Below are 61291 nucleotides of genomic sequence, written 5' to 3'. Positions count from 1 at the left end.
GCATTTATTTTTGAAACTCTTTTGTTATTAAGTGGTAGAATGTTTGATTTTACATAATAAAAAACACTTTTAAAGTTATCTTTGGTATGTTATACTATAGTAATGTATTGAATACTTATTTTTAAAAATCTTAAAGGGTTTATTTGAAGAAGCATAATCTTTTAGAAGCACATTTAATGCTTATTTTTTGTTTTTAAAAAAACCTTTTAATTGTTTGCCAAACATGGTCATAAGTTTTCTTTTTTCTTTTTTTCTTTTTTCTTTTTTACATTTATTGGAGTATTAAAAACACTTCAAAACATCTTATGTTAGAGCGTCTTTAATTATAAATATCATTTTACAATTGACGTTTTTAAAATTTGATATTGGTATAAGTTATTCAATAATAAATATTAATGCAAACGTTAAAATTGCGTTAACTCTCTAATAATATAAATTAAAAAATGATATATATTTTTTTAAAATTATTAAATGTGATAGGATCTACTTCTACGAGCTGAAAAACAAAATATAATAATTTAAATATTAAATTAGAGAAAGAGTATTAATGGCGGTGAGCCACACAAATTTGATTATTGTGGGCCATTACCAAAATTTGGTTACTTAACGTTAAAAATACAATTATCAAATTTTATACCAGAGTTTTGTTATACATTATTATTTTGTATGTTAAATTTTAATTAAAATATTTAATTTAATTTTTTATTTTAATATTTTAAAAATGAATTCCTTAATAATATGGAATTGAAAAGCTAAAAGCCTCTTTCTATATCAAAATTTTGGCATTTCCGTCAGACTCAGAGATGCTTCCGCTGTATAAATTATAGTAGTAAATAATAATAAAAAGGTTTGCATTATTTATCAGAGGAAACATCCAAATTCCAAACGTCAATACCCATTCTCCATTAAACTACTAAGATTTTCAAACCCAACAGCAAACAAAATCAGCAGAGAAGGAAAAGACAGAGGTGACTCAGATTTTCGTTGACAATACGATATTACCCACGTGGCTTACTTCCATGACGTAGAAATTTGGTGATGGTTAGGTAATTGGACAGCCAGGATTTAAGAAAATATTGAGCAGACCAGCCATTTTTCTTCTTCTTCTTGATCATCATCATTATTATAATAATAATAATAATAACTATTATTATTATTATTTATTGGGCATGAGATTTGCTACACATCTTTCAGACATTTTTCGTATACCCACACCACAAGTTAGTTCAAAGATACTTTTTTTATTTCAACCAAAAAAAAAAAAAATTGTTGAATAACACTTTTTACACATTTATTATAAAAATTTAACTCATTTTTTTTTCTCCAACTTACGTTCCATTGGGTTCCGTTAAAAAAATTAAAAAAAAAAAAGAAGAAGAAAAAAAAAAAAGTAAGGTTTCTTTGGGGTAACAACGCTTTTTTTTTTTTTTTTTGGGTGACAACAACCTTGATAATTCCTTGGTGCGACAAGTCATCGTCGAGTCTATTTTTCCAACAACTCAGCCTTTATTCGATTCCAATTTTCCTTTGTCTATTTACGCGGTTCAAACTGATTTCTCTTAAATTTCAAACCCATTTATGACCGACAAGTGCTTGACAGTCTGCAAGATATGTATAGTTTGAAAATAAAAATATCATTTTTATTTTGTTTATTTTTTTTTATATGGCAAGAAAGACGCAAGAATAGTATGTAAATATATATTTCCATCATTCATTGTCAAACTGAACGGCAAATTTGTATCCGGATTTTGGCTGATCATTATTTGCAATAGTAGATTGGTGGAATATATATATATATATATATATATGTAAAAGAAATTATCCGGATAAAAACAATTAGATTTTGAAGATTTCCGGATTTGAAGTTTTAATTGTCTTAAGTTAAAAATTTGTTGTGTTTGGCTTGATATGGAGACGTATTATTAGTCAACTCTTTAATAGTCTAAGGTTTTGGGATAATTATTATTAAACAGAGGTGCATACGTATACAGCTAGTATTATTCTTTATTATATTTGACTTGCTATATCTCTATTTATACATATGGTATTGGATCTATTGCTTAATATTTTAATTTCTTAATGAGAATAATTACTTTAATTAACATATTGTCTGCATTTGATATAGATGAAGCAATTTATTGACACAATTTTCAACTAGGGAAAAGTTTTACAATAATTTATATTGAGAGGATGAATTATATTGAGGATGAATTCTTTTCCTTTCTTAGGGTTTCTTGTCAAGTAGGTCATACCTGAAAGAAAAAATAGACTTGGTTCAAATGGAAGAGCATTCTCCTGTCCCTGTTCAAAGTTTGAATTTTTTTCCCATTTATATATAAGATATATATTACTATATATTTATATACGTAACAACTATCTAACTTGTTAAATTAGTTCTTAAGTTTTTGAACCTTCTTGAGACCATATTATCACCATAATTAAACTGCATGTGCGAGGTTAGACTTCCATTGTCTTAGGTCAAGAATAATGTCCGATCCAACCAAATTTTGCAAAATTACTGCTTTTGCTTTGAAATTTCAATTTTCAAATATTAAATATATTAGAAAAATGTTCGGGTTAAGATGACCTGAATTTTTTAAAATTAAATCTTAAATCCTGATTTTTGATTTTTTATCCTTAGAGCTGGATTTTATCATTTTGCTATCCAAGTGATGGAACTAAAGGTCATGATTTAAAAAAAAAAAAAAGATTGTTTTTACTTGACTAACTAATATACAATTCACCAAGAGAATTTATTTAAAGTAATATTAATAGCTAATTAATTAATTACATGTCAAAGAATGATTCTCCAAGTCTTACATTTCAGTCGAAAAACACTGCATCTGTACATATCAAAACTGAATCAGAATATAGAATGGGGGTTTCTTTATTTTTCTAGGATGGATATTTCTATGTATTTTCTGGTCAGACTAAGACACGTTGAGAAACCAACAGGAAAATGGAATATAGTGTTTAAAAAATTCAATATAACTAGTTGGACGGTTCAAAAGACAAAATCAAAAAGGAAAAGCGCCAGAGACTGGGCAAAGACAATTAGCAAATGATAGTGGACTTAAAATTAGAATCCCTGATCGGCCTAAGAATAGTTTATAAATAATATAATTAATAAATATTATATAATAATAATAATAATAATAATAAATTTAAGTAATATATATTAACACATAGAGAGAGATGTTGGATAGGAAGGGGAACCAAAAAAGCGAATCGTTTCATACTATTTTCATGGGATTTGTCTGAAATTGAAGACCTGCTTTTGTCGACCAAGTCCATGATGGGGTGACAAATACTTTTGAGATACAAATGAAAAATTCGTGGTTAGGATTTGGTTGGGTTTCCATGCAAGTTGGCTTTTCACCAAAGTTTGCGCATGGAATTTTATAGGAGCAACTTATTTTTCGCAGACCAAGTAATCAACCGGAACTACACGGTAACACGCATATCATATTTTATGCCCAAAAAGAAGTACATAGAACTTTGTTTGGAACTTTTCAAGGCCCCTAACCGCGAACCCCATTCATTTCATCTATATATATATATATATTTCTCTTTGTATTCTAATTCTTTTATGTTCTTACTTTATGTAATATGGAGCACCGCTATAGACTTGAACTCTTTCACGGTCCAAACAAGATTACAGTTGTGCACAGCTAATTTTGTCTAAAAATTAACTATCTCACCATGTGATCAAAGTGATCTTCTATATTTTTTTTTGCCCCTTTTTCTGTTACATTATTTTATCTTTATCAAGCCTTTTTGTGCTTTTGTTGAATGGCACTGCAAATTTTATTGTATTTTTATTCGGAAATGAATATATATATATATATATATTATGCTTTTTATATCCATACTGTTAAGGCTGTGAGCGAAAATTGATTCCATATAACTTAATAATTCTGAGATTTAAGTAAACCAAATGTATTAAAATGTAATTGATCTTATTAAATAAGATCGAAAATTTTTTATTTTAAAAATGTGTTTGAAATTAAGAATGCTTTTAATAAGGGAAGGAAAAGTGAAAAGAAAAGAATTAATTCATTTTTGACCAGTAAAAAGTGTGGAAAAAAACTAAAAACATATACTAAGGATAAGGGTATAAAATATATTAGATCATCTAGAAACTTTGAATGTTACATGAAAATATATGAATGTTTCCTTTTTTTTCTTTTTTGTTTTTCCCTTCAATTTCATTTTACAACTCCAAACATATACAATAGATTGCAAGAAAATTGTTTTATAGGTTAGTGAGGATCCATCATTGTAAGGTTTCAAAAATTGAATAAGAAACTAAATACTTAAAAAAAGAAAAAGAAAAGAACTGTTTCTTATAAAATAAAATAAACTCTTTATTTCATTTTTTTATAATGAAATTTCCATTAACAAACCCTCCATCAACAATAAGGTTTAGTGTTTCCTACCAATTAAATCCTTAGCCATCATAGATTTCTGGTTAAAATTTAAAAACTAAATGCAAAATAATAAAATTAATTAAAATGATATAATCTCTCTCTCTCTCTCTCTCTCTCTCTCTCTATACATATATATATATATATATATATTCTCTTATCCAGGGTTTCCATTTTTTTTTTAATTTTTTTGTAGAAATTTCCCTATGGTTTGATTTTTTATTTCTACATACTTATCCTTCATTTTCACTTCTAGCTGAAACTTCCGTTTGAATGTTATATTATTTTAAATTCCCCCCGTTTCTTAGCATGAAATATAAAATTGGATAAAAATTGATGGGTGGATTGAGAAAAATAATTAAAGTACTATAGCATGTGTTTTCAATTCAATAAAAAGGTAGCAATTAGAGGCTCAAAAATTTAATTTTTAAAAATTTTATAATTTAAACGTTGTTGTTATAAAATCCAATTATTTTATTTTAGACATCAATGAGATGGTGAATTTTATTAGTGCGATTTCAGTTTATTATACTTTTCCACTTTAAATGTTTTTATTCAGTTTTCTATTTCGTTCTAAAAAATGAAGAAATTGTATATAAAATTAAATTTTAAATGGAATTTTCGCAAAAAAATAAAAATGAAAATGTAAATAAGCAAAACTTAAAAAAATCAATCTACGAAGGAAATCTGTGCAAAAAATGAAAATAGAATGCAAAAGTTTTAAACTACAAGAAAAGTTTTGAAACTATCCCATCATTATTTAATTGAATAGATTAAAGTAAAATACAATATGTGAAACTTTTTATGGAGTGCAAATTTCGTCTTGGCCAAACTTGGCCCATCGAGCAATACAAAAATAAACATTTAACTTGTTTATTATTCTTGTTTCAAAAAAAAAAAAAAATGATTTTTATCCTAAAAATTAATTTCTATTTAACTACATAGTCTTGACAGGCCGCTGTGAAGGATTTTAGTTTCTATTAGCCCTAATGCCATTCTAAACAATGGTTGCGGCGGGAAAATAGTGTATTTAATTATAAATAAATTTTATAAACAATTTGGTGCCTCTAGCAACCCCAAAAAATGTATATCTATCTTGACCTATTGGCAGAGAAATCTATCTTTTTGTAAGATTAATACCATGTACAATATTTTATATTTAAAATAAAAATAGCTTAATGATGTCATTTTTATTGAAAAAAAAATGATGTTATTCTGAAAAGAATATTTTGACCATTCAAAATAATTTCTTTAATCCATTAGAATGGGACCTTACTATAAAATACCTCAAGAATTAATAGTGATTTTTACTATTCTTTTTTGGTAGAATATCGGTTCATTGTTCTTTTAAAACCAAATCATTCCACATAATGATGCAAATTAAGTGGCATGTATCCAACACTTTCAAAAGTTTCTTATTCATCAAAAAAAAAAAAAAATATCGTTTTCAAAGTTTCTTCAAGTAAAAAGCTCTTCAATTAATAGGATAAAATTATCAAGACTCAAGAGGATCTTCCCCTTCATTACCCCCCCAAAAAAAAAAAAATAAAAAAATAAAAAAAAAAATTAGCTCCTTTACTATCTAACTGGATTAAAGCCTTTCTTTAGTGGGCTTGGGTCGTCTCCATCATTACCCAAAAAAATTATCTCCTTCGCTATCTAACTGGATTAAAGCCTTTCTTTAGTGGGCTTGGGTATTCTCCATCATTACCCAAAAAAATTATCTCCTTCACTGTCTAACTGGATTAGAGCCTTTCTTTAGTGGGCTTAGGTTTTCCTTAGCCTTTCTGTATGAAGCATAGGCAGCCTTTACTTGAGGCTTTCAAGGCCAGCCTGCTCGGCCCTTTTGAGTTGTAACCCAAATCCTAAGCGTTTAGGTTTTCAGGGCCCAGTTGTTAATATTTCAGTGTTAAAATCACCAAATTTATTCAATAAACTTTGTTTACGAAATTAAAATGTTATTGAATTCACTTTTCATGAATTTATATTATAATTTTTTTGTCCATCACTAATATATTACCACATCATTTGGTAAATAAAATTAGCATTACTTATAATATTTTTAAAGTACAAATTTCTATCTTCATTTTCTTAATCTCTATCATTTTCTTAATCTCTATTCTTGTACACTAGTAATATGATGTCCTCTAATTTAAAAATTATTAAAAGGATTATGTACACTTAAGATCCCCATCCATGTTTTAGGCATGTTGTCTTTTTTTTTTTTTTTTGGGTAGTTCTTGTGTTCTGTTTCCTTCTTGTATTTTTGCTTCACACTCAATAACACAGTCTAGCCCTCATTTTTGTTTTAATGGCCCAGCTCGTCATTCTGGTACATGCTTAGAAGTCTGTTTGGAGTTTTGGACATTACCAAAAGCCCAAATTCATTATAAGAAAAAGAGATGGGAAATGGGGATCCTAAGGTGGGGGGACTGAAATTCTAGCTTTTCATGGGGACAAAACCAAACACACATGCTCAAACATCATTGCTTTGATTTCATATTATTCTCTTCTCCTTCCCTCAATCTTCTATACCAAATAAATCCAAAACCAAGTGGCAAAACATAAAGTGCAAGTAACAGAGGAAACAAAAGAAAAAGTGAAAAAAAAAAAAAAAAAAGCAGCAAGAAACAACTCCTAAAGTAAACACCAAGAGATTCTTCTCCCTCCTAATTAACACAACATCGCTTTACTCATCTCACAGCTCTGCTTAAACTGCCAAAAGCATACTTCACAAACCGTCTAAAGCCCTTCAAACCTCTATCCCTAATGGATTTTCTCTTCACCTACAGTCCCACATCAAAAAACCATCAATCTCAATGCTCTTCCTTTCTTCTAACCATTATTCCATTCCTTCTCCCATTACTAAATTACCAGCTTATACCTGCTCAAGCGAGCATCTGCCGAACCTCTTGTGGCAATATCCCGATCACGTATCCTTTCGGCATCGATGACGGCTGCGGCAGCCCTTACTACCGACATATTCTGGATTGCTCCGAGTTGGGAAAACTCGAGCTCCGAACACCTTCGGGAAGATATCCAGTTCACAGCATAAGCTACACAGATCCTCACATCCTTGTCATCGATCCTTTCATGTGGAACTGTCAGGACGGCGACAATTTTCGTCCAACGAAGCCTTTCAGCCTCGATACGAGCACTCATCTATCGCTGTCCCCGCAAAATGACTATCTTTTCTTCAACTGTAGCGAAGACAACGTGATCGTTGAGCCGAAGCCCATGTTCTGCGAGCGGTTCCCGGAGCGGTGCGACTCGTCATGTGACAGTTCCAGCTATCTTTGCAGGCACTTGCCCAATTGCGGCTCGGCGTTGCGTGGCGGTTCCAGTTCTTGCTGTTCATACTATCCGAAAGCCACTGAGTCACTTAGACTCATGCTCAAGTTCTGCGCTAGCTATACTAGCGTGTACTGGAGAAACAACGGAGCGGCTCAGATGCCTTATGAAGCTCAGGTGCCTGAGTATGGAGTTAGGATTGATTTCGATATCCCGGTGACGACTCGTTGCCTTCAGTGTCAGGATATGAAGAAAGGAGGTGGGACATGTGGATTTGATACTCAAACACAGAATTTCCTGTGCCTTTGTGGTCAAGGAAATAATATTACTACTTTTTGTAAAGGTAATCAATTAAATTAATTTGATTCCTTCGTTCCTAGTCTCTTTTACCTATACAATAGATATCTGATTCAGTAACTGCGTGCAGATCACAGTGCTTCTCAGCATAAAAGTGTTGGAGTGATTGCAGGTAATGATCTTTCAAGAGTTGAAGAAGCTTAATTATTTTTTTTTTTTAATTAGGAATTTAATTATGTGGTTTTGTATTATTATTATTATTATTGTTGTTGTTGTTGTTGGTGGCAGGGACGGTTTCTGCAGTGTCAGCAGCGGGAGTGTTAGGAATTGGAGCTGGTATTTGGTATTTGATGAAAGTGAGAGCTAAAGCACCCGTAACATGTGGGGTTCAGAGCAATGAGAATAGGCTTTTTTAAAAGGCATTAACAGACACTATTAATTAGTGAAGCATACACTTGCCCCATTGTTTTTCATCTTTTTCTAAATTTTGATTTCTTTTTTGCTCCTTTTTTTGTTTTGATTTCTTTTTTGCTCCTTTTTTTGTTTGTTTTACTTTTGTATACGCTTCTGTAAGACCATGTTATTACTTTTATAGTGAAGTTGGCACTATTTTTTTTTGATTATTTCAATAAATAAATATGAGTTAAATAATATAAATAAAATCGTAAATGAATAATTTAGTTTAGATGACCTTTTGTTTTACTTAAACAAACCAAAAAGACATTATAGTTGAAAAAAATGTAAAATAGAAAAGAAAAGAAAAATTGTATATTAGAGTACATAAACCACAGCTAACTAATGGATGTGGATTTATAGAGGGTGTGTAGTAATGCATGTATAGGATGGGGATCTTCAATTTTTCTCTTTATCCTATTCCTGTTTAATCAGGGATACAATCCTATTTTGTTTTAAAAAAATAGTTATATTTTTTTACTTGTTTATTTTTATTTTTATTAATATTTTAAATGAGATGATATCATATCAATGATGGATAGAAATGGAAACAAAAGATCTGAATCATATATTAGTATGCCAAAATGATAATTAAGTTTATAAACCTCTCAAAGATTTTGATTAATACTATTTTGAAAGGAACATAAATCCAAAAATCTTAAACACATCTATATAACCTCTCCAGATTAATATCAATAACAGATCCTTAAATACAAGTTATATAATATGGTCTGCTTTACCAGGATCTGGTTACCACATATGTGTAAAGCATGGTCCAAATTTAAGAACCAGCATGCAGTAATATTATGCTCCTCATCTCAACAAAAAAGAGGTCCCCAAAAAAACACAAGAAAGAAGGTGCGAAATAACCAAGTGGAAATACAATTAATTACGCGGAAATTAACAAGCTTTACCTACCACACAAGGCAGAGGACCTGCAGTGGAAGTCAAAGCAGGAACCATGTCTCCTGGAGCAACCTTAAATGACTGAGTAGGAGTGTAGAGAGGATAACAACTTCCCCATCCAGATTGAACAAAATATGCTCCATTTTTAAATACATCATTCGAGGACCTCCATTTCCAATCCTTCCATCCTTTTTTCACCTCTCTTTTCGTAACCTGCACGGTAGCCCAAGTCACCAATAAATTAATAATTAATATCTCTCTCTCTCCCTATGTACCGTAAATATAGTTTAATTAAGGAACTTTTGAATTTTTTTTTTAATTTTTTGTATTAACCATTATATGGTGTAATAAACTATATAATTGGAGTATTCAACAATTATTTTATAGGGTTTATTGTTTTATTTTGATGTGATAAAAATAACTAATTATATATATTTTTTAATTTTTATGGGATAACCGTTACATTATAACACTTTAAAAAAAAAAAAAAAATTTAGGCATGTACTATCTAACTATAATATGTTAATCAATTACCTCTTTAGAATTAATATTGTTAGGAGCGACGAAGTAGTTTCCTTCGCTAAAGATGGTTGGATTAGCACTTCCACCCAGAGCATACATCTGCCACTCGTCGTATCTGTTATTGGCAACATGGGCATACCCAAATCTAACCCTGTTGTTTCAATGAACATAATATCAAAGCATATGATTTATATGTTTAATTAATGTGTTTAGCAATAATTAATTCATAATTCATATCAAATAATTAAATTCACAAATGAATTTGTACTTTTTCTTGCCTTGGCATACGTTCGATGAGGCCAGCTCCGAATCGGTTAAAAGCGATTGTGACTCTCATAATTTTGTCTGCTCTATATTTATCATTGTGTCCTAGCAGCATCACCTGTAAACGCAAGACTCGTTATAATTAAGCTCAAATTTTGCAATGCGTCATTTAAAACAGAAGTTAAACAGACACTTAACCGCACTACACATAACCCCCCTTCAGTTTCAAGTTTTTTTTTCACATAGGCCTCTCTTTTTTAAAAATTGCATATAATCCCTTTCTAAGTTCAATTTTCTTTCACATATTTCCTTTCCCTTGGTCAAACTTTAAAATTAGATGGTCAACAAGTTTTAATTTTTATAATAACAAAAATATCTTCAATAAATATTTAAATAAAAAATTCAATTGGATTTGTATAATTTTCTGTTAAATTAACATATCAGAATAAATAAATTTAAATCTTATTTGTAAAAGGTGGCAGTTTTTATCTATAGTTTATTTTACTTTTTGGACAAATAAGTATATTTATGATAGTATATGAGATAAACTCTTAGGAATATAATTAATTATAAAACACAATTATTTCCTAAGATTGATATATAATCAATCCTTTTGAGTACTATACAATTAATGCCATGATCGATAATCTGAAGAAAAATATATTGTTGTATTGTGTTCTTTGTAATATTTTATATATGTGAGACGTAACTCTATTAGGACTATAATCGATAGTACAACAACAATTATCTGTTAAGATTGACACACAATCAATCCCTACGATCTCTATATAATTAATACCATGATCACTGTACAATCAATCCCTAAAGTGATATATATATATATGTGTGTGTGTGTGTGTGTGTGTGTGGCAACCATCTACATATGTCTAACAGGGAATCTATGCAATTTTTAAAAAACAGAGGGTGTATATTTATAGAAATAACTTGGAACTAAAGGGGAGTTGTATATATAATTTATCCTAAAAATAAAAATGATGCAGATTTTTTTAATTAATTGTAATTATGTATATGATTTGCTATTTAAAATCAAGGTTAACATAAATGTATATAATTACTTACTTTGTCATGCTGAGAGAAGTAGTTGTTAGAGATGGTGATCGCAGTGGAAGCATGGATAACATCAACAAGACCGTCCGTGCAACGAGCCATGAAGCAATGATCCACCCAGACATGCGAAGAACCAAATATGCTAATGGCATCACCATCGGACCCTAGTCGTTGTCCAACGTGCGTCGGCGAGCTCCTAACGAGTCCAGCATATCCAGGTTTACAATCATGGATGCTAATCCCATGTATGATAACATGGCTTACTCCTTGCACCGTTATGCATGGTCCATTCGCAATCTCCACTTTAGCCCCTCTTCCATCTATGGTCTTGAAGCTATTCACGATAAGCTCGTTCTTCAGCGTGATAACCATGTCCTTGGCGAAGATTATCCACAATGGCTGTGTTTGGATCACACCGTATCGAAGTGTTCCCGGTTTAGGGTTCACGGGGTCATCAGCTGGGCTGGTCACTAAATAAATTTTCCCATATTTACCTCCCATTGCGTCTTTACCGAATCCTACAGCACAATCCGCCAAAGCTTGGCGGTTGTTCGCCCAATTTGGCTTGGATTGCCAGCACGAATCGATTACGTTCATGGTGTTCGTCTTAGATGTGATGCCGTAGATGTAGCTCGAGATGGGTTCGGGGGTGTCGTAGCCGGATGCGGTTGGCGAGGCTTGAAAGGTTGAAACAATGTGAGTTAGAAAACATGAAAGGAATAGGAAATGGGTTATGGAGGCCATGGCTAATTAGCTTGGTGAAGTGAAAACAATAAGAACAGGTATTTCAAGGAGGATATAAGAGTTAAATAGGTAATGAGAAGGTGGTGCACACGATTTAGGTGTCATTGTTTTTTAATTTTTTAATTTTTTATTTTTAATACAAAGTTGTTTGGTAAGATTTTTGGGGCTCCATATAACGTGGTTGCACGAGCGCATCAAGGGCTTGGTTGACTTTTGAAATCGTTTAATTGGTTTTTGTAGCTACCTTTCAACACATTACTTGCAGAACTTGCCAATACCCTGAATATTAAGCAGTTATAAGATTAATGGAATGTTTGTATTCAGTGGATACAGAGACTAGTCAGGGGGGGGGGGGGGGGGTAGAGAAGATTAATATGTTATCCGGGGAAATTCAAAGAAAGAAGCATTTCCTATATAAATATACGACACGTCTGAAGGACTTAAAAAAAAAAAAAAAAAATTCTTTATAATAGAGGGGGTTAAGTGTAGATAAGAATGCTCATCGGTTCAATTCATATTCTTCACAGTCTTTTGGGGAGAACTGAAATGCAAGAGTTATTGCCAAGTTAGGCAACCAAAATTTTTGGGCCTATTTTGATGGCGTTTTTGGTTTTTAGAAATAGTTATCAAAATGTAGAAAAGAAAAAAATGGTATAACTTTAAGCATTTGAAAAATTGTTTCACTTAAAAAAAAAAAAAAAAAAGGAAAAATTATCGTGAGTCTGGAACCTGATATTCAATACAGACAAGGCCACGAAACGGAGGCAAATAAAATAAAATAAAGAGAGAAAATAAACTTTTTATACCGATGTTATGAATGATTTTCTTTTTGATATTGAAGATGAAGAATTCAAACTCAAATCATTGCTCGAGAATTAATCTTATAACATTTTATGTCTTTCAAATAAAAGGATAATATAGGAATAAATAAACACATCTATTCACTTTCTTAGAATACCATATATTTTATGGGATTTAAATTTCCATTAATTTTTTCTCATATTAGGAATTACTTTCCATTTGGCTTATTAGGGAATCATCTTACATTTATATTCCCTTTCAGAATGATACAATCCAAACGGAGCATTAATTTAGAAACTGCCTTATTGACTCTAATTGACACTTACACTTAAACTTGAGAACCAAAAAAAAAAAAAAAAAAAAAATATATATATATATATACACTAAAATTAAAGAAAATTAAAACATGAAAAATAAAATCAACTACCGTCCTAAATCAAGAGGTCGGATTCATGGAAATAAGTGAAGCTTCCATGGTGACAAATTGTTCTTCTATGGTAGTGCTATATGTACCAAAAAGTTCATCAAATATTTTACCAAATGATATGACAAATATAATTTGTCATTATTTTATTGATTAACAATATATATAATTTAAGTATAGATAAGTGAACCCTTTAAATAGTAAGTGAAACTAAATAGCCAACCAATAAAATAATACTATAAGTGAAACTAAGTACCCAATCAATAAAATAATACTATATCATTTTTCTTTTTTGGTAAAGTTAACTGCATTGAGCACAAAAGGAGGGAGGGGAACTAGAACAAACAAAACTGGATTACCCCAAAATACATGTAGAGAGCTCCTCCAAGAGGATTTGGTCTACGATGATAGCTGGGCAGTTACAAAAATTAACACTAGAACAAAAAAGAGTTAAACCATTTTTCATAGCAAATTTGGCAGCTAAATCTGCACATTTGTTGGCTTGCCTTGGAGTCCAAGAAAAAGTCCAGTTGTTATCCTTCAGTTGAGCTTTAATAGTCTTCACTAAACTCTAAGATTCCCATTCGCAAGGCTTAGAAGAAACTTTCAGCTAGTTAACCACTAGCTGAGCATCACAAAGTCAATCCACATCCTTCCACATTGATACGAATTCTGCCTTTTTGGGCCCGGAGGGGGGGGGGGGGGGGGCGGGGGGGCGGGGGGGTGGTTGCCAAGAATCCTTTCTAGGAAAAAGGTCATCATTAATCCTTACCAACACCACTTGGTAAAACTCGTTAACTAAAAACTCCCATCTTTCTGAAGCCTTAGTTATGGATCTTATACTCTCGAATAGCTTGTCATTCCGCAATTCCTAAACGATGTAGAAGAAGGTGGCCAGAAGCAGGGTAGTGTAATCTTTTTCCTCCAAGAAACAAGTGGAGTTGTTGGGGTGGGTTCATGTACCACCTAACCAGGTCCTAGGAATTGTTGATAGCTAAAGAATCCAGTCTAAGTCCCCATTTGCTACTGAAAGCCGTTGCTCTAGCGTCTGGACACTTAATAAAGAGATGGGACAGAGTTTTCGAAAAGAAACCAAAGAGATGGCAGCTTGGGCCTCCCTTGCCAGTTCTTTCAAAAAGGGTGTCTTTCATAGGCAGAGGATCTGTAGCAAGCCGCCAAAGAAAAACTTTTAGTCTCTCGTGAATTTTAGCAGACCAGATTTCCTTCCAAAGCTTGTCACTGGGATCTTCATCACACGTGAGGGTGTTGTAGTAGCTTTTAATAGAAAAAAAACTCCATTGCTGGAACTTGTCCAGAATAATTTATCTTCGATGTGGGCTCCATAGAGCTTTACTCTGCTGATGGCTTCTAAGACTTCCTGATTGCAAAACGCATGTAACTTTGCTTCGTCCCAACTAAGAAAATTTGGATTTGGAAGATTAGCTATTCTCCTTGCTTAGGATTCGTCAACTACTCCCTTGATTTTAGGCATTTTTTTCTTTGATTTTTGAGATCCATGGGTCCTTCCAAGGGTTGATTGTCCATCCGTTACCAATTGCGTAGCAAGAGCCCTTTCTGATAATATCTTTCGAACTTAGAATACTTTTTCCAGATGTAGGAGTTCCCTGCTTTGAACTTACAACCAAAGAGGGATCGGTTGTTCAAATACTTAGCTTTTAAAAGATGGGTCCATAAGCTGTTGTCTCCTTTAGCAGGTTTCCACCTTAATTTCACTAAGAGAGCGGTGTTGAAATCTTTGAACTTCCTGAATCCTAGGCCTCCAAGGACTTTGGGCTTGCATAAGCTTCCCCAATTCTTTAAAGCTAGGTAGTGACTCCTACCTTCCTTTGCTCCCACCAGAATCTTCTAATCAAAGCATCCATATCATTACAAATCTTGCTAGGCACTTTGAAAGTTGCATAGTGTAAACGGAGGCAGCCTGTGCAATAGACTTAATCAAAGTCGCCTTGCTCCCTTTTGAGAGGATTTTTCTTTGCCAACCTTCAAGGAGGTTCTGCAACCTATCCTTGAGTTTAATGAACTCCTTACTTTTATTCCTTCCAAGAATCAATGAGTTTCCAAGGTGGAGGCCTCTAGATTTTAGTTCCTTAAAGCCAAGCCTCTCTTTTATCACCTTCTTAGTCTTTCTAGGAGGGTTCTTTGAGAAAAAAATTTGGGATTTGTCAGAGTTTGGAACTTTGCCCTACCAGTTGCTATTAGAATTTAGCACCTCTCAAATACCCTCTGCGTTTAGAGAGTTGGCTCTGCAAGTAATCAGGATGTCGTTCGCGTAGAGGAGATGAGAGATCGCCGGAGCTCCCCTACAAATCTTGACTCCTTGGACGTTGGCATTTCTTTCCACCAGTCTCGAGAAAATTTCAGAATAAAGGATGAAAAGAAAAAGGGAGAAGGGGGTCTCCTTATCGAATTCCTCTTTCCTAGCTTATCGAGTTCATTTTGCTAGCATTGATAAGTAGATGAATTCTACCGAGCTGATGCAACTAAAACTCAACCTCCTGAAATCCTCAAAGAACCCCCAGAACCTCAAAGCCTTAATAATGAACACCCATTCAAGCCTGTCATAGGCTTTTCTCATGCCAATCTTGATAAGCATCAATCCGTTTTTCCCTTTGTGATTTCGGATTTTATGAGCTACTTCTTAGGTGATTACCATATTTTCTGCAATCCATCGTCCTTCAATGAAGGCCCCCTGAGATGGAGAAATAATATTTGAAAGTAAGGGCCTTAATCTTGAAGCAATGATTTTGGCAACAATTTTGTAGCTGAAGCTACAGAGATTGATAGGACGAAAATGGTTGATATCTGTTGCATTTTTAGTCTCCGAGATAAGAATTAGCATGGTCTTGTTGATTCCTCTGGAGATAGTTTTGGTTTTGAAGCTCTCCTGAATCATTTTGATAACTTGGAATTTCACCATGTCCTAATATGCCTTGTAGATATCTCCTGGGAAACCGTCAGGCCTGGGAGCTTTTAAAGGATGGAGCTTTCACACTATTTTCCTTATCTCCTCATTTGAGGGAATTTTTGTGAGCTTGGCATTATTTTCATTTGTGATAAGTCTTTCTCCCAACTCCTCTAGCTCACTCATGAAAGTTGGGTTGGAAGAGGTATATAAGTCTGTGAATCCCTCCTTGAAATAATGACCTATTTGTTCCCTGTCTTGCAGCCAAATATCACCATTCTTAATGCAGTCAATTTTGTTTCTCCTTCTTTTGATAGTGGTGCTAGAGTGTAAGAGCTTGATGTTACGGTACCCTTCTAACAGCCAGGTTTCTCTAGATTTCTGCCTCCAGATGCTTTCTAACCTAGCTTTTTGTTCACTTAGTTCCTTTTCCACGCTATCCTGAATAGCTTTGAAAATCATCTTACCATCCTGAAATTCTTCCAGTTCTTTCTTAAAGGCCTTGATTTTCTCTTGAACGAAACCAAAGTGAGTTCAATTCTAGATTTTAGGGGATGAGGCAGTATTTTTCAACCTTTGCAGCAACTTGTGGGCTTCCATTGTGTTTCTTGGGACCTCTTCCCAAGCCTTCTTCACTGTTTCTCTACTAGTGATATCATTTGTCTAAGCTTTCAGAAACCTAAAAGGTCGACCTTTCTTAAACTCTTCCTCATAAGTGCTTAGGAGGATAGGGGAGTGATCCAACTGCTCCATGAGAAAGTGTTAGATTTTTGCTTAATTGAAAAGTGATATCCATTATTAACTAGCCAGGCCTCTATCTAACCTTTCCTTGATGTGAGCTCTTCCTCCTTGCTTATTTTCCCAGTAAAACTTTTCCCTGTAAAACCAAGATCAATAGCCCCACCATTCTGAACAAAAGAATTCAAGAAAGAATTCGATCTTTGCCATGTCTTGCCTCCAAACTTTTTTTAATCATCAAGAATTTCATTAAGATCCCCAATAAGCAACCAGGGTAGATTATAAGTTAGGACTGTTTCTTCCAAGTGATCCTATAACTTTGCTTTATCTTTTTGGTATGGGGTGCCGTGACATCCAAGAAAACACCAACTGTTTTCTCCATTCAAACTTTTGAAAACTCCATTTATCAAACGATTTGAGCTCCAGCTAACTTAGAAATCAACTTCTTTCTTCCATAGAAATTCCAAGCCTCCAGCCAGACCTTTAGCTTTCACAATTTTAGAATTACTGAAATCCAGGAGGTTACAAATTTTTGACATCTTAAACTTACTAGCTTTGGGTTCCATAAGAAAAAGGAAATGGGGGTTATCTTTTTTAACCAGGCTATGGAGAACTCTGAGTGTGTCTCTACCTCCTATTCCCCTGCAATTCCAAGAAATAATTTTCAGTGGCGAAAGAGGGGCATGGTTCAGCCTGCCTCCTCGGCCAACTAAAAAACCTGGTGTGAAAAGGATGGTTGTCCTCTCTTAAAGTGCCGAGAAGATCTTCCTTCATGGAAAGATTTCCTTCTAACTTCTTTCTTCTAGTTCCTTGATCCTCTTGAGCCTATTTCAAATGTCCTTTGATTGAAAGAGGCTTCTGCTTGGATGTCAAACCTGTTCGAAATACCTTGTGACCTCGGGGAATTTTCTGGTGGATTTTGAGCCCTGGTTTCAATTGTTCCTGCATGTTTTTTAGTGGCCCAAATGAGGATAGATCCAGAGAAGTTGGACTCTTCAATGAGTCTTGGGCTCTTCCTAAATTGATGGTCCAGCAAAGCTTGGGCCGTCCTTTTTAGCATAATTGGATGAAAATCCTTTCTTACAGCACTTGATCCACTAGGCCTAGAGACAAGTCTCGATTATGTTGTTGGCTCAATTGTCCCGATTCTTCCCTGACTATTAAAAATCAAAACATTGTTTATCATGTCAGAGGCCCACATACCAAGGATCTAAGGGTCAAAATTAGGGATTCTAGCTTGGTGAAGCATGGCTACATAAAGCTTGTTCAAATTTCCACCGCCATTTGAAGCCGCAATCTGGTTTAGGGAATTGAGTTCAGGGCATATTTCCAAGGCTGCGTGTGGGTCTTCCAGAGATTTACTCTTATTGCTTCCCTCGAGCACCATTACTTGTTTCCTCCTTTCAATACTCTGACAATTGATACGTTGCTGGACTGATAGGATATTAGATCCCTTTACCATTTCCCTATGCTGAGAATGAAGGGCTCCATCCTCCGACGCAGTAAAGAAGGGGAGGCTATCGCCGTGCTCTGCCCTAAGCCAGGGGCCGTACAGTTTGGCTGTGATACCATTAGCCAAGATGATAGTTGATGGGTTTTCAAGTTTACAGGCTCCGGTCACATGATCAATCTTCCCGCATTTGTATTAGTAGTCGAAGAGCTTCTCATACTTGAATTTGATCCACCTTTCCACTCTGTCCTCCCTATCCTAAAAGAATCCCGGTAGTAATGGGTTGAGGATGAGGAGATCAACCCTTAACTTTAGGAAACGATGGCCCACTACGCATTTAGGTGAGATTGAATCTTTGTGTAGCATACCCAGCATATTTCCTATTTGTTCTGTAGTCTCTTCATGAAGGTATTAAGGGGTAGCCCATGTACCTGAATCCTAAAAGAAGTACAGTAAAAGGATATCTCTTTTAGTGTTCTGTTAGGAGGCCATTCTTTTAGTGACAGATGCGCCCCATTGATGGACCAAGGCCTGTTCCTGAACATAGTTTCCTTTTCTTCCTTAGAGCTGAAGAGGAATGTGAATAAGTTTTCCTTAACTTTCTCCACTTTGACCTTAGTTTTCACTCTCCAAACTTTAGCTATAACTTCTGCAAGGTTAAATCTCCTGAATCTTCTCGTGGTGAATAGTTTCCCCATAAGAGTTCTCTCTGTTTTGGTGTCTTCATTGTCCGATTTAGGATTTAGGTTAAGGGCCTGAAGGGAATGTTGCAAAGCATACAGATTTCTCTGTTGTCCATACTTCCGTACACGGCGCCTATAGTGAACTGGACTGGGGAAAACTTGGGTGTTTTCGGATTACCTTTCTCAAATGATTCATATTGGATTTTCATACCTTTTTATCTCCCATATAAAATGTTTTTAATACTATATCATTTGGTAAATTATTTAGTGAACTTTTTGATGTCTTATTCAATATATATATATATATATATATAATAGGATCCGCTTCAAGAACCCCCTTAGGAATTCCTAGCTGGTTTTATCTAGGTAAGTCACATTGCACATCTTTTAGGGAGAGCTCAATAAAACCTCACCTAAATCGTGGACAACTTATACATGTAACATAAAAATAATATGTCAACATATATATATATATAGGAAAATTCTATGGTTCGGACGGTTCGCACCATAGACGAACTCTCTCTCTCTCTATATAAATAATAGAACACAAGTCTTAACTACAACCCATCATACAATAGATCATTATTAAACATATATATTGGGATCATTAATGTGTCTATATTTTATATCATAGCATTTTAAGAGTATTTGTATAATTAAATAATACAACTAATGCAATTAAGGTTAGAAACATAAAGATAAACAGGGAAAAATAAATACTGCTACTGTTGTGGAAATTACGTAAATGATATGTGATATGTTAGGACCATCCCAGAGTTATCTACTAGATCCTTAGGATAGCCTCGACTAGAGGAAATCCTATTAAAAATTCTATAAAAAATCCAACAGCATCTCTTTTGTAAATTGGACTTCTTTAAGTACTCCCTTCATAGAAAACTTACTCTAACAATATACATTCGCCTTAGTCCTCCCCCTTACCATGAATTTTCATAATTTTGCAAGATTTTGATAATAATAACATAAAAATATACATAATGAATTATAAATACCTTTTTATGGGTAAGGATCTCTCCTGGAGTTCCTACCAGAACCTTGGGATGACCTTGACACTTCCCCAAGTTTAACTCAGCACAGGAAATACACTCCTATAAATTCATAACTGACCACACCTTCCATTTATTTCAATTTTACAAATTTTACAGTACTCCATAAATATACAAGCATATAAATATAAATAAAAAGATAGTAATAGTACTACAGACCTTCCCAGATCCATAAAATATCTAGCAATAAGGAGTGCAACCATAACAATATAGGTAATAATAATAATAATAATAATAATGAGAATAAATGAAGACAATGTGGGTACTAGATCCTAAATTATACAACGCACATTTCAAAGTCTAAGAAATATAAAGACACGAGTTTATGCCTTTAAGAAATAATAAATTATAGGATATCCTTAAATAAAATAATTAAAATAAACATGTAGAAATAATACTTTAAATTGAATAATTAAGGTCACAACATTAATTCCAATAACATCACCACTATCTAGAACCAACATAAATACTAATTTTTTTTTTCTTATGTATACATAAATATGAATATGTATACGGTCTTTCTAAGGTTCTGAATAGTATGCCCATAGGCTAATACACTTATTCGAAGGCTGAAGTATCTACTCGATGGCTGAACTCGATTACTATTATCGTTATTGTATGAACTTCCTCACTACTCAACCAGGTTACACACGCACTGATGTACCATATCATGTAGCAGTGCACAGTCCTAGAATGTCAACCACCCGTAGATATACTACTACTATTAGTATGATCAAGGGTTGTTACCTTTGAAGGCCATCCAACCTACTGATCTCATAGGCAGTAGAAATATGGTAATAGACCACTTGTAGGCACAGTCCATATTCGATCGACTGTTGATATAACCGAGTCATTACCACAGTACTATATGGTACACCTAATCACAAAATATATCAAAAAGACACTTGATGCACCATATAATATACCAGTACTGTTAGTTGATACTTGACTTCCTAGACACCACTTGGTAGAAAGCAGAAGGAGAAAAGAAACTTGCATGTGGCTTCTTTAGCATCCTAAAGGTATTGGTGCTAAATAACCTACCATCTTACAGCTAAAGGGAGGGTGACCAATGTCGTCACTATAAAATACCTTCCTACCCTTGCTCACCTTGGCTCGCATAGGATGGCTAAATATAACCTATCATTCTTTGGCTACAGAGAGGGTGACTATTGCTACTACTGTAAAATACCAGCTTACTCTCATTTGCCACAATCCACAAAGGATAACTATACATGTGATATGTGCACTGAAATCGATTATATATATCAAGAACACTTGTACTATATGGTGCATCTATAAACTAACCAGTCACATATTTATAGCTACATATAAAATTTGGAACGCTCACTACTGTTATAAAATTTCGGCCACACACCCCCCCCCCCCCCCCGGCGAAGTTACCAAAATGTCTAGAAGCTTTTACTAAAATTCTGACTTGCTTTGTATATATATTTCCATTATTCACTGTTGTCTTTTTGTCTCTTTCTCTCTTTCTCTCTCTCTTTACTGCTTGAGATGTGTGCTATCTGTGAAGATGAAGAAAAAGCGTCGACTCTTCCTAAACAACACACACACACACACACACACAAACTCACACTCTTTTTCTCTCTACTTTCTATCTCTTATTTATTTTTAAACATATATACATAATAAATTATTTTTTAATAGCGATAAGTTCTACATTATCAAAGCCAGCCGGGGAGGACATGGAAATATCAAAGAGAGAAACGACCATGACAAAGCATGCTTTTTATTGAGAGGGACTGACAACACACCACCCCAACACTCATTTCCAAGTTAGTTACCACTTGTAGATTAGATTTTAATCATTTTTAACTAAAATCAATTTTTTTATGCATAATCTTTCTTTCTTTGTCTAATTTATTCATTTATTTATTTTTTTTGGTTCTCGACAAATCTTTTTTGAAATTGATAGTATAATTTTGTGGTACTTTGAATATATATTATAAGTTAACCAAGCAGATAAAATTTCATTCTAGTAACATATTAACAAATTTTTTATATAACAAAAAATTGATAAAATAATAGTTAACACTAGTGGTCCACATGCAGCGCACATTGCCCATTCCTAGTAATAATACAAATATGACAACATCAGTTTTTCACCGTTACATTCTAAAATCATAAATAAATCTTTTAAATAAATAAATAAATATATAAATAATAAACAAATAAAAATAATAAAAATTAAATATAACGAATAATTTTACATATTTCATAAGATAAAAAATAACTCTATCCATTTAAGTATAACCCCAAAATCAATAACCAATAACAAAAATATTGAAAATCCAAATATAATTTTTAAAAACTATACCATGTTAAAATCATGTTAAAATTAAATATTTTTATGACTCAATTTTTTTTAAATCAACATAAATAAATAAATGAATAAAAATAAACAAATAATAAACAAATAAAGTTACGAAATCATATACATGTATTTATTTATACACACACACACAAATATATATAAAAAGGAACATGTTCTAATAATATGATTACTTTACCAAATTTAAAGTTTATAGTTAACGTTTCTACAACTCAAATATAAATTAGAAAATGGCATACCATTCATATTTATATGACTTACACATATACACACATACACACATACACACATACACATATTTATAATCAAAATTAAGACACATATGTTATAATCAAAATTAAGGCACTAAAGCATTTAATAAGAAACCATATAAATAATACCTTTCTAGTTCTACAATCAATCCAAATAAATAATTTAGCATTTGATTATGCCCGATTTACTTTAAGAAGAAAACAAAACCAATTTCAATCGAATTTCAATAGAATCTCATAAAATAATCACTATTTTACATAATAAATATTCTTATAAGAATATATTAAAATATATTTACACATTCTATTAATATGACGATTAATTTCCATCATCGTACTTTAATATTGGACAGAGAAAACTAACATATTAAAATGCTGCATTGACAGTATAAATCCCTCAAGTCTATAAATATACATATAAGAAAATACTTGGATAAATTTAATTAAGCATAAACCAATAATTTAAATTTTATAAAACTATGGATTGGCATTAAAAAAATCTATCAATGAACAAAATTATTTTAATTAAATATAAGCATCTAAACTTTTTAGAAATTTATAAAATACCACTCATAGTACTGATATTTGCTCATCTTTGCTCTACTGTAGGATTAGCTGCAAATTCTGCTTGGATGCTTAACATACACCGTGAATATTATCTAGACATTAATAATGTTATCCCAAAATATTGGAAGGCCTTAAGTATTCGAAAATGACTTTTCCTACTTCATATTTTCAAAATTAAACTCCAGGAAGAGTCTAGTTGTATTGTGATCTTGAATGGTTTATTGCCCAAAATTGGGATTTTCTTATTGATACCTTATTTCATGAAATTAAATATTTCATTTACCTTTATTATTCATTAGGAACCTAAATGCAATAAGAATTCTTAGGAAAAACTTCCAACACAGACCATTTTTATAGTAGTTATAAAAATTAGCTCAAAATGGTAATATTTTAAATACTCATTCATAATTGGCAAACTATATACCAACTAAAAGCTTGTAAGACAAGGAATGAAAATACTTAGCTCAAATGAACCAAACTCACTGTCAGTGGTTGAAAAATGGCTGGAAAATTTTAGCCAAACTTTAAATTATCGAATCTCTCAAAGGGTTTGGAATTTGGAAGAATGGAGGCCATATTCGGAATTAGGAAATCCAAAATAGGGGGGATAAAGGTATGGTTTGGGTTGGATTGGCTGGTAAATGGCTGTTGTTGGATTTAGAAGCCCGATTTGGGCATGTCACCAGTTGGTAGGTTGTGAAATTTGTCACCAAGGTTGTCGGCACCTGGGCTTAGCCGCCAATGCATGTCGAATTTGGATGTCCAAAAACGATCAATTTCGATTGAACATGAGAAAGAAAGAGAGGGGGGGGGGGGGAGAAAGAGAGAGAGATCATCGTCTGTTGTGGGAGATGAGAAAGAAAGTGAAAAAGAAAAAGAAAAAGAAAAATAAAAATTGGTTGGCCAATTGTCACCTATAGATTGGTGACACATGGAACCCATAAAGGATATTTTCAAACATCCATTTACTTTCTTTTTAGGTAAAGGAATAATTACAATTTTATAGATCTATAATTTTTAAACCGTAAGTTCAAATTAAGCTTGCTGTTAGTCTACATACTTGTATCAGCAAGCACTATATGATAGTATAGAAGTCAAAGCCACAATTAACATAGATAAAAAATCAACCTTGGCCTTGCTCGATCAGTCTGGACTTCACCTTGATATGATTATAGCTTTTTGATCTCAACTCCAATTTTGACATAATACTATTCTTTGTAGACTATTCTCTTAAGACCTATTATTCTACTCTTTCGAAATGTTTTCTTTTTAAAATCAGTTTCATAAAATCCAACTTGTGTCTTAAATTAATATCATAAAATAGGTAAATTTAAGCTAACATATTGTAAATACTGGGCATAAAAATGATATAAATATAATTTCACCAAATAATTATGGAAAGTCAATAAAAATCCATAAAAATAACAAAAAACCTACGACATATTTAGAAAAATAAATAATGTACCATACAATATATCTAGTGATGCCAAATGGTTTAAGGCACTCTGAAACAGCACCGATATTAACGAGAGAGAAATAGAAATCATGGGGTGAACCTATTTAGTGACCCTTAACATTTCAAAGTCATTGTCGCAATAAATAAACCATAGAAAAAACCCATTTCATGATCTTTAATCTCCTAAGGCATCATGGCAATAGAAAAACCATAGGAAGAACTCATTTCATGACCCTTAATATCCTAAAGGTATTATGGCAATCCAATGCACTAATAACATAATAACATAACCAAGACATTATAACTATATGGCACACCAATTAAAAGCAATAATTATAGTATTTATAAATAATTTTTTCAACGTAACACTTTTCTATCTTTTCCAAACAAATAAAGTGCCATAAGCTAGAATTTAATATTCAATCAAATCATTTATTTAAATATTCTACAAATTTCAAATCACTATTTCATGTCAAAACATAAATACCAACAGCATAATATATATCACTATAAATCATTTTTAAATATTTTGTAATATTAAATGCTTAAAAGATGCTAAAAAATATACAATTTTCAATTCGCTTTATCAAAATAAATTATTTCCAAAGGTATTACAACGTCAATTAAATTACCAAGATATTTAAATATCAAGATTCATAAGTTCGATATGAACCTATTATAATTTAAAACCATGAAATCTTGTCAAAAATCACATTGAAAGATAACTCATATATGTGAAAGCCAATATTCATGTAAGCATAAAATAAGCATTGAAATCAAACTATATATAAAATATTCAAACCATATATACATTGTACTAACGTGCCTAAAATCATTTGAAAACATAAACCACTCATAGATACTATCGATGATCTCTTATGGTCTTTCACAAGGTTGCCTCCAAGTGCAGTGTTGGCGCTTATAATAGAACAAAATATTTCTTAGACTTCAAAAATCAAACCAAAGATATTGGTATGTACCAAATATTAAAATAATTTATATAACCATGAAATTACATAAATTAAACACCAAGTGATCCAATTATACCCTGAGCCTTTAAGATCCAATATTCAAAATTGGGGGTTTTCAACTAAAGGCTAATTTATGAAACTGAACCTTTCATTAGGTATTCTTAACATCTAATTACACAAAGTCAACTTCCATTTAATCATAAATTGTCCAAACACAGATTTTACCAGATATTTAACCGATTAACCCAAAAATGGAAATTTTATCAAACAATGTTCAAAAATCACAACTTACATGTCAATGGAAAACTTGTAAATTTGATAACAAGTTGATAATCTTGCCTTAGTCCAAAAACATCACCAATGGCCAGAAAACATGTTGAAAAGTTTGGTAAAACTTGATATTGATGGATCTTTCAAATCATTAAGAACTTTGACAAACAGAGGTCGGATTCAAGTTTAACAGGTTCAAATTAGGGGGGGAGAGAGGTATGAGTCGAGTTGATATGGCTGAAAAATGGTCAAATGCCTAGAAAATTTGTGGCTCACCTTTGATTGTGTCAGAGGCTAAATCTAGGTGCTTCCGGTGGAAGCTTGTCTTGAAATTTCACGGCCAATGTCACAGGAAGATAGGCTCTCACTATGGCCAGTGCGTGTAGCTTATTGTGGTCGGAAAAATTATCAAAACTAACTTAATATGATTGGTGCTCAAATGCGTTTGGATCAACTGGTTCAGATCTCTCTCGGGTCTACAAGGTTTTTTTAAACTTTTGGGATTTTTTAAAATATTTTTCAAATTGTTTGATGAAAAGCATGATTCTCCATGTATATATAAGGCCTTTGGTCATTAATAAATAAAATTCTAAGGCTAATACAATATGATGTTCAAACTTTCTTAGAACTATAACTTTTTAACTGTAACTTTATATCTAGTATGCCACCAGCTTATGAATTCATATTGATAAGCTCTATACAATGGAATATTGTTCAAATCAAAAACTTGATCATAAACAAAATAAACTTGGGGTCCAGAAATGTTCTGGTCGTTGAAACTAAGTCAAAATTTTAAATTTTTTAACCATTTATTGTGACGGGGTATTACATATATATATATATATTTTGGTTTTTGGATTTTAAATGACATAATTTAGTTAAGCCAAATTGAGATCCTTCATTTCTAGTGAAATGGAGAGGATTTTTGTTCATATATTTCTGCATATAATATTATTTTTCATCATAGGTGTTGGAAATAAAGAAATCATAAGAAGAAACATATATAGAATTTAATTATGCGCATATATACTAATGATGAGTACATGAAACTTGAATTCTTACAACCCGATGTTACATCATCACAAATCCCAATTTAATTAACATATTAATTGTAATTACACAAACCGACATAATGTGTGTGTATGCAGAGCCTATCAAAAACATCAATTGATGGCTCACCTTTTTGTTTTTCAAACTAACTACTGCTTAATAATTTATATATCCTATTATTCATTTCCTCTTAAATTTGGTGGTGGTTTTTGAATATCTATGCATAGTTGCACATCCCATACAAGCACTTGTTCCCTTTGCTGCACCTGTTATTGCAACTTCCACAGTGTTTCTCATCAGTCATTGGCTTCACGCACTTTCCTCTGCAGCATATCTCCGCGTACTTGCATTTCTTCCCACATTTGCCGCAGTTTACTCTATCACTCGATGTGTCCACACATTTCTTCTTGCAGCAATCTGGACCGGGGCTGTCCTTGGCGCGACACACCTTCGGGTATTTGTTGCATGTCATCTGATTTCGTGACGCAAGGAAGCGGCTAATCCCCCTAAGAGGAGTCAATGTTGTCTGTGGTTGGTCTTCGGTCTCCGAGAAATCCTCATCAGTTGTAGCATTATCATCCTTGTCGTTATTGAGAAATGTTTCATCAGCATTTGATGTTGCAGAGAGAGCGATGGTGCTCAAAGCCATAATGAGTATGGCTAGTAGAAGGAATAGCTTCTGGGATTTCATGTTTTAGTGGTGTAAAGGAAGGAAAGTTGCATATATTTTCAAAGAGACACTTGGAGGATATGAAGAAGGTGAAGATATGCTTAGGAAATGGTTTGTGTGGGAAAGAATGTTGGGTGGCAGTAATTATATATGGAGAAGAGTTATTAGGGGCTCATAGTTATCTTCAAAGAGTTGGACTCAAAGTTTGCATGTGTTTTAGTACATGGCATATTTGACATTTCTGTTAGTGGGATGGTCCAATTCAAAGGGCTTAAAGTTAGGCTTTGGAAGACATATTATACTAATAATTAGGTTGGGATGTAGAAAAACACAAATTCTAGACTCAAAAGGTAACAATATGAGGTAGGCAGGTTAGGCTTCTCTTAATAAAATATTAATTAGTTATTAATTCCTTCAATGTAATGGGGATTGGCTAGCTAGCATTAGAAAACGAAGGATAAAAAACCTTCTTTTCAACCTTTTTTTTCTAGTATTTATTAAAAAAATAAATTGAGGATTTTAAAAGCTAAAAGAACAGTACGTAGAAAGCAATTAATCATACATTATTCGAGTAAGTTTTGAATCCGTAAGGTAAACTATCAATTTATACCATGGCCCGCGAAAAGTCAACAACAAGTGCACCGGGGATAAACAATCCGTTATCTTTTATTTATTTATTTATTTATTTATTTTTTATAATTATTATTTTTTATAATATATTTTCCGAACCAAATTTACTCGGCCTCGTTGAATTTCGAAGCCCTTGTGCATCATATAGATGTTTTTGTGTGCATTCAAGCGAGAGCAGAAATTCCTTTTACGTACAAATTTAATTTTTTCTTATATGTCATTAATTAAACACACTGTCGAAATTGTACATTTAATGGGCTCATCCTCATGGGGGAAGAGTAAAATGAATTTTTAAAAGAAAAACAAAATGCAGGAGGTGTACAATGGGTCAGCAAGTAGCCCGCCTTTCTTGTCTCTGAAAAGTCCAATAAAACCAAAGCAAGGGAGCCCTTTCTCTGTCAAACCAAAAAACCGTTAGAGAAGCACTTGACTTTCGTATTTGAACATCATGAATTCATTGAAAAGCCAGGTTGACATTTGCTAGAATGTGAACAAAGTCCCATATTGTTTCAATTTAGTATTCTCTAATTAAATGTAACAGCAATTTAAATTTTCAAATTTACAATATTTCAATTTATACTTTTAAGTTTTTTTCTATTGTATTTTAGTCCAATCCAAATTTGTTTTAGAACATGGTGGTTAATATGCCGTGTAAATTAGATAATTAAAACACAAATATTTGATATTTGAAGAGGTTTTTCTTTTGTTTCTTGTTTTTTATTTTTTATTTTTATCTAGATTAAGGATTGAATATTGAATATCGGGAAGTTTATTTACAATGGTACAATCACTGGTCCAAACTTACGATTATATCAAATGGCATTTCAATATTGTGAAGTAAAAGAGAGGTATTGTCTGTAAAAAAAATATTAATAATTAGATCAAATATGCAACAAATTGAAACTAAAAAACCAAAATTGCAAGTTGAATACTTGAAGGCCAAAAATCTAATTCAAACTAAAATATGCTTAATATTGGATGAAAGGCTGCTCCACGTACTAATGGGTTTAACTTTTTGATCTTTAGCCAAATTAATTCTATAAATTTCTAGATAGAGTATATGTTATTTAAATTCCATAAAATTTTGAGACAGATATTATATATCTGATTTTTTATGGGCTAACATTGATACCACGCCAGTCTGTTATATCTGATTTTTTATGGGCTAACATTGATACCACGCCAGTCTGTTATTGATAATATTGCGCGACCGAAATTGCAGGCTATGATGTATTATTAATCCATTTGTTTTAAATATTTTTAGAGTTGGTTATATATACAGTAATAACTTGTGTGCCCTCTCATTGTACAGTCTAGTTTAAATACCAAAGGGGCATCTAAAATAGTCATACAAAAAGCATAATAATTTGCTTTCGCTAGAAATTAATGAAATACCAAGTCCAAACAAAAGAACGACCCAAAAAAAAAAAAAATCCAAGAACATAAAGCAATTAATGAGTAACAAAAATATAAAAAGAGAACTGTAAGCAATTATTTTAATTGAGTTGGTTTTCATTTTATGCCGTGATTTGGAAACAGTCAGCCAAACGTCCTCATGCATTGTTGACATGACATATATACATTCGTCAAAAATAAAATTTAAGAAAAAGATGGATGACCTTCGCTTGTTGGGGCTGTAGTTAATTCACTGTTAAGAAAAGAAAAAAGAATCACTGCTACCTTTCTTTTCAAATATAATATGTGCTTATAACAACTAGTTAGAATCATACAAATAGGAAAAAAAGATTACCAGAGAGAAAATTATCAAGAAATAGATGAATGGTCAATCATAAGTGTTTTGATGTTGCGGATTATTATAAGTCATTCTGTTTAAGTTGTGGACTCATCTAATATACATATAGTTTATGACATTCATTAATGTGATTCTTTTACTAAGGAGCCCCTCTTAATAAAATATTAACTAATTCTTAACTCTTACACCGTAATTGGCATTGGTTAGCTAGCCGCAGAGTACAGAGGATAAAATAACTTCTTTCAGCTTTTTCATTTTTTTCCTAGTCAACAAATGGGATTATTATATTTATTGACAAACAAGTACAAGGAAGAAAAAGGTAAATCAAGGATTCAAAAATGTAATGATCCATTCGAAGTAGAAACATAAAATTTGAGTTTTTGAGTTGTTTGACTAAGTTTGGCCTAATGGGATCATAGAAGGGACAAAAAGTTGACTTTTTTGTTAGGTTTAAACTTTGCTTTTGACTTGAATAGACCACCTCAATACAGGTTTGGAGACAGGTAGCGTGTTGAATACAAAGCTACAATTTGAAACTTATGGTCCAAACGGTTCAGTTATATCTCAGTAAATACAAAACCTTGACATCTTGAGGATAAGTTGGGACATTTATCTGAAAGTCAAATACAACTTGACCCAACTCAATCCATTTTGAGATTTTTCAACCAATTTCAAAATTCCTACATGAACCCTTTGAACTTAAGAGATTTTCGCCTGAAAATCAATCATTTTTATGCTTTCTCTACCGCCATACTTTCTCTCTCTAACTCACCATCTTTAAACTTTTATATCTTGAGATATAGACCTCTGTTTGCTTCACCATTGGTATCGTTGGAAAGCTTGTAAAGCGAGGAACACAGTAGTACTAAGATATCAGTAGACAGTGGTCGGAGTTAGTTAGGATCTGGCTAGAAAATTATGTTAGGACCCATTTTTTGGTCCTTGAAATCTTGTAAGTTTCGATGACAACTCAAAGTCCTTTCCACTAGTTTTCGACCTCCTAAATCCATTTTTAATATTATTTGAGCCTAAACGCCTTTCCATGTTTGTAGATCTTAAGACTTAGTTTCAAGGTCAAACTCTTTTTAATTTTTCCAGCAACACATCAACGTCTTTGTTATCAATAGAAAGTAAATCCATGTTATCAATAGAAAGTAAATCCATGTTCTACATCTGTTAGACTTTCTTTTGATCTGTATAATTTGTGGATTTTGGTTGAGTTTTAGGGAAGACTTAATTATGGTTTAGAGCGTTTTAGTTTTGGAATAATTACTTGGCTATGCAATGTTTTTTTTTTAATTTTTTTATGGTAACTATTGGTTAATTAAAGTTTATAATGATGTATGGAAGAAAATCTATAGCTCAATTTTAAGGAATTGTGGAGATATGGAAAATGTCAAATTTGGGCCATGAGAAAAATAAGTTTGTATAAAATTTTGGAGGAATTAGTATGTAAATTTAGAATTGATGGGTTGTGAGTGAGATATTAGTGTCCTCATAGAGTAATTATTTTCTTCTAGGTTTAATGAAATGTTTTGGTATTATTTTAGACATTCGAAGAGGGACTGAAAGTGATCTGGTGGCTACGGGTCAAGTTTGAGCTATCTCTAAGAGTGAATGTTTAATTTTGAAAATGTTTTAGGTTATGAGTATGATTTAATATCATTATATTTATGTCTATGGAAACGTGAATTTACATATATATATATATATATATATGATTTTATGATATGTGATAGATAACAGTTGAATGATAATATTAGGTTTAGCTGGGTTTGTATACCATGTAGTACCAATGAATATGTTGGATATTGCTTATGGCCATGATACATATATTATCATCCTTAATTATAGCGAGTGATGTGAGGATCCTGTCATGATTCCTCTGGGACACTAAAGGGTCATGATAATGTACTCCCTCCCTTTTTCTTTCTATCTTCTGAAGCATTAAGGTCACTTGACAATAGTAGTATAATATGATACATGAGTTTTATGAAATTGATGAATTATATGTTTATACATAAGATTGATGGATTATATATTTACACATAAGATTGATGGATTATATGTTTATAAATGGGATTGATATGATTATGGATTGGATTCTTTATGGATTCAAAGATTTCTATGTGTTTTAAAATTTTCCTTGAATTTCAATGATGTATTATGACATTTGAAACTTTTCTACGAATCTCGATGAGTTTCAAAATTTTTTATATATTTTTTAGAACTTATTAGATGGATTTTGTAAAGTAAAGATTTTAAAGAAATGGATTTTCGAAAACAAATATGTATATATACATATTTTTTTTATATACTGATATTCACTCACTAAACTTTTCTCATGGTTTATATGTTTTCAGTTATTCCCTTAGGCTACTGCTGATATGTACCACACCACACGTCCAACCATCATCATCACTTCCATCCCCCACTACCAATGTACATATTTCTTTGCTACTCTATGGACTTGTACTTAAATATATATATATATATATATATATATTCATGTCTATCCTCCACTGTTGATGTATATATTTCTTTGCTACTCTGTAAATTTGTACTTATATTTCCCTTGCATCAAATAGTTGGACTCCTAGAACTATTTTGATGGACTAATCCTGATGTGTATAACCCTATATTTCTTATATTTTCTTTCTTCATGATGATCAGGTTTGAGACCCATTATTTTTAACATTTGAATATATATATATATATATATATATATATATATATATATATATATATATAAATATATATGGAGTTGTGGTGGCCAATAAGGCTGCTATGTTACTAAATAGTATTAGAAGTGTTCTTATCAATAGTTATAATTAGGATTATATTTAAAATATAAGGTGGTTTTGCCAAATTTTTTGCAGAATTTCTAGTAGGATTGTCCCCAAGTAGGAACTATTTGGACATCCAGAAAGGACTCTGGAGGTGGCCATTTTAACTTGGTATCAGAGCACTAGGTTCTATGGTCTTGTAAGATCACACTTTCATGTACATCCTTTTTCTTTCATATATCATTGGTTATTCTTGTTATTATCTAGTTCTTGAAGTTTGCTTAATTAAGGTATGACATTTTAGTCATATTATATTCTTTCTTTGGTGTCATATCATTATTTTGGAGCTCATTATTATTATTTTCGATTCATATACTTTTTTGGATGTGATGTTTCAAATTAATTGTTTTTATAATAGATTTGAGAGGCCTCCTACGTGTGGACGTGGTGGACCTAGAGATCAACAAGTGCTAAATGAGGGTACAGTTGAGATTGCATATAGAGTTGATTATATAGAATACCTAGTTGAGGCTTTAGCTAGAGACATCTGTACTAGACCTTCTGTTAAACAAGCTAGATAGTTAAGGGCAATGACTTTTAGTGGTGATTGATGGAGGCATGACATTCTTGGTTGAGGTTGTTTTATGGTTATTGTTATTTTCTTAATCTGTTGGCTTGTTTGCTAGGTGTTCTACAAGCTTAATATCTACAGTAGCTCATTGAAGTTTGATTTCTTTACTTAAGAGGAGTGACTGCACATATTCAATTTCTAGTGGTTCTCTTAATGAGTTGATGTTTGGCACTATGGCATCATACTCAAGTGGTAGCCTTTGATGCAAATGCATGATAAAATCATCTTTTGAAACTTAATAGCAAGCTAACATGTGAGTGTCAACAAAGTCTTTCATTATTGAGAAGTAAGCACTTAGTGATAAAGACCTTATCTTTGTTGATTGTAGATGTCATTTTAACTGCGTCATCTTGCCTATTGAGTAGCTTCCAAACAATTTTTCTAGAGATTTCCATAAATGAAAGGATGTTAGAGGTTATCATATTTAAGCATGTACATCATCCATCTAAGCAATGCTCGATCCGATCTCCTCCAAATTTGGTAATTTGGTTTGATTTAGCTAGCAATTTTAGTGCTACTACCTTCTCCATTTGTTGTTTGAATCTCCTTTTCTAGTTTTTGTAGATCACCTGTGATGAAGTCTTCAAGATTTGCTCCTATTATGGCTGTTTACATGTGTGATTTGAATAGTATATAACTGCTGTTTTCCAATTTAAATGGGAAGTTGTAAAACTTGTGAGCCTGAAAGATGCAAGACAATAAATGGTAAGATCAATGAGCAATCTCATATCTTTCAAGAAGGAAATAGTGAATTCTCATTATGTTTGAGCATTTCTCTTACTAGTTTGTGGCATTTTGGGCAAGTTAATGGGGCATGGACCAAGAACATGATCATGCAGGTAATGACCCTAAAGCAAAGAATATAATGCTAAGTGGTTTAGATCGTGATAGAATGATTTCAAAGCTTTAACCTAACATGAAGTAAAGGTGTACACAGATCGATCCAAATTGATCAAACCATCCAAACAAATTGGTTCAATTTGATTTTTGGCCTATGATTGGTTAGGTTTGATTTTGGAAATTTTTAACTTAAGCCAAATCAAACAGGATCAACCATATATATTATAGATATATTTTTTATATTTTATTAAATTAAGTCTATATTTATGTTTTTAAATTATTAATTTAATATATTAATAATATTAAATTCAAATCGTTTAAAAATAGTAATTTTTTTTATAAAAAATATTAAAAATGTAAAAAAATTAAAAAAATTATTAAAAATGAAAAAAATTATTAAAATTGAATCGAGCCAAAGATGATTGGTTCAGTTTGGTTTAGTTTCTTTTCATGGTTCAATTCATTTAAGTTTTAATAAAGCACATAAAATTGACTGAATTGAGCCAACATTATAACATCTCATCTCAAAAATACTTGAAATTTTGAAAGTTTGAATGGGTTTCACCAACTGGACCGTTGGTGGGTCCCAATTTTGACTTTAAATAGGTTAATATTTTAGTTTGAGTGGTATACCGTTGCAGAGTTTATCAATAAGAATTCATAAACTAGTGATATGCCAAAGTCTGAGTTACAGATAAAAAGTTATAGTGTTAAAAAGTTTTAAACATTAATTTTATATCAATGTTCAAACCACTCTTAAATTTTTGTCTGTTAGTGATTCAAGTTTCTATATAACCATTGGAAAATGTGCGCAATAGTGAACAAATTGTAAAATATCTATTTTATCCTTCAAACTTGAGAAACCTCTTCCTAAACCCATTGGTTCGAACTGCATCGGCCTGAACCCATGTAATGGCCAACCGGGCCATCATTGTTTTATCCAAATTCGGCCACCATTTTTTTACACTCGCGGCACAAGGAGGAAGACAACTCAACAGCGACCTCAACCGTGAAATTTCAAGGCAAGCTGTCAGTCAACACATTGGGGTCGATCATGTGAAGTAGGCGGTAACTGTTTAGAGTTTTCCAGTTGATTGGTCACACACACCTCCACCCATTTTTGGACCCATTGAATCCATTCACATGCTCCGTTTACCAAAATTTCTCACCGTTTGAGAGATACATTAATGGGGAATTTGGTCGATATTTCTGATGAGTTTTTTGGCCATCAAAGACATTTTTGGACTGAGATGAGCACACGATTGTATTCTTTATCTTTTGGGCTTTCCATTGATATAAAGTTTGTAAATTTTGGTGAATTTTGGATATCGTTTGATAATTTTTCTATTTTGGGCAATTATTTAAATACCAGATAAAATTGAACTATGTTTGAACAAAAATTGATCAAATTAGATGAAATTGAGGTTTGATTAGTGTAATTAAATATTAATAAGACCCAATTAGAAGGTTCAATTTCAAAAAATTAGCCTTCGGATAAAAACCTCAATTTTTGGTACCGAGTTTTAAAGGTTCGCGGTATAATTGGACATAATGTAATTTTATAGTTGTATAAATTATTTTAACATATTTAATGCACACCAATATCTTTGGTTTGGTTGTTAAAGCCTGAGAAGTATTTTATTATAATACAGGTACTTGTATTGAGCCGGAAGGCAACCCTGTAGAGGAGCATAAATAAGCATAAGCGGTATCTATTAGTAGTTATATTTTTAAATAGTTTTGAGTATGGTAGCACAATATACATTGTGTGGTTATTTTATGTATATATTATTTGAGTTAAATGTTTAATTTATGTATGTATGAATATCTATTTTACATATATGTGTTATCATTTTATATGATTTTTGATAAGATTTTAAATGGTTTCCAACTTTATTGAGTTCATAATGGACTTGTGGTTCATGATATTTAAATATCTTGGTATTTGAATTGGGGTTCTAATCATTTTGGAAAATAATTGATTTTGAGTAAGCGGATTGAAAATTATATATTTTTAAGCATATTTAAATGTTTTATAATTTTATGTGCTTAAAAATGGTGATTTGGAATTTATAGTTTTGGCATGAAATGATTATTTGGAATTTTTGAAAATTTAAATAAATGATTGGATTTGAATATTAAATTTTGTTTCATGGTACAATATTTTATGGAAAAGTATGGTATTACAAAGATTGTTTTATGGATACTATACTATTTATTTTCAATTGACGTACCATACAGTATCAATGTTTGGCATAAGTATTATATTCTGATGTACATGTTTGCCATGATATCTGTAGTACACTAAGTATAGGGATCCATTCAGAATATCTTATCAGAATCCTAGATAAGCCTTGATTGCAGGGGAAACCTTATCGGACTGTCCTATGAAAAATCTGGCAGCATCTCTCCTAAGGGTTGAGCATGCTTTAAAAATTCCTTACACAAAAAATACACTCCAATATCATACTACTTTATTCCTCTCACCTTACTACAATATTTTCCACAAAAGGCAGAACTTTAAAATAAAAGCATAAGATTACATGTGCTGAAAATAAATTAATGAAAATAAATACCTTTAAGACTCATCTCTGCCCATACCACCCATTTAGTACAGTCCTATATTTCTATAACCCTTTATAAATACATCAAATACATAAATGTAGATAAAAAAGTAATAAAACAACAACAATAATAATAATAGTAATGACAATAACATTAGTACAACTTGCCAAAGAGCTACTATACATGCTTGAAGGTTACCATACTTGTCCAAAGGCTATCATACTTCCCCAAAAGCTACCACACTTGTCAGAACCCGTCCAAAATTTCTTACCGGAACCCTAGACAAGCCCTGATCCCAGGAAAACCCTACGGGACCTTCCAATGGAAAATCCGGTAGAACCTCCCCTAAGGGTTGGATTTACCACAAATCTCCTGCACTGAAAACACACTTCTATATACATCCCCTTATTCCTCCCACATTACTACGAATTAATTTCACAAATTTACAGCACTCCAAAATAATAACAGGGAATTAATGCAGTATTTAATAAAATGTATCCAATACAGTATGCAGAGCATTATACAAATAAATATGGAATTAATACAATGTCAGATAAAGAAGCAATACAAGATGAAGAGGAAAAAAGGGAGGAAATGCTTCTTGGACTTTTGACAATGAACTGAGACGTCGAGTTCGCCCCCGGACAATTAACGTCGACTAACCTGGACCTAAAGGAACGGAATTTAAAAAAATATGAGATGCTAATCATCTTAGTGAGTAACCCAGTCTAATATACAATTATAATAGTAATAATAATTATAGTACACTTGATTAATTAAGAATAAATAAATAAATAAATAATAATTAATTGAAAATAATATTTTCTCTCAAAACTCTCACCATTCACTCCGTTGGAAAAGTTTCCCTTTTTAAAATATTTTCACAAAACCCAATATTTTATGCCCCAAAAATAAAGGAATAATTAATTTAATAAAAATTATAATAATCCAGATTTATAATGAAATAAATTGAAATAGAAATAACTTATAACAATTAATTTAATAAAAATTATAATAATCCAGATTTATAATGAAATAAATTGAAATAGAAATAACTTATAACAATTACTAAATAATTAATGCATGTCATAACAATTAATACAGAAATATTAATAAAACTCACATTAAAACAATTCATAGAATAATTAAATAATTAAAATAAATCAATTTACTGAATAATTAAGCAAAGGAAAAATTAAATTAAATTAAAATATCCATTTGAAATAAATAATAAAAATAACGTTAAATATATTTTTAATTTAAATATAATTTCAAAATATTTATTTTGAAATCCATGTTCTGAAAACCATTTGATGCACCCACTATATACCCGTGGCGCCAACAATACTCAGCGTTCCGAGCACCGCCAGATAGGAGGATAAAGAGAGAAACCGGTATATGGTCGTGTGGCGTCCCACCGCACCACTGCTAACAGGCATCCCAACCGTGGAGGGGCGGCCTATCCTCATCCGATGGCAACCACAGGACAACCCCATAATCACCTGTGCGCTACTCACACCTACCTGCGCTCTCACCACATCCACCTGCGTGCTAGTCATATCCATGCATAAAGAACACCAGTACGTGTATGGTGAATCTAAAAATCAAAAATCAATATATTTATTTTCAAATCTCAAAATCTCATAAATACTACCGGGTTTATCCCATCCAATTAAACCCGTAAATTTTTCACAATTCCTTTATAAATCATCATCATAAATCCATCGCACAATTTCCATCAATTTCAAATCCATCAACTTTCAAATGCATCAATTTTCCAATCCACGATATTCAAATGCGTAAGCATAATTTTTTAAAATAATATCCTTAAATCCTTAAAATTCAAGATAGGCATAATTTCATTAAAATCCCATAAAATTTCAAAAATTCATAAATCCATATAAATGCATTTTTATTAATCAAAATAAACGTACAAATAAATTCCACAATAAATCAATTAATATTAAAATCACAATTCCTTTAAATACCAAATTTCCATAAAATCTAAATTTCCATAATTTGTCAAAAATCATATATGATTTAATGCACATATACATTTCAATTTATTCAAATTGTGCCATCAAAATTTCAAATATAATTTTGCTAAATATTTAACACATAAATATTAAATCCAAACATTTAATTATCACAAAATAAATGTAGTTTAACACCCGAAAATAATTTTGAAGGTGGGTCACTCACCTTGAGCACGCGATTAACCCAAGATCCTCCATGAGATCAATTCCACGATGCACACGTGCTCTTAGAACAACAATATTGCATAACTCAAATAAATTAATATTTTATTCAGGTAAATAATATCCAGTACCCGGGGAGTTTAACACAAATATTAACCAAAATTTGCGAGTAATATACCGAATCAAAGCTTATGGAATGAGGATCGCATTACCGGCCTTCATTGACCCCAATTCCGCCGGTGGTGGTCGGAATTTATCCGGGAAGTACCGGCCGAACTTCACCTCCTCATAACTCACGAACCACTTCTAATTTAAACAATTGGAGACCATAATTGAACTCAGAAAACCCAAAATAGGGGAAAAAAGGTGGAAGATCGGACTGGGCTGGCCGGAAACAGTGAGAATCGCTGGAAAACTCAACCCACCGCCGTCGACTTCATTGGCCTGATCTGGGCATGTCTAGTGGCGTTTGGCCTGGAAATTTGGAGGATGGCGTCGCCGAGGAATAGGCTCCTTCCCTGGCTGCGCATGTGGTCGTCCGGTGACCGAAATTTGAGAAACGGCAAGGACCCGAGAGGAGGAAAAGGAAAGGAAAAGAAAGAAGAAGAAAGAAGAAGAAGAAAGGGGTTCCCATGTGGGGGAAGGAAAAGAAAAAAAAAAAAGAAAAGAAAAGAAAAGAAAAAGAAAGGAAAAGGAAAAGAAAAGAAAAGAAAAGAAAATAATTAAATAATATTAAAATAATATTATTGTATAGAATAATAATAAAATAATATGGTATTTAATCATGGTTGACATGTAGCATCTCACCGTTGTGACACATGGCACCCTTTATTAAGTCACATGTGGCACACTGTTCACATATTTAAAAATAATATTAAAATAATGCTGTATTTGAAAAATTCTACAGGTCCATAACTTTCAAATCACATGTCCAAATCGGACGTACCGCTAGTCTATGAACTTGTATCGATGAGTACTTCACAACCATGCATGAGTCAAAGCTTAACTTTGCATGAACAAAAAGTCAACTTTGACACCTCTTGGATAGTTTGGACCTCAACTGGTTTTGCTCGTAACTTTCAAACCGCAGCTTCGTTTTCAACGTGCTACTAGTCTATGGACTCGTGGCAAGGTGTACTTTTTAATGGTATCTCAGTCAATGTGAAATTCCATCAGGAACAAAAAGTCAACATTTGACCCATTCTTGGTCAACGACGGTCAAACCCGGTCAACCTTAGTCAAATTTTAAAAATTTCCAATGTACTTTGGGACGGGATGTTACACACTTGTCAAAGTCTATTATACTTTTCCGAAGATTGCCACACTATACTTGTCTGAAAACTACCACACTTGTCTGAAGGCCATTACACTTGGCTGATGTGATAAATACAATGAATATGCAGTTTACACTAATGATAGTAATGATAGTAATTATAGTAACAAATTCACAAGTAGTAGCAATAATAATAATAATAATAAGAATAATAATTATTAATTAATAATAGTAATAATAACAATGGTAACGATAATAATAATAATAAAGATAACAATAATAATAATGATGGTCATAATAAATAATAATAACTACAATAACAATTAACAGTAATAATAATAAATAGTAATAATAATATTAATAATAATGATGATGATGATAATAGTAATAATCTTAATAACAATAATAATAATAATCATAATAAATAATAACAACTTACAACAATAATACTTAACAATAATAGCAATAATAATTGACAATAATAATAAAGGCAATAACAAATAATAATAATAATCATAATAACAAATACAGTAATAATTAACAACGGCAACAATGATAAATAATAATAATAAAGATAATAACAAATGATCATAATAATAATAATAATAATAATAATAAATAAATAAATAAATAAATAAATAATTTCAATAACAAATAATGATATTAATAGAAAATCATAATCATAAATAACTAAAATAAATAAATAAATTATAAAAAAATAAAATTTTAAAATCTATAAATATTGTATGTGATTCTCACACTTGCAGTAGATATACGCTCGATATACCATATAACATGCTAATGCATGATCCCATAATATCAGCTATTGCAAGTACACTGCTACCAATACAGTTTGGGATGGTTGCCCATAGTGGCCGTCCGATCCACTGATCTCATAAGCTGCAGAATCACGAGATGAAGCTATTTATGTGCCAAATCGGGTCATTGCCTTATACAATATTTTAGCCATAACACTACCTGACGGGGAGGTTAAAGAAAAAAATTTGTAATCGATCACCTTGTTGTCCTGTGGCACCAATTGCTAATAACTTGCTATTGGTAAAACAATCGTCTTTCAACCAAAGGGACGGTGGATGATGCTCACTGTTCAGTATACTTGCCAATCTTCAGGCACATAGCTTTCACAGGATGGCCATATACACCTGTGCGCTAACCCATAATAACCAACAACACTGTGGCCAGGAAGGAGATGGCTAGTGCTCACTCTGCATTATACCTGCCTACCCTCTTTCACCACAGCTCATAAAGGATGACCATAAATATAACTTGCATGCTGATCTATAATATAATAAACAACCATCATGCTGCCAAGGAAGGGGGCGATTGATGCTCATTGTGCAAATATACTTGCCAACCCTCAAGTCTATAGCTCACACAGAATGACCATAACAAAATAAACAATCATCTTGCAGTAAGGAGGGGAGCAGCTGATGCTCATTGTGTAAATATACTCGCTAACTCTCAGGTCCATAGCTCCCTCAAGACTACCATAATAAAATAAACAGCCATCGTGCAATGGCCATACATACTTGGACGCTAATCAAGAATAAAATAGAAAGTTAAAAGGATGAGAAGCACTAAATTAACCTCCATTAGGCTCAGCACTGTGGGCGTTAGCTAGAAAACAGTCAGAAAGTTTTGGCTAAACTCCCCTTGACAAGACCCATCCCGGGAACCCTCCCAGAATCTCCTGGGTGGTCCCGTCTGGTGAAGTTCCATTGGACAATCCCTAAAGGATATCCAATAGAACTCCACTTAAAACGTAGACAACGAACACATTCATTATCAATAATATCTTGATATATAAACATAAACCACAACAACATAAAAGTCCACAACAGGCCTATTGTACTACAGGGTATAATTACACATGTATATAGTAGGATCTTTACTGAGTCCAATATCTAAATCAGAGCATTCTAAGAGCAGTTGCAAAGTTTAGAAGTACAAGTAAATAATAAATGACTCCAGAAAGGTAAGGATAAAATAAAGAAAAGATAAATACTACTACTGTCGTTGAAGAAACAAAGTAACAAGCAATGTGTGAGGTAGACTGCTACTAACAGCCTGGACCTAGGGGAACAAATTTAAAATAAATAAAACGTGAGATAAAAAAATCTTAGTGAATGGCAAAGTATGATAGAAAAATAATAATTTATTTCCGTAAAAATGTTTCTCTCAAGACCTTTCATTCCACTTGTTTGAAATATTCCCCGTTTAAAATTCATTTAACAAAATCCGAACTTGTACCCCAATTTAATATCATAAAACCGATGCTTAGAAGTATAAAATGAATGATCATTGTAATATTATAAAATGTCTTAATTAAGATATCAAAATTGAGTATTAAAATATTTTAAACATAGTTCCACAAAATAAATATGAAAGCGCAGTAATAACCATAATATTTGAAAACCAACAATATATTTAAACGTATACAATGTACCATACGATATACCAATCTGTAAACCGTGGGATACACCCACCTCATGACCCTCAATATATGAAACGTGTCGTGGAAATAATAAAACGTCGGGACGTACCCAACATCACGGTCTGTGGTAATAATAAACCGTTGGGTAAAACCAATCTCATGGCACCGTGGTAATAATAAACCATCGGATAAACCTGACTCACGGTCCATGGCAATAATAAATCGTTAGGTGAAACCAATCTCACGGCACCGTGGTAATAATAAACCGTCAAATAAATCCAACCTTATGGTTCGTGGCAATAATAAATTGTGGGGTGAAACTAGCCTCACAGTACCGTGGCAAATCCAGCACGCTGTAATATAATACTGAGTTGAAACTCTAGTACTATATGGTACATTAATTAAAAATAACCAATACAGTATCTTTAAAACAATTTGGTAAGATCATTTATACTCTTCTAGACGATACTGTATCATAAATCATAATTTAATATTTAAATTCTATCGTTTGTTTAAATATTTCAAAAATTTCAAAACATCAGTTCATGCTAAAAGCAAAAATACCATAGTGAAATATATTCACCATAAACCAATTTTAAACATATAAAATTATAAAATATTTGAACATGCTTAAAATCATATGATTTTCAATCCGCTTACTCAAATCAATTATTTTCCGAAATGATTTAAAATCTCAATTTAATTACTAAGATATTTAAATACCACAAGTCCATTTATGAACTCATTAAAATGGAAAACCATTTAAAATATTGTAAAACATCACATAAAATGATAACACGTATAAGTAAAATCAAATATTATACATGCATAAACCAAACATTTCAATCAAATGGTACATACATAAAATATTCAAAGCACATATATACTATACTATATACCCAAAACATTTAAAAATGATATAACCACTCACAATACTACAGATGCTCACTCTTGCTCCCTTGTAGGACCGCCTCCAGACTCAACATGAGTGTCTATAATATAATAAAAATATTTTTCAGGCTCCAAAAACTAAACCAAAGACATTTTTGAACACCAAAAGTCTTAAATTAATTTGTACAACTATAAAATTACATAAATTGGACATCGAACAATCCAATTATACTGCGTACCCTTAGGATTTGGCATCCAAAATTGGGGATTTTCACCCGAAGCCTAAACGTTCAAAATTGAACCTTCTAATGAGTCCTAGTAATATCTAATTTAACTAATTCAATTTCAATTTTATCCAATTTAACCAATTTTGTCTAAATACACTCCGAATTTATCCGAAAATTAGCTAATTGATCCAAAAATAGAAATATTATCAAACGACCTCCAAAATTCACAAACTTTGTATCAATGGAAATTCCAAGAGACAAGGAACCCATCAGTATGCTCAACTCAGTCCAAAGGTTCCTTTGGTGGTCAAAAAACTCGGTTGAAGCTTTGGCCAAACTCTTCGTGTTGTATCTCTCAAACGGTGAGGAATTTGGGCACACTAACCACGGAAATGAGCTTAAAGGGTCCAAAAGTGGTAGGATTGGCCTAAAATAGTCAAAAAATGCAAAAATTCGGTGACCCACCTTACTGGTTGCTGCTGCATTTGCCGGCCAAATCCGGATGCGTTCGGCCGCCATTCGTCGTGAAATTTCATGGTCAAGCTCGCCTCCATATGGGCTTCCTCACTGGCTGGTGCATGTAAGTGGTGGTTCACCAAAATGGGTAAAAATAGTGATGATTCGGTTTGATGTTAAACGGGTCAAAACGATCCAGTTTAGGTCCATGGATCTGGGGGGAGAATTTATCGGGTTTTGGAGATGAAATGGGTATTTTGGGATTTGTTTCCTATTTGGCACACTTATCGAGGCTCATATAGAGTCTAGGATTACTAACAGATAAAAATTGGGGACTGATTTGGACATTGATATAAAACTTATGCTTAAAATTTCTCAGAATCATAACTTTTTATCCATGACTCGGAATTTGGCGTACCACCAGTCTATGAACTCATATCGACAAGATCTACACAATGGTACCTTAGTCAAACAAAAATATTGACCATTAAAAAAGTCAACTTGGATCCACATATTGTTCACTTGGTCAAACTTGTTGAAACAAGTGTATTTTGATACGGGTTGTTACACCCCTCCTATATATCTCACAAACAATTTGGACGAATGGAGACCATTTTTAAGGTCAGAAGGTAAAAAATTAGGTGGAAAGATCGATCTCATGTCGGAGACCACTGGAAAACTGGTGAACAGGAAGTCACTGGCTGCTAGTATTGGACCGCTGGTCAAACGGCCAGAAACTCGGCCACCAATGTCGCTTAGCCATAGGCTCTCACGTCATCGGCTCACATTGCCGCTTGGTAGCTAGGATGGCACCAAACGGCCGATCAACAGAGAGAGATAGAGAGAGAAAGAGAGAGAGGTTGTTGTCCTCTCGAGGAGAAGGGTAGAATAAGAGAGAAAGAAGGAGGAGAAAAAGAAAAAGAAAAAGAAAATAAAGTAAACTAGTATATTATTATTATTTTTTTAAAAGGTGGCACGTGGCATCCACATATTGGTGATGCGTGGCATTCACTTATTGATGATGCGTGGCATCTACCATTTAGTGACACATGGTACTTACATTTGGTGACACGTGGAACTAGTCAGGACCCCTTTAAATATTCCACTACCCGATAAAATCAGTTTTAGAAAAATGGGAACAAATTTACAGATATGTAACTTTCCAACTGTAAGTTCAAATTAAGGGTGCTACCAATCTATATCGACGAGCACTATAACATAATGCATGAGTCAAAATCAAAATCTATATAGATAAAAAGTCAACGTCAAACTTGCCGATCAGTTTGGGTCGCATTTTGTTTTGACTATAACTTTCTATTCTTAACTCCAATTTTGACGTACTACTAGTCTACGAAATCATGTCGACAAGTACTTTGTGTTATGGTACTTCGGTCAACATAAAATTCCTCACACAGTAAAAAGTCAACCATAGGACCTAATTGGTCATCGCTAGTCAATCTTGGTCAAACCTGATCAAAAATTCAAATTCGGGGCATTTTTTTGGGGTCGAGGTGTTATACTAAGGGTCGTAAGATTGGATTCATTCTATAGGTTCATTATTTCCATGATGTCTTTTGTACATTAAGGGTCATAAGGTTGGGTTCACCCATAGGTTTATATTGCCATGAAGCCTTTAGGACGCTAAGGGTCACGAGGTGGGTTTATCCTAAAGATTTCATTTCTTTTATTATTTGGTGGTGTTCCGGGAAGTCATGCACCACTTGGCAGTGCTAAATACATCATATGGTACATTGTTTATGTTTCTAGATATATTATCAGTTTTCTGATATTTAATATTTTACTACACTTTCATAGTTATTTGGTCAAATTATGTTTATATTATTTTATGTTCAATATTTTTATCATGATTAATACAGTTTATAATATTTTAATGATCATTAAGTTTATACTATTTTAGCATCGATTTTATAATAATTATTCGGGGTACAATTTGAGTTTTGTGAAATTTTTTTAAATGGGAACCTTTTAAAAGAGTGGGACAAAAGGTTTTGAGAGAAAATTTTACAGAAATAAAATATTATTTTTATATTATATTATACGATTCACTGAGATATCTTTATTTCGTAATTTATTTGTTTTTAAATTCATTCTCCTAGGTCCAGGTAGTTAGTTGGCAATCTACTTTGCACATCACTTATTGTTCCATGTTTCCCACGGCAGTAATAATACTTATCTTTATCTTTCTAGACTTATCTGCATTGGTTGTATTTCTAAATTTTATAAATACTCCTGGATTGCTCTGACCTAAACACTAGGCACAATAGTATCCCCATTATGTATATATAGTTATAGCCTGTAGTATGACTGGCTGCAGTTGTGGACCATAGTTACGAATTTGCATATTTTTGTAATTTTATCTTTATATTGAGGTATTATTTGTTATGACATGTATTGTTTGTTCACGGTTAGATGAGGTTCCATTGAGTATTCTCTAAGGATGGTCTTGTGGAACTTCACTTGGCAAAGCCATTCGGAAGATCTTGAGAAGGTTCGTAGGGTGGGTCTAATCAAACATCCTCCTAGTTAGAAGAAACACTTAGCCCCAATGAGGTGGATTATAAATCCTGTAAGCCTGGAATGATGCAAGCCAAGAAGGAGTAAGATCAGTAAGCAATCCCAGAGTAATGGAGAAAGAGATGATGAAGTGTCATATTTGTGTGGACATTTCTCTTACTAGTATAATGCCATAGATAACCCAATAGGACTTAAGTTAAGAACAAAACCATCTGGGTAGTGGACCAATGCGAACAATATTATATTAAGTGGATTTGGTTTGTTAGGACCCATTCAGGATCCCATACTAGAATTCTAGATAAGCCCTGATCTTAGGATAAACCCTATTGGACCGTCCTACAGAAAATCCAGTAGAGCATATCTTCTACGGGTTAAGCGTGCCCCAAAAATTTCCTATACAAAAACATACTCCAATATATACCAACTTATTCCTCCAACCTTACTCCAAGATTTTCCACATATGTAGCACTTCAATAACAAAGTATAAGAATGTATATGCTAGAAATAATTTAATAAATAGAGAATACTTCTAAATATTCACGTCCATCCACACCACCCACATGGTACAATACTATATTTCAATATCGTTTTACAAACATACCAATGCATAATGTAGATAGGAGGGTAATAACACAACAACAATAATAAAAATAAAAATAATAATAACAACAACAACAACAACAACAACAACAACAACAACAATAATAATAACAATGATGAAAAATAATAATAATAATATGTCATTCACGACAAATAATAATGATCCCAAACAATTAATAATTTTAATAATAATAATAACAAATAAGGGTAACATAATTATGAGAGATAAGATAAAATAAGGGTACCATATATAATGCTAATATGCGGTTCTATGATATCAGCTATTGCATGTGTACAGCTACTAATATGGTTAGGGATGGTTGCCTATAATGGCTGTCCGACCCTTTTGACTCGTAGGCAGTAGAGTTACGAAGCTAAGCCATTCATGGTCCGAATCGGATCATTGCCCCTGAATGGTGTGGTACATATAAACACAACATAATATATATATATATATATATATATATATATATATATATATATATATATATTTATACACGTATATATGAAAAAGATATTTGATGCACCATACGATATACTAGTGGTGTTAGACAGTATCAGGCATCCCAAGCACTACTATACTAGTGGTGTTAGATAATATCAGGCATCCCAAGCAGTACCTGATAGGGGGAGGTTAAAGAGAGAAATATGCAATCGGTTGCTCTGGCATCCCGTGGCACCTATTGCTTATAACTTGTCATGGCTAAAACAATCGTCCTTCGACAAAGAGGGCGACTAATGCTCACTGTGCACTATATTTACCATACCTCGGGCCCATAGATCTCACAGGATGGCCATATGTATATGCCTGTTATTCCATAATGACAGCCATCATGAGATCAAGAGGGAGACGATTGGTGCTCACTCGACATTTTATCTGCCTACCCTCTCTCAACACAGCTCACAAGGATGATCATAAATATAACTTGTGTGCTAATCCATAACCATAATAAACAACCATCCTCAACTAAAGAAAGGGTCGACTAATGCTCATTGTGTAAATATACTGACCAATCCTCAGGTCCATGGCACCCACAGGATAGCTATAATATAATAAATAATCATCCAGAGGACAAGGAGAGGGGCACCTGATGGTAACTATATAAATATACTTGCCAACCCTTAGATCTACAGCTCCCACAGGATGACCATACATACTTGCATGCTAATCAACAATACTGTATGGTGCATCTAAAAACTATAAAAATTTATAATATCATAAATACCTAAATTTTTGGTAAAATAAAACCAAGTTTATGCACTTTTACTAAGTTTATAAATTTCCATATTTCCCTTTTTAACAAACCCATAAATCCAACGGTTTTATACAATTCATTGTTACTAAAATAATTTCAACTCCACAATTATATACTCTAAAATTATTATTCTTAAATCCTTAAAATTTATATATCAAAATTATATTAAATCATAAAAAAATTCACATATATGTTAATTTCACACAAATACATTTTATTATGCACAATAAATATAATAGTAAGATTTAATAATACTTTCAACAATAAATAATCACAAATAATTTCTCCAAAACCATATAATTAACATTATATAACAAATATATTTAAATCACATAAAATAGTGTAATAAATCAAATAACAATTTTCTTAATTTTTAAAACATACGAAATACCTTTCGAAATGTTAAATGACATCAAATATACATTCATACACATGTACATCTGTACAACCTTTTAGCAAGTATGTACACACAAACAAACACACACACACACACACACACACACACACACACACACACACACACACACATATATATACAGTGAGTCTAAGATAGGGACCCACCTCACACAAGCCATGTGGACAAAAAATGTGATAAAAATGGCACCTGTTGGATCTGGCAGGAATAGCCTAGATTGAAGCTGGCTTTCACATGTGAATTTTTGCCCCCCTTCTCCCCTTCGTACCTTTACTTTTCTCTTATCTTCTCCTCTTCACCTATGCTTCCACCTTCCACCCACCTATGCCAGTGACGTTGAGCCACCTAGATTATCCGCTGCTTCCACCAGCTAGGTATTGGGTTATGGTTCTTTGTTAGTAAGTTGTTTCCAACTAAATCTAATGTTTGGGCCATTGATGAGATCTCACATACTCAAGATTAAAATTTTCGATTTTAGCTAAAACCAATATTGTATGCATCTGTGTATATTGACTGCCTTGCCAACTTACGGAATGTTACTTTCATGTGTTTTGTATTGGGTATTTTCACCATTTAGTAAATTTTGAAGTGTTTTGCAAAAAGCAAGGATGTAGCTTAGTAATTACAATCATTGAAAAGATTTCAAAGAGTATATCCATTCATGCTCTTCTATTTACTTAGGCTGTATGTATTAAGAACTCATATAGCTAATAGGCTTGGTAGTTAGTTTTTGTATCTCCATTCGAGGTTTCTGCTTCTCTTTGTATCTCCATTTGAAGAGTCAGACCTTTTGTCAATGCTTGAGATTTTGGGTATCCTCTGTAGATAGGTGCTTGGTAGTTATTGGAGGTTTTTGCTTCTCATTAATATTGAAAGAGTCAGGCCTTTTGTCAATGCTTGAGCTTTAGGGTGTCCTCTGTAGATAGGTGCTGAAAAAATTATCTTTGTTTGTTTTCAGAAAAGAGATTAGTATTTTTCGGACGACTTTGTTTTGGACATTCTGCAAAACTAAATGAATATGGTTATGAAGAGAAGATTATGGTACCACCAACCTAGCCTCCAAACTTTAAGACTCAGTGATGATTCCAAGTACCATGAATGAAAAAGAAAGTAGGAATTAAGGATCGGACTAAATAAATGGGAGAGAGATCTAGCAAAGTACGATTGGTCCAGTAGTGTAAAAAACCATGAAACAACACCACCAATTCGAATTGCTTATCTTGACATCTCTACTTAGACTACATTGCATGCGATTCCCTTAATCTAAATGTCTATATACACATTTTAGTGATATAAGTGATACAAATATCATGAACGAAACATGAATGTCTATTATCACCAAATCTCATTAGTAAGGTTCATGTAGCTTCTTTCTGATATTTTGCCTTTCATAGCATATTTTTGGTTGGTAAAGAATCTGTATTTTTCTTTTTGGATTGGTTATTATTTTACTTCTTTGTTTTCTTTGGAAATATGAGATAGGAAGCATGTGTCTGCCATGCGCTCAGCGTGTACAATTTTGATTAGGTGTTATTATGTCTGCCATTTTAGGTGAGGTGAAGTGTTTAACCTAATTCTTCGGATTAGCAAGAAGCATTTTGTAAGATATGGTTCATTTTATCCTTTGTTAGCATACATCATCAATGTTAATTTCAATACTCATTCATGTAGAAAGGTTGTTGGTTTAATTTTTTTAATATTTTTTAATATTTATTTATTTATTTGTTTATTTTTGCAGGATTTGGCTTTTTATAACTTATTAAATCTTGCCTTGTCTTCTTTCAAAGATAGACCTGGAGATTAGTTGGGTAAGCATGTCAACAAGTACTAGTGATGTTCAACCTATCCGGATGTGCTCATGTGGGCAATATATGCATTTAAAAACATCAAGGACATATAAGAATCCAAATCGTCAATTCTGGAAATGCTTAGATGGAGAACAGGTTGTTCATAATTGTTAATGTGTTGAATTTTAATTTGTTTTTGGTTATAAAATAATTAAATTATATATGTTTACTTGCCACAGGAAAAAGGATGTGGTAAATTCAGGTGGGCAAAAGAAGGGGAAGCTAAACTAGACAAAATAGATATGCTTATCGGTGAAATTCATCATTTATCTTTGCAAGTGGAGAACTCGAATAATATTCTTAAAGCAATTTAGAAAAATACTTTGAGGAGCGACCAATATGACATTAAGACTGTTATAGTTCTTGTACTTTTATTATTTATTTTCTTTAAAATGTTTGCCTAGAAATGTAGTCAAGTAATATATGTGTATGTTTAGTTTGTAAAGTACTTATGCACTAAATTTTGCTATGTGCTTGTTAAGCACCATACGTATCCTATTAAGCACGCTATAGGTTTTGTTGAAATTGTCTGTTACAATTATCTATGTCAAGTATGTTGAACTGTTTGGTGAGTTGATTTATTAATCCATCCTCATGCTTTTTACAATAATGGACAGAAAAGCACAAATTGCAGATAAAACACAAAAGCGCAAGAATGGACAGCAATAGGGCCTTCATATTTGTGAAACCAGCCATGGAAAGGAGAATATGTGAAATTCAGAATTCTTTGAAAATCTTAATAGGGCTAATCTAAATTTCTTCCTTCATAGTTTCCATCTAACATTGGTTGTCACAGCAGTAGTATGCACTTGGTTGATGTGAGTTCTCTACCATGCTGCTTGTTTATTTGAATTATTCTCCTTAGTTGCAATGTGCTCATTCGTGCCACTTTACTTTAATTCTGCTGAATACCTTTTTCTTTTTTCTTTTTCTTTTCACTTTCATTTTAACTGTTCACAATTAGGTGATACAGTACTTTAATTTTTCGTTAGATATGGTCTTGATATTAGTGAACTTTTTCATTCTACTTAATGATGTTTCACCCTAAAATTATTTTAATTGGTCTTCATTGTGCTACATAGGTGCTTTAATTTGTCTTGAAGGTGGCAGGATAGTTAGTTTGTTTAAAGCATTAGCTTACCATTTCTAATATCAATTCTTGTATGTTGAGAATTGGATGGATTCAATTCTGTCTAGTCTGAGCTAGAATGACATTTTCTGAAATTCCAGTTGGACACTACTAGTTTTAGTTTATAGGTTGATGTTGATGAGTTTGATGCCATAGTGTAACAACCCAGACCATCCGCATGGGATATTGTCCTCTTTGGGCCTGGAGAATCCTCTTACAACCCAACCATCAAGGTTTTAAAAGGCCTCTCAAGGGAAAGGTATCCACACCCACTTATATGGCATGCTTCGTTCCCCTTTCAAACCGATGTAAGACTTCACAATCCTCCCCTTATTAGGCCCAGCATCCTCGCTGGCACACCGATCCAGGTACTGGCTCTGATACCAACTGTACAGCCCAGACCATCCGCATGAGATATTGTCCTCTTTGGGCCTGGAGAATCTTCTTACAACCCAACCCTCAAGGTTTTAAAAGGCCTCTCAAGAAAAAGGTATCCACATCCACTTATATGGCATGCTTCGTTCCCCTTTACAACCGATGTGGGACTTCATAATAGCACTTGCAAGGAAAGATGGGAAATGATGAGCTGTCAAAGGAAGCACGTATAGTGGTGCTAATAGGAGTTTAATTGTACCATTAACAAGTTTTAAATTTACCAGAAAATAAAATGTTGACAATGTATTGATTATTGGTTGGATTGAAAGTGTTGTGGCCCACTATCTTTGAAAGTGTAACTTGGATGTTTGTGTTGTGCACAAATTATTGAAAGGAATAAGAAAATTGTTGTTGCATTTGTATTTTTTTTTTTTTGTCTTTCCAATTTATTTTTAATCAAAAGATGTGTACTGCTAGATAACCAACAAAAATGCATTGTTGGTATGCCTATAAATAACACTTGATAATTTGCTAATACTGTAGTACTCGATAGAAAGAAAAGTATATAGGAATAATAAGATCAACAGCAATTGATATTTCAAAAGTATCAAAACAAATATACTTGTAAAGTATTTACTAATTTATCACTGTCAAATCTATTGTAGATATATAAATTGCATAAATTGCATACAGACCCAACGTGCCAGCCATCATAATAGACTTGACCAAATTTTTGCTTCGTTCTTTGTCTTGTTTCATCACTGGATCCTATTATTATTATTAGCAAAACCTATTATGATTTTTCATGCCTTTCCAGATTCACTCTGTTGCTTGTACTTTTTTGCATTTTGCCATGCATGTCAGTCTATCTCATACAAGATAGCTTATTTATGTTTCTATTGAACTTACTAAACTTACTCTTCCAAAAACTTGACTAATTTAAGAGGTCCAATAGATTTGCTTTAATTACACTTTATTATTGTTTCTTTTAACTAATACTTTTATTTACCCTCTATCCTATAGAAGAAATGGAATACATGTACATTTATGATAAAGGAGAATAAGAGTAGCAAACCAAAAATTTAGCCCCCAGGTTTCTAATCAGGCAGTAAGCATGAATAACAGAGATACCTACATACATACATACAAACATACATACATATGCATAGTAGTAATGCCGGCTCTACAAAGGTAAATAAAATCAAAATGAAGCAATCAAAAAGAAGAAGTGGAAGGAATCAATGGCAACAAACTCAAACTCCACCTGCTACTCTCCGAAAGGGTGGAACATAAGCTGGTGCGAGCTAGTCCAAGTTGGTGCGAGTGGTGCGATTTAGAATTTTGCCAAACCTAGTGCAAGCTGGTAAAAGGAATGTAGGTTCTGAATCTTCAAAATGGTGGAAAATAAGCTGTTGCAAGCTGGTTCAAGGTAGTTCAATTTGGAATTTTGGCAAAGTTATTTTGGAATTTTGGCAAACCTGATGTGAGTTGGGTTGAAACGGAAATTTAATTTGCTCAGAGCGGGAATGGGAGAAGGGGGGTAAAAATTCACATGTGAAAGCTAGCTTCAATCTGGGCCATTCTTGCCAGATGTGCAGATCCAACGGGTACCATTTTTATCACTTTTTTTGTCCGCATGGCTTGTATGAGGTCGGTCCCTATCCTAAACTCACTGTATATATATATATATATACGCATACATATATATGCTCAAATGTGTGTGTGTATATATATATACATCTATAGATGTCCATACATATATTCACACATTTAAATATGTACACATAAACCTTCAACAACATATTTTAACAAATATAAATGTCCACACATATATATTTTACCATGTATTTACAAAAGCTTTCAACAAATGTATATTTATACAAATATATATACATGTATATATCCATACATCATAATACACATATATACATATATATAAAATGTATGTACTTACAAACATACACATACATATGTGTACATAAACATATATATATATATATACAATTTAATTCAATTTTTTAATTTTTCACATTTAATATAGTAATTTATTCAAAAATGGCAACTTTTCAAATACACCATTATAATTCGCAAACAAAGTATCAATGGAAAGCTAAAGAGATGAGGAATACGTTACTAACCTCTGTTGGGCTTAACTTGACCCATGATGGCCAAAAAATGATAGGAAAATTTAAGCCAAACTCCCCTCCAATGTATCTCCCAAACGGTTTGGAATTTGGACAAATAGAGACCATTTTTAAGGTCAGGGGATCAAAAACTAGGGGGAAGGACTAAACTAACGGCCGAAAACCATCAAAAAACTGGTGAATGGGATATCATCGACTTGCCAAACGGTTGAAAACTCGACCATCAACATCACCTGGCTGTGGGCTCTCATGCCCGCCGGTGCGTGTCACAATCCAGTGATTGGGACGCAACTAATCAGCCAATTAACGGAGAGAGAGGGAGAGAGAGAGAAAGAAGAGAGAGAAGGAGAAGGGGAGAGGGAAAAAGATAAAAAAAAATGAAAGGAAAAGAAACGAAGAAAGTATTTTATTATTATCTTTTAGGGTGACACGTAGCACCATTGGTTGGTGAAATGTGGCACTATCAATTGGTGACATGTGGAATCTACTAATTGTTGCCACATGGCACTAATCAAGGAATCTTCTAACTATTCCACTACCTAGTAAAGTCAGTTCTAAAAAAATTAGGCTTGAATTTATAAATGCATAACTTTTTAACCGTAGCTCCAATTTAAGTGTGCCATTAGTCTACGGACTTATATGGACGGCCATTCTCACATACATGAGTTATCATCAAAATTCATATAGATAACAAGTTAACTTTGCGCTCGTCGATCAATCCGGATCACATTTTGTTTTAACTGTAACTTTCTGTTCTTAACTCTGATTTTGGCGTATTATTAGTCTATGAACTCCTATTAACGAGTATTTTTCCATGGTACCTCGGTCAACACAAAATCCCTCTCACAATAAAAAGTCAACCGTAAAATACACTTGATCAAATTCGATCAACTTTAGCCAAACCAGTCAAAATTTCAAACTCAGGGGCTATTTTTTTGGGTCAGGGTATTACATGGGTAGTGACAAAAGTTGCAGTTTAGCAAGATCACTTGGCTAAGTTGAGGAATTTTGAAAAAGAGAATTGAAAAAGGTATGACTTGGGTCTTTGAAGGCTCTGATACCATAAAAGATTTAGTGTCAGGACTCGTCCAAAATCCCTCACCGGAACCCTAGACAAGCCTTGATCCGACAGAAATCCCATCGGACCCTCTAATAGAAAATCCGACAGAACCTTTCATAAGGGTTGGACTTACCACAAATTCCCTGTACTAAAAACATACTTCTATATACACCACCTTATTCCTCCCACCTTGCTACGATTCAATTCCACAAATTTGCAGCACTTCAAATGAATGATAGGGAATCAGTGCATAATTAAATATATAAACGTTCAAAATAGTATACAGAGCTTTATCAAGATACAATTAAATATGGAAGTTAATACAACAAAGGATAAAACAAACAATATAAGATAGCGAAGAAAAGTAAGTAAGGCTCCTTGAACTTTCAGTAACGAACAAGATATCGAACTCGCCTCCGGACGATCAACATCTACTAACCTGAATCTAGGGGAATGAAATTTAAAAACATGAGATGCTAATCATTTCAGTGAGTGGCCCTAACTATGACATAGTTATAATAATAATAATAATAATAATATAACGATAAGATGAACTTTATTAATTAATAATAAATAATCAAATAAATAATAAGTAGTTAAAATATTATTTTCTCTCAAAAGCCTCACAGTTCATTCAGTTGGAAAAGTTTCCATTTTAAAACATTTTCACAAAACCCAATAATTGTACTCCAAAAATCAAGGACTAATTAATTAAATAAATTATAAATAAAATACATTAAATTAAATATCTAGAATGTATAATAAGAAACAAGAATAATTTTAAAAACAATTATTAAATTGTACATGAAATGTCATAAATAAAATAAGCAAAATCACAATAAAATTTACATTAAAAATAATCAAGGAAATATTAAATTGAATGGAATGCAATAATTTAGAATACACATAAAATACAAATATTAATTTAGAACTCAATATATATATCGAAAACATTTTTTCAAAAAAATCCAGTTATTAAATTTAGATTAAGATATCATTAGATAAAATAAATAAAATCATAAATAAACTTGGATTGAAGGAATTTGGCATAAAACAAAAATAAACTCAAAATATAAAATATAAAATTTATTATTTAAATCAACAAAATAATCAAAAAAAACATTTTAATAGATTTTAAACCTCAATTTAAAATAGATAAAAAAATATAATAAAATTCATGCTACAATCTCAAAATTTAAATAAATAATATCAACATAGTCAAATAAAATTCTAAAACACCAATTTAAAATAATTGATAAAACCATGAATAAATACATTTTAGAAAATATTAGTTTGAAATAAACAATAAAACAAAAATAAATAGGTTTAATTTTAAATACGATTTTAAAGCATTTTGATTTGAAATTCGTATCGAAAAAATAACTTGACGCACCATACTATATACTAGTGATGCCCTTCGATATCCAGCGTCCCGAGCACCGTGTGGCAGAAGGTTAAAGAGAGAAGCTTGCATACGGTTGCTTAAACCGTCATCCTGGCCATAGAGGGGGACGGTTATGGCCAATATCAAACTTGCTTGCCCTCGGTCCGATGACAACTCACGGGAGATATTACAACCTGCATTCTTATCCACATATACAGTACAAAACACTAATACTATATGAGTGCGTCTAAAATCAATTACTAAATTTATTATTAAAATATTAAGTTTTTCCAAAATTCACCGTGGAAATTATACCACCTTTCAAATTCACAATCTCACATTTTTCTTTAATATCACCAGCATAAATCCATCGATAATATATATAATTTTTCTCATATCATGAAATTAATCAGATAATAATTTAAGCGCATATATATATATATATATATTTGGAAGCACCAACTTGAACAAATATTTTTCCTGAATCATTAAAACCACATGAAATTCATATATTCTTAAAATCATGTAAACGCATTTATTATGCATCATAAAATCAACATCAAACTTAACAATAATTTTTGGCAACAACACATATATTAAAACCATAATTCCTTTAAAATCCCAAATATATTTTTGGCAACAGCACATATATTAAAACTATCACAAATTAGCATTGTAAAATTAGATGGAAATTCCTTCAGATATTAAACATATATTAAAATTCACATGAAAACATTTCTAATTACACAATATTCCAACAATGAAATTTAATAATTATTAACAAAATCCCATATCCATAAAATTCTTGAAATCAAAATATTTTTTAATGCACAAATAATTATAATTCATTCAATTTTGGCATCAAAATTCCAAATATAAATTTATTAAATATTTAACACATGAAATATAATTTCCAAATATATAATCAACACAAAAATATATACAATTTATCAACCCAAAATAATTTTGAAGGTGGGTCACTCACCTCGAGCATGCAATTCAACCAAGATCCTCCATAGGATTGATTCTACAATTCACACGTGTTCCTAGAATATTGACAATACACAAACCGATTAAATTAATATTTTAATCGGATAAATTATACACAGTTATTCGGAGGATTTAACACAAACATTAACCAAAATTTGTAAACAATATATCGAAATGAAGCTTACAACACAAGGATTAAGGATTGACCCTTATCTTCCGGAGATCAAATCCGAGGTGGCCGGAATCTCGTCGGGAAGGTTTCGGTTTTTAGGTCCTCGGATCTCACAAACCGCCATGAATTGGAGAAAACTGACTTCGGATTTGGGTTCAGGGGGTTTGGATTAGTGGGAAAAGTTGGGTGGTGTGATCGAGGACTTGCCGGAATCAAGTTTGCCAACGAGCTGCCTTGGTCATCTAAAAACCATCACCGCCAGTGGTGCGTCCAATGGCCATTGGCCGTGATTTTCAGAGGAAAGGTAGAGCGAAGGACGAGTGAATGGATGGGAGTGGCAGTGAGGCAAATGGATGCTAGAATAGGGAGAAATCTAGGTTTGAACCAATCGGCACCGCCATCGAAAAAGCCTCGATCCGAGCACGTCGGCGGTTGACTGGCCGTGGAATTTGGTGAGCTAGCTGGAAATGAGGAGGCGGAGGTGGTGGGGTGGCACGTGTACAGAAATGGTGGCCAGTGGGTGGTGGCTCTCTCTCTCCTCGCCTCTTTCTCTCTCTTCTTACTCGGCTCACACATGGGTTTAAGCCAATAAGAAACCATCCGATCGGTGCCACTGTGCACTCACAAGAGTGGCTGAGATTTTGACACGTGGCACGTACTGTGCATACATTTTACACAAGCATCAAATAATATAAAATATTACAATGTTAGAAAAACTTTGTATGTCCATAACTTTTCAATGAAATGTCCAAATTAGGTGTACCGCTAGTCTATGAACTCGTATCAACGAGTACTTCACAACCATGCATGAGTTAGAGCTCAATTTTACAAAAACAAAAAGGCAACTCCGGTAGCCTCAGACAATTTGGACCTAAACTTGTTTTGCCTATAACTTTCAAACGATAGCTCTATTTTTTTATGTACTACCAGTCTACGAACTCGAGTCAATGTGTACTCCACAATGGTGCCTCAGCCAATGCGAAATTCCATCCAAAACAAAAAGTCAAAATTTTGACCCACTCGGTCAACGGTCAACATGCCAAAATTTTGATATACTTTGGGAGAGGTGTTACATTTAAAAAACTATAAACTCGATGTATATTGTGTTAATAGTAAAGGTGTTTATACTTCTTCAATAAGCATTAGATAAGCTTTGCAACCCCTGGATAAATGACTACATATAAGATACATATTTATTACATAGTTAAACCTGGACAAACCAAGTAAGAGCTTGTTATCACCATACATGTAAGGTAGTTAGCTTATACTTTATCATATTCAACTTCTACAACTTTCAACATATTCTTTTGCCCCCTTTATGAATCACCAGAGCTTAACTCAAGGATGAGTTTCCTTTTAATTGGGGGAATTTGACGTTGGACAATAATTAAGATTTTATTTACCATTTTTAAACTTTCTTTATTTTTAGTATAATTTTGTTTTCCTGGTTTTCAGGTTTAGGTGTTAGTGTCAATTAGGGTCAGTAAATAAATTCCTAAATTAAATACTATTTCTTGGCCCTTAATTAATGGTATTAAATTAATTAGTTAATTTTCAATTTTAATGTGTTGATATTAGGGCTCTCTATAAATGGAGGCATCCTGTAATGTTACTTGCATCATTGAAAATAATAATAAAAAGTTTGTTTTCTTTCTAGAGAATTATTTTCTGTCATTATCTTTTATTTGCTCCCTCTTCGTCAATCCGGCTACTAGACAATAAAGATGTGTTCAAGACTCAATACTTTTTGAAACTTTTATGCAATATTAGTTACAAGTAATATGGATTTTTGTATGAATTAACACAAATATTTTTAAGTATAATAATTAGGAATAACTATACTCTCTACTCAAAAGCATGTATTACACTCATATATGGGCTAAAAGGTGGACACTCTGAGGACAGTCCTCAATTTAAAATTTTTTTTTTTTACTAAATTCAAACTTGATAACAGTGCTTCTTTTTTTTTTTTAATTATACTATTATAAAGAAGTTTAATTTGTGTTGGAATATAAGATATTCAAGTATAATATTATTTTTTTAATATAAATTTTGTTATTTATTACTATTGATGATAATCATGAGTTTATATGGAAATTTTAATTGGAACATTTAATTCTATTATTAATTTTTTTTTTGTTTTTTACTAAATTCTTAAAAATGAACCCTTTGATAATAGTATTACTATTGTCTACATTAATCATTTCGAGAAGGACCAATGCACTTTAAATTAGTTATCAAATAATAATTATATTTTTTTTTACAAATAACATTACATATATTTATATATAAAACATTATATATAATCTCATTACTTCTATAAGCCCAAACCGTCTCATATAATCTCATATAACACAAAACATATTAGAAAAACCAACCTTGGTCAACTTCAAAGATTTAAGATGTCCCTTTCTATGCTCCAAAATTTGTTCAGAATTCCAAAACCTATAAAGATATTGGGTCCCTAACGATTTTAAACAGATATTAAAACTTTAAATTAAACTCATGAGCCATTAATATTAACCCTAATAGCTTTTAAAGCTAGAAGGAAAAGAAGAAAAAGAAGATGAAGACTTAACTGAAATCCTAGTGTCACAAAGTTGAAAACAAACATAAAAACAAAATAAGCGTATCTTTCCCTTTCCTTTTATAAAACCAAAAATGGGGTAGATATACTCTTCTTTTATCAAATTTCTTAATAAAAATTAAAATAATCCTTATAAACCAAACATATTATTATATATTACATATATCGTATATTACATATATTTACCAAAAATGCCAGCTCCTCATAATTACACTTTTAAGACATAATTAAATATTTTAAACAAATGAATAAGTAATTAATTAAATAATTAAATAATTACATAAATATATTTGAAATCCATAGCATAATTATATGGAAGTATATTACGGTAATATCATTTAAGATTAAGTAATTTTACAACTTTGAATTACTTGAAAGCAACATGAACAACTAGACTAATAAATAGATAAATAAGTAATTACATAATTAAATAACTCAATAATTAA

At 32.4% G+C, this 61291-nt stretch overlaps 3 protein-coding genes across 3 annotated transcripts; 1 reads left to right on the top strand and 2 right to left on the bottom strand.

Annotated features, from left to right (window-relative positions):
• Positions 1-7053: 7053 nt before the first annotated feature.
• On the top strand, positions 7054-8633 carry LOC107419942 (uncharacterized). Its single transcript, XM_016028788.4, has 3 exons — positions 7054-8061; positions 8146-8187; positions 8304-8633. Exons 1-3 carry the CDS (start codon positions 7197-7199, stop codon positions 8429-8431), a joined length of 1035 nt encoding a protein of 344 aa, XP_015884274.2. The 5' UTR covers positions 7054-7196; the 3' UTR covers positions 8432-8633.
• Positions 8634-9144: 511 nt separating this feature from the next.
• On the bottom strand, positions 9145-11978 carry LOC107419217 (putative pectate lyase 2). Its single transcript, XM_016027961.3, has 4 exons — positions 11241-11978; positions 10175-10278; positions 9909-10047; positions 9145-9587 (listed from the first exon to the last, which is right to left on the bottom strand). The coding sequence occupies exons 1-4, from the start codon at positions 11970-11972 to the stop codon at positions 9369-9371; spliced, it is 1194 nt and encodes a 397-aa protein (XP_015883447.1). The 5' UTR covers positions 11973-11978; the 3' UTR covers positions 9145-9368.
• Positions 11979-26914: 14936 nt separating this feature from the next.
• Positions 26915-27755, bottom strand: LOC107420187 (stigma-specific STIG1-like protein 1). Its single transcript, XM_016029090.4, has one exon. The coding sequence runs from the start codon at positions 27665-27667 to the stop codon at positions 27194-27196; it is 474 nt and encodes a 157-aa protein (XP_015884576.2). The 5' UTR covers positions 27668-27755; the 3' UTR covers positions 26915-27193.
• Between the last annotated feature and the right edge of the window lie 33536 nt (positions 27756-61291).

The sequence above is a fragment of the Ziziphus jujuba genome, chromosome 1 (genome assembly GCF_031755915.1).
Source record: "Ziziphus jujuba cultivar Dongzao chromosome 1, ASM3175591v1".
NCBI lineage: Eukaryota > Viridiplantae > Streptophyta > Magnoliopsida > Rosales > Rhamnaceae > Ziziphus > Ziziphus jujuba.
This window is presented reverse-complemented; position numbering and strand designations above follow the sequence as displayed.

Bases quoted from the DNA above. Each gene is read 5' to 3' on its own strand.
- LOC107419942 (XM_016028788.4), top strand. From the start codon at position 7,197: ATGGATTTTCTCTTCACCTACAGTCCCACATCAAAAAACCATCAATCT. The intron at 8,062-8,145 runs GTAATCAATTAA...AACTGCGTGCAG, and splicing joins TATTACTACTTTTTGTAAAG to ATCACAGTGCTTCTCAGCAT. The intron at 8,188-8,303 runs GTAATGATCTTT...TGTTGGTGGCAG, and splicing joins AAGTGTTGGAGTGATTGCAG to GGACGGTTTCTGCAGTGTCA.
- LOC107419217 (XM_016027961.3), bottom strand. From the start codon at position 11,972: ATGGCCTCCATAACCCATTTCCTATTCCTTTCATGTTTTCTAACTCAC. The intron at 10,048-10,174 runs GCAAGAAAAAGT...TTGAAACAACAG, and splicing joins CTCATCGAACGTATGCCAAG to GGTTAGATTTGGGTATGCCC. The intron at 9,588-9,908 runs GTAATTGATTAA...GCTACCGTGCAG, and splicing joins ACAATATTAATTCTAAAGAG to GTTACGAAAAGAGAGGTGAA.
- LOC107420187 (XM_016029090.4), bottom strand. From the start codon at position 27,667: ATGAAATCCCAGAAGCTATTCCTTCTACTAGCCATACTCATTATGGCT.